This window comes from Podarcis liolepis, assembly GCF_965112155.1.
Source record: "Podarcis liolepis genome assembly, chromosome: 2".
NCBI classification, from domain to species: Eukaryota; Metazoa; Chordata; class Lepidosauria; order Squamata; family Lacertidae; genus Podarcis; species Podarcis liolepis.
In genome coordinates this window covers 107,270,081-107,333,405 of record NC_139555.1, presented here as the reverse complement: position 1 = coordinate 107,333,405, position 63,325 = coordinate 107,270,081, and the positions used below count along the sequence as shown (strand labels likewise).

General features: G+C 43.8%; 4 protein-coding genes across 6 annotated transcripts; 1 reads left to right on the top strand and 3 right to left on the bottom strand.

The window, feature by feature from the left end:
- Positions 1-12,841: 12,841 nt before the first annotated feature.
- On the bottom strand, positions 12,842-24,227 carry LOC310701748 (olfactory receptor 2M5-like). The gene is made up of 4 exons (XM_083493072.1): positions 23,801-24,227; positions 20,341-22,703; positions 14,570-14,675; positions 12,842-13,151 (listed from the first exon to the last, which is right to left on the bottom strand). Exons 1-2 carry the CDS (start codon positions 23,969-23,971, stop codon positions 21,726-21,728), a joined length of 1,149 nt encoding a protein of 382 aa, XP_083349198.1. The 5' UTR covers positions 23,972-24,227; the 3' UTR covers positions 12,842-13,151; positions 14,570-14,675; positions 20,341-21,725.
- On the bottom strand, positions 13,351-20,331 carry LOC310701820 (olfactory receptor 2Z1-like). 3 transcript variants are annotated; one of them, XM_083493242.1, is made up of 4 exons: positions 19,902-20,331; positions 18,788-18,862; positions 17,721-17,866; positions 13,351-14,943 (listed from the first exon to the last, which is right to left on the bottom strand). In XM_083493242.1, exons 3-4 carry the CDS (start codon positions 17,724-17,726, stop codon positions 13,996-13,998), a joined length of 954 nt encoding a protein of 317 aa, XP_083349368.1. In that variant the 5' UTR covers positions 17,727-17,866; positions 18,788-18,862; positions 19,902-20,331; the 3' UTR covers positions 13,351-13,995. The 3 variants fall into 3 exon arrangements, with proteins under 3 accessions (XP_083349368.1, XP_083349369.1, XP_083349367.1); XM_083493243.1 differs by having other exon boundaries at positions 19,916-20,331; XM_083493241.1 differs by lacking the exons at positions 17,721-17,866; positions 18,788-18,862; positions 19,902-20,331 and adding an exon at positions 15,861-16,046.
- Positions 24,228-32,664: 8,437 nt separating the features above from the next.
- Positions 32,665-34,257, top strand: LOC310701876 (olfactory receptor 2AK2-like). The gene is made up of 2 exons (XM_083493358.1): positions 32,665-33,517; positions 33,853-34,257. The coding sequence occupies exons 1-2, from the start codon at positions 32,999-33,001 to the stop codon at positions 34,198-34,200; spliced, it is 867 nt and encodes a 288-aa protein (XP_083349484.1). The 5' UTR covers positions 32,665-32,998; the 3' UTR covers positions 34,201-34,257.
- A 5,896-nt stretch (positions 34,258-40,153) lies between these two features.
- On the bottom strand, positions 40,154-62,894 carry LOC310701493 (L-amino-acid oxidase-like). The gene is given in 8 exon segments (XM_083492460.1): positions 40,154-41,168; positions 42,680-42,816; positions 51,021-51,089; positions 51,934-52,135; positions 53,914-54,026; positions 55,331-55,548; positions 62,660-62,787; positions 62,789-62,894. Coding segments are annotated over 8 exon segments (1,695 nt in total). The 5' UTR covers positions 62,809-62,894; the 3' UTR covers positions 40,154-40,360.
- Positions 62,895-63,325: the final 431 nt, after the last annotated feature.

The window sequence follows — 63,325 nt, the reverse complement described above, 5'->3', positions numbered from 1 at the left end:
TCAAAAATGTATAACTTGCTGTTAAAATGGAACACACAGGATGAAACGGTTAAATCAGCTATGATAAAATGGGCGCAAGATATTGGCTATAACATCATGTTTGCGGACTGGGAACGGTTGTGGACCACCGGAGTGAAATTTACGGCATGTAATGCCTTGAAAGAAAATATTATGAAAATGATATATAGGTGGTACATGACCCCAGTCAAGCTTGCAAAAATATACCATTTGTCAGACAATAAGTGTTGGAAATGTAAAGAAACTGAAGGAACATTTTTTCACCTTTGGTGGACATGTCCAAAGGTCAAGGCCTTCTGGGAAATGATCTATAATGAACTAAAAAAGGTATTTAAATATACCTTCCTTAAGAAACCAGAGGCTTTCCTTTTGGGCATTGTCGGCCAAATGGTGCCAAAAAAGGATAGAACTTTATTTATGTATGCGACAACTGCAGCAAGAATACTCATCGCAAAACATTGGAAGACACAAGATTTACCCATTCTGGAAGAATGGCAGATGCAACTGATAGACTACATGGAACTGGCAGAAATGACTGGCAGAATCCAAGACCTGGGAGAAGAGACAGTGGAAGAGGACTGGAAAAAATTTAAAGATTATTTGCGAAAGTATTGTAAATTGTATGAATGTTAAAATGATGCAGGATAGAAAATAATCTGGCATTAGTAACATAGTGGAAAGAAGTATGAAAATAATTGAACCATAAGAACAAGGATGAAATTTGATTAATATTATGTCAAACTTAAATATCTAAATATTTGATAACAAAGTTTAAAACTGGAGACATAATATCTGAAAAGTACAAAAATAAGATTAGAGAGAAGGTGAAGCACTGCTGAATATAACTTTATAAATGGGAACGCAGGAAAGGGAGATGTGAGGAAGTCCAAAAAGAAGGTTATGGAAATCTGGCTTTTCGAAACTTAACTATGGTGTATTTCTTTTGTCTTGTGTGTATCTCTTTCTTTACTTTGGTGATGGTGTTTTATGTGTTTGGTGTTATATTGTTTAAAACTTTTAATAAATATTTTATATATATATATTTTTTTTATAATAGTTTTTTTATTTGCTTTTTTCCAGGGTAAAAATACAACATCATTAACACTACAAAAGCAGTTTTTACAGAAAAGAAAAAGGATTATAAAAAGAAAAAAAGAAAGAAGAAAAAAAAGAAAGAAAAAAGATTCACTTTTCCAAATCAATTTTCATAATCAACCAGACTTCCCCACATCCCCCATCCCCTGCTTTCTTTACAATGAAATAAACAGCAAATTAATACCTTATTTCAGTTGTTTTTGTGTTTTCATTTAGTTATATTATCCATAATTTATACATTTATAAATCTTGAACTTAAATTCTCTCATTTACCAATTTCAATACTGAGGCATATTTTTCCAAAGTACTTAGCAAATTGTCAACATTCATATAACTTATAGTGTTTTTGTAAATAGTCCTTAAATTTTTTCCAGTCCTCTTCCACTGCCTCTTCTCCCAGATCTCGAATTCTGCCCGTCATTTCAGCCAGTTCCATGTAGTCGATCAGCTGCGAATGCCATTCTTCCAGTGTGGGTAACTCCTGTGCCTTCCAGTATTTAGCTATAAGGATTCTTGCTGCTGTGGTTGCATATAAAAAGAAAGTTCTATCTTTCTTTGGCACTCTCTGGCCCACAATGCCCAGGAGGAAGGCCTCTGGTTTCTTGTGAAAGGTGTATTTCAACACCTTTTTCAATTCGTTATAAATCATTTCCCAAAAAGCCTTCACCCTCGGGCATGTCCACCAGAGGTGAAAGAAAGTTCCTTCTACCTCCTTACATTTCCAACATTTATTGTCAGACAGATGATATATCTTTGCAAGTTTGACTGGGGTCATGTACCACCTGTATACCATTTTCATAATGTTTTCCTTTAAGGCACTACATGCCGTAAATTTCATACTGGTGGTCCACAACCTTTCCCAGTCTTCAGACATAATGTTGTACCCTATGTCCTGTGCCCATTTTATCATTGCTGATTTGACTATCTCATCTTGGGTATTCCACTTAAGCAGCAGATTATACATTCTTGAAAGCACTTTCGTCTTAGGTTCAAGTAATTCTGTTTCTAATTTTGATTTTTCCACCTGGAAACCAATTCTTTTATCTTTTTTAAAAGTCTCTAAGATTTGGGCATAGTGAAACCAGTCTCGCACCTTTCCTTTCAATTTTTCAAAACTCTGCAACCTCCAGTTATCACCATCTCTTTCAATTATCTCGCAATATTTCAACCAGCCACTCTCCATGTTACGTAGTTTTATAGCCTTAGCCTCAACCGGTGATAACCACCTCGGGGTCTTACTTTCAAATAAGTCCTTGTATTTAGTCCAGACAATAAGTAGAGCTTTCCTGACAATATGGTTTTTAAACAATTTATGAGACTTTGCCTTGTCATACCAAAGATATGCGTGCCACCCAAAAGCATTACTAAACCCTTCCAGATCTAGGACATCAGTGTTTTCTAACAGGAACCAATCTTTCATCCAGCAGAGAGACGCAGCTTCATAATACAGTCTTAAATCCGGCAGGGCAAACCCCCCTCTTTCTTTTGCATCTGTTAAAATCTTAAATTTTATTCGGGGCTTTTTGCCCTGCCAGACAAACTTCATAATGTCTCTCTGCCACTTTCCAAAACATTCCACCCTGTCCACAATCTGAAGGGTTTGAAACAAAAACAGCATTCTTGGCAAAACATTCATTTTAACTGCAGCAATTCTTCCTGACAAGGTAAGTTTCAATCTTGACCAAACTTCCAAATCCTTTTTAATTTCTGACCAGCATTTTTCATAATTATCCTTAAACAAATTCAGATTTCTCCCAGTCAAGTTAACCCCCAGGTATTTCACTTTTGTAACCACATTTAGTTCTGTTTCCTTCTGAAACCCATCTATTTCTGACGATGTCAGGTTTTTTGCTAAAACCTTAGTTTTTTGTTTGTTCAACTTAAATCCCGCCACCCGACCAAACTCAGAAATTAATTCTAGAGCTCTTTTTGTACTGGTTTCTGGCTCCTGTAATGTCAAAACCAAATCGTCTGCAAAAGCCTTAAGTTTGTATTGCTTTTCTCCGACCTGTATTCCTTCCACCAGTTGATCCCTCCTAATCAAGTTCAGCAACACCTCCAGGACAGAGATAAATAACAAGGGTGATAAGGGACACCCCTGTCGTGTCCCTTTTTCAATTTTGAACTCCTCTGTCACCACGCTGTTTACTATCAATTTGGCCTTCTGTTCTGAATAGATTGCTTCAATACCGTTTTGGAACGCCCCTCCCACTCCCATCCCTTCCAGGTTTTTCTTCATAAATTTCCAAGATATATTATCAAAGGCCTTCTCCGCATCTATAAAGATCAAAACTGCTTTCGTATTCATATTTGTCTGTAGTAACTCCAAAACATCTATAATGTTCCTGGTGTTGTCAGACAAATGCCTACCAGGGAGAAAGCCTGCTTGGTCCTTATGAATTACTTCATTCAAAACTTTTTTCAGTCTATTTGCTAAAATGTCAGCAAAAATTTTATAATCCACGTTTAAGAGTGAGATGGGACGATAATTTTTAAGTTGGGTCTTTTCAGATTCCAATTTTGGTATCAGGGTGATGAATGCTTCTTTCCACGATTCTGGTGCCCCCTTCCCTTCCATAATCTGGTTGCAGACCTCCATTAATGGCTGTATCAAATAATCCATCAGTGTCTTATAGTATTTGGAGGTAAGCCCGTCTGGGCCTGGGGATTTGCCTATTTGCATGTTCTGAATGGCTCTTTCAATTTCCTGTTGTGTTATTCTACAGTTCAGGGCTGTTCGTGTGTCTTGTGTTAACTTTTGCAGGCCATAGCTCTTTAAAAAGTTATTTATTTCCATCTCTGCTTGTGGTCCTTGAGTATATAGCTTTTTGAAATATCTCTGGAAACACTTTCTGATTTCTTCTGGTTTCTGAATACATTCTCCTTCAACCTCCAGATTGGTAACAAAGTTCAATTTTTGCCTCTTCTTCAGCTGCCATGCCAGCAGCTTCCCACATTTATTTGCCGATTCAAATGATCTTTGCTTCATCTGTTTAATTTTCCATTCAATTTCTTGATTTATCAATTTTGTATATTGTACTTGGTAAAATTTTATTTCTCTTAAGACTTCTTTTGATTTTGGGTTTAGTCTCAGTCTTTTTTCTCCATCTCTTATTTTATCCAAAATCTTGTCCTTTTTACCATTCCAGAGTTTCTTCTTAATAGTGTTCTGTTGTATCAGAAACCCTCTCATGACGGCTTTGCTCGCGTCCCAGACTGTTTTCTTTTCCACTGAGGTGTTCAAATTTATTTCAAAATAGTCCTTCAACGTTTTTTGGGCCTTCTTCACAATCTCCTGATCTCTGAGCAGATGGTCATTCATTCTCCATCTGAAGGATTCAGCTGGTGTAAGTCTCAAGTCCATTTTTAAAGCATTATGGTCGGAGCAGGTTTTAGGGCAGATCTCAGCCTTTTTTGTCTTGGGTGCCAGTCCTCTTGATATCCAAATTTGGTCTATTCTTGTCCATGATAGGTGGGCCTCAGAAAAGAAAGTTCCCTCCATGCCTAGAGGGTTCTTTGTTCTCCAGATGTCTATCAAATCCATGTTGTCTGTGAGTTCAAAAAAAGTCTTTGGCAGTCTGCCATCCTTGTTCAGATTTTGGTTTTGTGACTTAAATAATAAATATTTTATAAAAAAGACCTCCTTTTCTCTACTCCCCCCCCCATGAGTCCCCAAAAAATGTTTAGGGGTTCCCAACCCTCCAGCTGAGATTTTGAGATGGGACAGCTGGAGGGAAGAGGAAGTTCTACTGAATGCATTAAAGTGCATATACTGCCCAATATGTTAGAGGTCCCTCTGGGTGCATCCAGATTCTCACTACTTTGCTTGTGGGATTCAATGGCATAGCAGCAAATTCGGGTTTCTCAGTTAATGTGGATTGGGCTCTTTTGTGCAACAAACCTACTCCTGCCCCCCCCCCCGCTGCCGTGGGGAAAAGCATGGGAAAGTATACTATAATGCAATCTCATTTAATTGGCCCTCAAAGTCAGATAAATGCTCAGTAAACATGTGTCTTGAAAGTGCTCCAATCCTATTTTCATACATGTAAAGCACAAAAGTGTATTTTGATGTCAAGCATTATATAAATATTACTGCTAATAACAAATGGGTAGGTAATTCAGTCGGATAGCATGTTTTCATGATTGTAAGTAAATCCTTAAGAATGAAAATATTTCTCAGTTTCTACTCTTTTATTATTTATCCGGTCTGCTCCATATTTACACGCTACCTGATTTCTGGTTCAATCAGGTGAATTTCTAAAATTAACTTCCAAACTGGAATATTTACTACTTGTCTCAACAATCATTTCCTTCAGTTTGGATCTATCTTTTCATCCTGTCTACATTATGAATGTGCATGACATTGGAAACAAAACAAAAGGCACCTCATTGCAGCAAAACACTGCAAGACACTTAACACAAATCACAATCTTGATGCGATCATGTGTATGATTGCAAAATAGTGACAACTATCAGAGCCTTTCAGTATTTGAAGAAGTCAGTAATCTTCACCATTCACAGAGCCTTAAAGAGCTCAAAGGGCTGACCATGTCAGAAGTAAGTCCTATTGAATTCAATAGGGCTTACTCTCAGGTAAGTGGGGTTAGGATTGTAGCCTAACTCTGTCACTTCGGAATAGTGAGCCAGAATTAAAGATTGCACATGTACAGGAAGAAAGCAATGATAATAAATGTTGCTTAATTTAATGGCTATTAGGATGTAAGGCAAAGATACCAGAATCTTATTCTGCTAGTCTATATGTCTTCATGACTGAACTCTTTGAAAACATTAGAAGAAGAAGAAGAGTTTGAGGATGAATGCTCCCACCCTTCTACTGAAGAATAAAAAAAGATGAAGATTCAAATGTTCAGTGGTGAGGTCCTACTTATGGGCTCCTCACAGACATGGGGTGCTGGGCACTGTGAAAACAGGATGCTCAACTAAAAAGGCTGAGCCAACAGGGTTCTCCTTATGATTTTGGGATGTGGATAGCGCTGTGGTCTAAACCACGGAACCTCTTGGGCTTGCCGATTGGAAGGTCGGTGGTTCGAATCCCCGCAACGGAGTAAGCTCCCATTGCTCTGTCCCAGCTCCTGCCAACCTAGCAGTTTGAAAGCACGCCAGTGCAAGGAGATAAATAGGTACCTCTGTGGTGGGAAGGTAAACGGCATTTCCATGCGGTCTGGTTTCCATCACAGTGTCCTCTTGTGCCAGAAGCGGTTGAGTCATGCTGGCCACATGACCTGCAAAGTTGTCTGTGGACAAACGCCGGCTCCCTCAGCCTGAAAGCAAGATGAGCGCCACAACTCCATATAGTCGTCTTTGACTGGACTTAACTGTCCAGGGGTCCTTTACCTTTTACCTTTTTGGTTTTATGGCATTGGGCAGACTAGGAAGACTTGCAACCTACCTTTTAAGGGTTGCATGCCAGTGGTGGGCTGGGCCAAAACAACGGTTTGAATCATATCATTTTGAAGATGGAAGGGACCTCAAGGGTCCTCTAGTCTAACCCCCTGCAATGCAGGAATCTCAGCTAAAGCATCCATGATAGATGGCCAGCCAACCTCTGCTTAAAAACCTACAAGGAAGGAGAGTCCACCACCTGTCGTGGGAGCCTGTTCCACTGTCGAACTGCTCTTATTGGAAGAAAGTTCTTTCTGATGTTTAGTTGGAGTCTCCTTTTTGTAACTTGAAGCCACTGATTCGGATCCTACTCTCTGGAGCAAGAGGAAACAAGCTGGTTCCTTCTTCCATGTGGCAATGCTTAACCTATTTGAAGATGGCTAAACCACAGAGCCTAGGGCTTGCCGATCAGAAGGTCGGCGGTTTGAATCCCTGTGACGGGTGAGCTCCCGCTGCTCGGTCCCTGCTCCTGCCAACCTAGCAGTTCGAAAGCACGTCAAAGTTCAAGTAGATAAATAGGTACCGCTCTGGCGGGAAGGTAAATGGCGTTTCTGTGCGCTGCTCTGGTTCGCCAGAAGCAGCTTAGTCATGCTGGCCACATGACCTGGAAGCTGTACGCCGGCTCCCTCGGCCAATAAAGCAAGATGAGTGCCGCAACCCCAGAGTCGTCCACGACTGGACCTAATGGTCAGGGGTCCCTTTACCTTTACCATATCTCCTCTCCATCTCCTCTGTTCAAGACTAAACATACCCAGCTCCCTCAACTGTTCCTCGTAAGGCTTTATTATATTATGGGTCTACTAAGACCCATAGATCCCTTTCGCATATACTCCTGGCAAGCTAGGTGTCCCCCATCTTATATTGGTACAGCTGACTCTTCGTGCGTAATTGCAGAACCTTGCATTTGTCCCTTATGAAATTCAGTTCACTAGATTGGGCCCGGTTCTCCAATCTATTAAGGTCATCTTGTATCCTGATTCTGTCTTCTATAGCATTAGCTACCCCTTCCAGTTTGGGGTCATCTACAAATTTGATGAGCATCCCCTCAATTCCTTCATCCATGTCATTTATAAATATTTTGAACAACAACAGGCACAGGGAAAGCAGTGGGGCAAAGGCAAAACTGCCCAGCCCCATGCCTAGAAAGCACAGGGCAAGCAGAAAACTGCTCAGACCCATGCTTTCTAGCAGTGGCGTAGCGTGGGTTGCCAGCTCTCAGGGCCACACAGAGGGGTGGGGGTTGGAAACCCAGGGTGTCACAGCCACAGAGATAAGAATAGAAGATTTGTTCTGTTGTCAGGGGAGGTTACTTCCTGGTTTGCATGGAGAAGCTGTTTTCAAAGGAGCCCAGCAATGGAAACATGTTTCTGTATGAAGGCAACACGGGGTGTTGAAATTTTGTGCCCCTAACAATTTTGCGACTGGGGCAACAGACTCTGTGCCCCCACCACAATGTTACGCCACTGCTTTCTAGGGATGGGACAAGCAGATATTTGGACAAACCCTCAAATCCTCTGTGAATTTATGAAGTCGTCCAAGTTGATGGTCATCACTACATGTTGTGGTAGTGATTTCCACAGCATAACCCTGTGCTGTGTGAAGAAGGACTTTCCCCCCTCTGTCATGAATCATTCCACATTCAGCTTGGGTGGGTGACCCACAGAGAGGGTTTTGCTATCCTTTCTCCCTTTGCTAATGCTAATGAATCCCCTTGCTAATTGTGAATGTAGAATGACCATCCTACCTATCCAAATAAATAAGAATTACACTTACAAGGACAAGTTTTTGTGTCTCCATGTAAGCATCAATATTTACTGTTCCTACATCATAGGTAAAAAGAGAAATCTTGTCATTTCTTAGTTCTAGTTGCAGCAGACATTATGGAGAGTATGAAACTTGAGTCAAAAGTGGCTTCTGAGAAGGAGAGCATGGTGCTAGAATTACACAGGCACATGCTTGCAGAAAATCTCTGAAAACTCTGGGCATTGGTAGGTGCACATGTGTAAGGAATAAAAATGTCACCTTTTCATAAAATCATAAGAGGTCATAGGCCTCAAACAGTTACAGCATCTGAGTAGATGGCTGCAACAGCTAAGAAACCACAGACTCACTTAGAGGCTTATCTTTACTGGCTTGTGGTTAGAATGCCCAAAAACAGGGTGGACTGCTGTTAGGCTATGGTCTATCGGGACACCTCAGCAAGCTTGGGCAGGGCATATCTCATGCACGTGTAAGGGGTGGTTGGGATGTGGCTTTATCGCTTGAGTAGATGTGTGAAAACATAGGAACACCCCGCCTTATTTGAGTAAAAGTAATTAGGAGTAATTCCTCCATTCTGAAGGAAATCAGCCCTGAGTGCTCACTGGAAGGACAGATTGTGAAGCTGAGGCTCCAATACTTTGGCCACCTCATGAGAAGAGAAGACTCCCTGGAAAAGAACCTGATGTTGGGAAAGATGGAGGGCACAAGGAGAAGGGGACGACAGAGGACGAGATGGTTGGACTGTATTCTTGAAGCTACAAACATGAGCCTGACCAAACTGTGGGAGGCGGTCAAAGACAGGAGTGCCTGGTGTGCTCTGGTCCATGGGGTCACGAAGAGTCAGACACGACTAAATGACTAAACAACAACAAAAATTAGGAGTGATGGTCCCTGGATTTAGAGGGATAGGAGATGTCAACAAGGGTGAGCCTCCAGCCAATGGAGGACAGGGGAGGAACTTGTGATAAAAATGTGTGTTTTACTAAATGGTGGGTGTGCCTGTTTTTGGACACCCATCCTTGCCAGTATGTATCTAGAAACATTTTGCTGCTTCACCAATTTTGTTCAGGTTTTATTTTAAGGGTCCCAGGACCCCAGTCTTCGCACCAGTGTTTCATTTCCAACAACATGGTAAGCAGCAAATTAGATATCATTAAATGACTGGCTTCCCAAACAAGCTGAAAAAAGGCTCAGAATGGTTGCCAAAAAAGGCACTTCCCCACCCAAAGGTGAACCGAAAGGTCACCCAACGTGTTCAAGTGTCAAGTGTGACACTTATCTAGACTTCATTTTTTTTTTTAAATAATTTTTTTTATTGCTTTTTTTCCAAGGTCAGAATACATCGTCAATAAGACAACAAAAGCGATTTTACAGAAAAGAAATTATAAAAGAAAATTCACTTTTTCAAATCTATTTTCATAATCAATTGGACTTCCCCACGTCCTCCATCCCCTGCTTTCTTTACAATAAAAATAAACAGCAAATTAATACCTTATTTTATGTGTTTTTGTACTTCCATTTAGTTATATAATCTGTAATTTATACTTTTCAAAGTCATTACTTAATTTCCAACATTTACAAATCTCAATACCGAAGCATGTTTTTCCCGAAAACTTAGCAAATTCTCAACATTCATATAACTTATAATGTTTTTGTAGATAGTCCTTAAATTTTTTCCAATCCTCTTCCACTGCCTCTTCTCCCAGATCTCGGATTCTGCCGGTCATTTCGGCTAATTCCATGTAGTCCATCAGCTGCGAATGCCATTCTTCCAGCGTGGGTAACTCCTGTGCCTTCCAGTATTTAGCTATAAGGATTCTTGCTGCTGTAGTTGCATATAAAAAGAAAGTTCTATCTTTTTTTGACACTCTCTGGCCTACAATGCCCAGGAGGAAGGCCTCTGGTTTCTTATGAAAGGTGTACTTAAACACCTTTTTCAACTCATTGTAAATCATTTCCCAGAAAGCCTTCACCCTCGGGCATGTCCACCAGAGGTGAAAGAATGTTCCTTCAGCCTCCTTACATTTCCAACATTTATTGTCAGACAGATGATATATCTTTGCAAGTTTGACTGGGGTCATGTACCACCTGTATACCATTTTCATAATGTTTTCTTTTAAGGCACTACATGCCGTGAATTTCATACCGGTGGTCCATAACCTTTCCCAGTCTTCAGACATAATGTTGTACCCAATGTCTTGTGCCCATTTTATCATAGCTGATTTAACTGTCTCATGACACTTATCTAGACTTCAAACACAAGCACAGCGAAGACATGGGGAACAGGGAAGGCACTGCAAATAAGGGGGGGGGATGGAATAAAGAGGTGGAAACTGTTGTGTGAGCCATAGGCATGTTTCTCAGATGCTGTTTATTTATCTGCACAGTTTACATAAAAGCAGCTAAAATACAACAGTAAAATTTCCTAAAAAGAAACTAAGAATATGATAAAGATGCCCCACCAGTGTGCATCTCAGCTAAAACGAAGCAATTACAGTAGTACCTCTGGTTGCAAACGGGATCCGTTCCAGAGGCCCATTCGCAACATGAAAAGAGCGCAACCTGAAGCCCCATATCTGCGCAGGTGCGTGGCGCAATTTGGCGCTTCTGCGCATGCGCAAAGCATGATTTAGTGCTTCTGCGCATGCGTGAGCGGCGAAACCCGGAGGTAACCCTTTCCAGTACTTCCGGGTCGCCGCGGGACGTAACATGAAGCAAACATAACATGAGGTATGACTGTACACAGAAAGTGAATTCTAAAAATGTACACGCAGCTGCAAAAAAAAAAGCAAGCTCCACCCCCACCCTGCTTTTTAGAAACTGTTCTGCAAGTTGTTAGAAGGGCTGATGTGTAAAACTGCTGGGCAGTGAAAAACTTATTCAGAGCCGTTTTGCTTCTCTATCAGCCATTTAATTGAAGTCTTGGGACTGTTTTCCCTACAGAATGAGAGACTTTCCCTTGGATGATGAAAGCAGTGCCTGGTGTTTTTAACCAACAAAAGCTGTCTAGAATTGAGCAATATCTCCAAAACAGACATTAAGCACCAAAGTGCCGTCAAATAACAAAGACCATCTCCGTTTTCGGGAGATATTGAAATGTGGGATCCTCCCATTGCCACCTTAAGGATTCACAATGAGACAGGTACAAATTTTACACCTGTAATCAAGCAGTAAAAATAAAACAGATGATTTGAGGTGGTTGTTTTATGTTCTGTGCTAATGAAATGAGTTGCGCAAACATTTTCCCATTTGTTTATCGAGGAATGTATAGCCTACGTTTCTTTTATATAAACTAGTATTGTCCTTCCAGATACTGACAGATTGTACTTCCCATCATCCCTGGCCTTTCGCTAGGAAACTGGAGGGGCACAGGTCCTTCACCCCTGAGGTAAGTCAAGGTAGGATGCCATTTAATAGTCCTCTTCACACTTAAAATTTGTGTGTATGTATGTGTGTAATAGAGAATGGGGGAGGGAAGCAGGATCCTATATTTTTATTATTATTCTGTCCCCAGTCTGGGCTGGGGAAAAGGTCAACACACACACACACACACACACACACACACACACACGTATGGCTTCTCATGCTGTTGTGGTACAACTTTAGTCTGGTCAAATATATGGTATTTTACTGAGCATTATATTATTCTTGAAAGCTGTACCCTTACTTTCTTTTTTTGTGTGGACAAGAACTCAAAGTTGTCAGGAGTTGCATAAATAACAATAAAATATTTTTTTAAAGTATTGATTTTATTTAAGACCGTTGTAAATGTACTCTGTGTGTTTTTAGAGAGGTATGAGGATAGTTGTGATGAAAAAAACTGAATAATGATGGAAATAAGTACAATGGAAACTCACCCAATCTAATTCCTTATCACAGACCATAAAACCATAACAAAAAACACAATAAGAGCCTGTTGGATCAAGCCAATGGTCCGTCTAGTCTAGCATATGCCATTTGAAATGTGATTCGGGGGGGGGATGCTCTGCAAAATTCAAAGACATGTGAATTTTGACAGATAGGTGTGCTTTGGTTCACATATTGTTTCAGAAAGTCTGAATTAGGTAGTTTAAAATGCAAACAAAATCAAATTCCTCCTCTATCCCTACTCTCGGGTAAATGTGCATGGGATTATAGCTCAAATGCTGTGTTTATACCTTTCTTTTGCGAACATTCACATTTATTAGGCAATTAAAGATGTTTTCCTTTTGCCATTCACCTTGTGCAGGAGAAGAAGGTATGTGATGCCAAGGGAATACAAGACTAGTGTTTGCAGAAGTTCTTAAGTCTTGATCTCTTTCTCTCTAAAAATAGCAGCTAGTTACTAACATGTCTACCCAGAAGTAAATTTGATTGAATTTAAAAGTAAGTGGTAGTATAGCAAGCCTAGCTTTATATCGTCTACAAAAGTAGAATGTATGAATGAGTTTCCTTCTTTAAAAAAATGCCAATTAATTTTTATTGATTTTCAAAAAAATTAATAAATTAACAACAAATTAATTCAAATTTAAAACAAATTTAAAAGTTGGTTTCCCATCCCCCTTCCAGATGTTTCTTTTCTCTCCTTCCTTTGCTGCTCACAATAACATACCTTTTCCTAATTTCTATTCATTTCCCATCTTCCTGAATTTTCACCAGCTGGGCATGTTTCAATTCCAGCTTAGACTTTTGCTTAACTACAGCATGTCCCCAGTTATTCAAATTATCCTTCCTTTATCTATCCATATAAATTGTGAACGAGCTTTTCCTTTGAGTTTTGTAAAACTGAGCCGACTGTGAAATGTGGAACAAGCAAGCAGCCTCCTGTTCATGTCTGCAAACTGCTTGCTCACCTTCCTCTTGCTCTGCTACTCCAGAAGGGATGACCACTCGAACTATAACAGAGATAAGGAGGAGGAGGAGGAGGAGAAGCTATCACTGCCTGCTTGCTCATTGGCAATACACACACACACACACACACACACACACACACACACCTTAAAGAAAACATTGAAGGTACTTGCAGATATTGAAAGCAATTTTAGGATGCAATAAGAAGAATAAGAATTTATTATTTGTACCCTGCCCATCTGGCTGGGTTTCCCCAGCCGCTCCCCAGCTTCCAACAAAGATTAAAAATACATTAAAATGTCACACATTAAAAACTTCCCTGAACAGGGCTGCCTACAGATGTCTTCTAAATGTCAGGTAGTTGTTTGTCTCTTTGACATCTGATGGGAGGGCGTAGTATAGGGCGGGTGCCACTGCTGAGAAGGCCCTCTGCCTGGTTCCCTGTAGCCTCACTTCTTGCAGTGAGGGAACTGCCAGAAGGCCCTCAGTGCAGGACCTCTGTGTCCGGGCAGAACGATGGGGGTGGAGACGCTCCTTCAGGTATACTGGACCGAGGCCCTTTAGGGCTTTAAAGGTCAGCACCAACCCTTTGAATTGTGCTCGGAAACGTACTGGGAGCCAATGTACACAAAGACTGCATGATCCTTTTTGTAAAGAAACCAAATTCTTTTCTGTTTAAATAATTTGGAACCTTATCTTCTTCTTTACCTTTACTGCCAGTGCATGGAAACTTGTTTACTAAACCAGCCTCACATCCCAGAAGACAGAGGGTCTAAGAGGCAGCTCTGAATACAGCTCTTTTTATTAAACTGTTCCTCATTCTCAGTGGCTGCTGTTTGACCCAGGAACATTACAAACTTATGCGAAATGGTGTTTCGGCTCTAGAAATTACTTATGAGGGGCACGCTTCAGAAAGAGTTTCCTTAGGGCTGCTAGAACATCCCTGTTGCGCAGGCTGTATATAAAAGGATTCAGCATTGGGGGGATGATGGTAGTGCACATTGAGTAGATCATGGCCCTTTGTGCAGAGTAGGAGGATACTGGGACGGTGTATGTCAGCGCAGCTGCCCCATAGAAGAGTCCCACCACACACAAGTGGGACACGCAAGTCCCTAAGGCCTTGTGTCTTCCTTTGACTGAGCGCATGCCCAGCACTTGCACAAGGATGGCGATGTAAGAGGCAACGATGACTGAGATAGGGAGGAGAAGTATGACCACATCATCAAAATACACCAGTTTTTCAAAGGCAGAGGTGTCGGCACAGGACAACTTCAGTAAAGCTGGGAAATCACAAACATAATGCTCAATCACATTTGACCCACAGTAAGGCAGAGACTGGACAAAGATTGCAATGGGCATGATGGAAAGCATTGACAAAGACCAGATCCCAGCCGTCAACATGAGGCAGGTTGTTCTCCGCATGAGGATGGGGTACTGCAAGGGCCTGCAGATGGCCACATACCTGTCGTAAGACATGGCGGCCAGGACCAGGCATTCTGCACCTCCCCCGGTCAACGTGAGGAAAATCTGTGCCACACAACCGCCGAGCGAGATGGTGTTTCTGTGGGCTAAAAAGTTCGCAGACATTTTAGGGACAATAACGAGGATTTGGCCCAGATCTATGCAGGCCAGTTGGCTGAGGAAAAAATACATTGGGGCGTGAAGGGAGGAGTCTCTTTGGATTAGGATCAGGAGGAGACCATTTCCCAGCAAAGCAACAAAAACCATGAGAAGAATTGCACCAAAGAAGACATTGGGTGTCTTCAGATGCACGAGGCCCACAAGAAGAAACTCTGTCCATGATGTGGCATTCTCATTTCCCATGATCCCTTTGACCTGAAGACAGAAGGGCAACGTTTGTGAAGAAGGAAATAGCTGCATCCAACAAACAAAACAGAAAACCTTCAAGCTTTGGCCAGTGCTTTAGGTACATGGCTATTAAAAGAAAAGCTCGAGGAAGTCCATACAATGTTAATTTGACTATTAATGTTCTGTAACAACGAAAAAAGAGCATTGGTGCTGTTGGAATTCCACAGGTACCAAGACAGGAGATGTGATTCAGGCAGTGTCTATTGACCCAGAGTCCTCCTATGGGTGCAGCTCTGAGGCATATGGCCAAGAAGCTCTGGTCTGGACTCAAAGCCAGTGGCGGGATTGGTAGAGTGGAAAGTAGGGAGATGGAGGGTAGCAGAACCAGAGTCAATGATAGGCAGAGCCAACTCGTTCTCATTCTGTCCCCATCTCCCTCCTCTCTGGTGAATTTCACAAGGACAACACAGAGCCTAAAGAGCAGGATGTTGCCACTGGCCTGGAAGAAGTAGCAAGGTTGGATCTGACTGAAGACTGACTGAGGTTGGCAGAGCAGCCCTCATGAACCAGCCGCCACACAACATATGCATGAAGCTATTGTGCGTACAAGTTCTGTGTGGAACCTTTTAGGCTCCACTCCCATCTGGGGACCATCCCCAAGGAATTTAGTGGGGCTTACTTCTGAGTAATGTGTGGCTATTGTGACATTACCTGTCACACGACAAACTGTGACAGGAGGGACTGCTTCTAAGCCAAGGTTAGACACTTTTCGGTTTAGTTAGGCACTAAGTGCTTATACAACAGCAGTGTTTTTGTGACCACGCCTTTGACCACACCCATGTGACCTCCTCGGTTCCACCTTCTTAACTTCCAGTAACAATAGTTCCCTGGGACACATTCAAAATGTAGTTTTTAAATAAATAAAATATTAAAAATTTTCCCACATGGTGGGAGGAAATGATGTCTTCATTTAGGAAAAGCATCCTAAATATGCTTTAAGTATCTGTGAGTGTCTTCAGTGCTTCCTTTAAAGTCTGTGTTTTGTGTGTCTTGAATGCTGCTTGTACTGCTCTCTTTCTCTAGCTACTTCTTCAGTCCTCGTGGTCCCTTCCAACTCTACAATTCCATGATTCAAGGGGAAAGAATACATGGAATCTCACCATCCCATTAAGAGTGCCCTTCATTCCAGTTCTTTCATGGGCCAGCCATCCCTCCTCCTCCCAAACCCATGCAAAAGCACTTTCCTTGGCACAATCCAGAAAACTAATCCATGCTCACCTAAGGATGTGAAGAAATACATCTCTGCAGATCAGCTAACACAACCACTCTGCATGTGGACCGGCTGTTGTAACTTACTGAGCAGGTGCAATTTTGGCAGGTCAAAGGTCTCCAATTCTGCTGTGGCACATTTTTAGTGTGGCAAGATGTCAGGAAGCATGTCTGCAAGGACCTTTCCAAAGTTGGAAAGCAGAATAGCCTGGGCTGCACTTGTTTTGACTAGTGTTGACTTTTTCTGCCTTAAGCTGAACTGCCCAGTGCACCTGGTTACTGAACTATCCTCCCTTATTTGCCATGAGCACAAGTCTTCTCCACATATGATGTGGGATTTCACAGGTTGTGCACATGGTGGGTGGTTCAGATGAACTGCTCACTGTGTGCAACATGCTACATGGGGTGGGATGAGAAGTGGGAAATGACTATGCTCAAAGCCACCCAACATGTGGCAAGTAGCAGTAATAGTACCGTTTTCTGGCTGGGAGGTGGATTCCAACTTCAGCCACCCCAGCCCCTCTTTACTGCACCTGCTGTTGTGCCTGGGACTAGAAAACTGCTACCTGTTGAGGTGCCAGAAGGCGAACCCAGCCAGCCTCACCCTGGAAACCAGTTGTTTCTGAACACCCTTGTGTTTGTGGTGGGAGCACATATTCAGGTCATGAATGTGTAATGTGTTGTTTGTGGTGCGCCTTTGCTGTTGCTGTTTTGCATTCTTATAACTGCGAGGTTTAAAGACTGTCTCAAGGCAAATCTTAAAAAAATTAGTATAAACACCGACAACTGGGAAACACTGGCCTGCAAGCGCTCCAATTGGAGAGCAGCCTTTACCAAAGGTGTCATGGGCTTTGAAGACACTCAAACTCAGGACAAAAGGGAGAAACATGCTAAGAGGAAGGCACTCTTGGCAAACCCTCACCATGATCAACTCCTGCCCGGAAACCAATGTCCCCACTGTGGAAGGACGTGTGGATCCAGAATTGGCCTCCACAGTCACTTACGGACTCATTGTTAAAACTGTGTTTATGGAAGACAATCTTACTCGGCTACAAGTGATCACCAGAGAAGAAGGTTCTTATTGATTGATCGTATTGCACTTTGGTTTATCATTTCCCCCCATTTAGTATTCGTCGGTTCACTGCCTTGGGGGCCTTGGCCAAAGAGTGGTATAGATATAAACTGATGGTGTTGTTCATGATGACGACGCGGCATGTTGGCTGCACTAGGGTATCTGCATCTCTGAAATATGAAGTCCCCATCTAGTCCATTTCTTACGAATTGAATAATGGCTGTGGGTTTTTCCAGTCTGTGGCTAGATCTCATGCTTCAAGGCTGAATCTTGTTGAGCATCACTTATTTTGGATCTGCCTGCTATTAGGCATGGTGTTGATTCTACTTTATTTCTCATTCACTGCCACCCCAGGACCTAGGCAGCCATTTTTTTCTAGTGTTGGGAAATGCTTATAAAATCTGTACTATCAAGAGCCATCACTCAATAAAAGCCTCACCAAAGCAAAAACAAAACCACTTACCTTCATGTGCACATTTCTGGATATATAGAAGAGACAGGAGCTCACCCCATCACGCAGATTTGAACTGCCGACCTTCTGATCAGCAAGCAAAAGAGGCTCAGCGATTTAGACCACAGCACCATCACTTTATCCCAGCTTCTGCCAACCTAGCAGTTCAAAAGCACACCAGTGTAAGTAGATAAATAGGTACCACTGTGGCAGGAAGGTAAACAGCATTTCCGTGTTCTCTGGCACTCGTCATGGTGTTCTGTTGCGCCAGAAGCAGTTTAGTCATGCTGGCCACATGATCTGGAAAGCTGTCTGCGGACAAACACCGGCTCACTCAGCCTGAAAGTGAGATGAGTGCCTCACCCCATAGTCGCCTTTGACTGGACTTAACTGTCCAGGGGTCCTTTACCTTTTTACCTTTTACCTTACCATATAGAAAAGACTTTGGAGGACATTTTGGATGGAGGAGGCAACAACAGCTCTAAATAAAATCCATGAAAAAGCTATACTAATTAATAGAAATACCTTGTAACATCAGGTATCCTGATTTACTGAAATGAGGATGCTCTTCAAAATAGCAGCATCTCAGTCCTGGAAGCCCTAAGTTGTGTCATCTTAGTGTGTTTTGTTTTGTTTTCACCCATGATGATTTCAGCCTCTGTCTCAGGGGCTAGGGCTGGAGAGTTCTTCAGAACGCACCAGTTTTAGTTCTCCTGGCAGCATGGTGAAAATCACCTGAGGAAGAACTAAAGAGCAATATTTGCATTCCTCAGGCACTTCAAAGTTTAAAATATCTAGTAAAGTATTCTTGGTGACTTTTGACCTTTGGGAAATTGGTCCCAATTCCTTAATTAAGAAGTTGTTGATGGAAACATTGCTCTAAGGAATTCTGTAAGCTATGTGATTGCAGCTCTACCCATTGGTGTTTATGTAGAATCCTCTACGTTTACCTTTTCGTTTCCAGATCATGAACCTGAAGTGGTATTTGTGCATTTGCTGTGTTACCCAGGGGTACCCTCTATTTTCAGCCATCCTCAAACTGACCTGTCCTTTTGAACCTATTGATTTGGTTGCCTCACCTCAAGAAGGATATTGTAGAGTTGGGAAAGTTTCAGAAAGGGCAACCGAAGTGATCAAGGGGCTGGAGCAACTCCCTGGTGAGGAAAAGTTGCAGAATTTGAGACTTTCTAGTTTAGAGAAAAGTCAAGTAGGAGATGACATGATGGAAATTTATAAAATTATTAGGCATGACGTTAAAGATATACACATATTTTTTACATATGTCCTGATTCCACACAAAAGATTCCATTCCTCTAAAGTGTGTATGTTGGGCTATCCAGGTTTGTTGGACTTCATCACCCATCATCCCTGACCCAGCTGGCTGAAGCTGATGGGAGTTGGAGTCTAACAACATCTGGAAGGCTACAGGTTCCCCACATCTCATTTGGAAAATAGTTAATGTTCTTACCAATCCACTCATATTCCAGAAACCATGCAAATTGGCAAAATAATTTTTTTGGGGGGAGGGGGGATTATAGGGACAGAACTACCCAAACTGTATAGAAATTTATTCATGTATACAACTATAGTGGCAAGAATGTTATTTGCCCAAAAATGGAAAGAAGAAGTACCAGTGAAAGAAGAATGGATACAAAAACTTATGGAATACGCAGAAATGGCGAAATTTACCAGAAAAATAAGAAATCAAAATAACAAACTTTTTATAAAAGAATGGAAATGGTTTATTGAATATTTTCAAACAAACTGTAAACAGATAAGAACATTGGCAGGACTATTGTAATAACCTGCAGTTTTATACGTTTAAAGTAGATGAGTAAATGATTAAGTTAATTTGGAATATGCAGAAAATAAAAAAAATAAATTTAAGGAACCGCAGAAAGAGAGGGAAGGAAGTCAAGTTTTCGAAGTGTTTAAATGATTGTAAAATTATTGAAATGTATAAAACTGAAAATCATAAATAATTTTTTTATTTAAAAAAAAACCAAATATGCAAATTGTATTTTGAGGCTCTTGTCTTAACTTGTCTGCAGGAAAGCTGGTGTATATTCCCACTTATTGTGCTCGATTAAATTTAGTCTTCCTTTATCTTAGATAAATCTAAGAACAAGATCTTTACATGGCCCTTAGTGTCCAGTTCATAGAACATAACACAATACCCATATTTAAGATTACCCCTGCTCCACAACTCTTCAAGGTTGGCTATTGCTTCTGGAAACTGCCTTTCTGCTCTTCTGCTTGGGTCCTCCTCGTGGGATTTCCATAGATATAAGATTGGCCACTGTGAGAACATGACATTAGGCTATATGAGCCATTGGCCTGATGCAACAGGCTCTTCTTATGGTCTTTGTTGTGGTTTTATGCTCTCTATTTACTGCTGAATCAGAGCAAGCATCCATTGGGCTTTATCCGCATTGACTTTTGCTCTGATGTAGCACTAAAGGGTGAGTTTCTGGAGGGAAGTGCCAGGGAAAACAAGAAACCACTGCGACCCATGACTAGAAAGGATGGTGTTTCCATGGGTGCCGTTTGCCCGTTCTTTTGGAAATGTCTGTACAGGGGAAGAGAAAGAGTTAATAGGTAGACTAATAGAAAAGCCAGAGGCGGAGCCTACCTGTTTTTAAAAGGGCTTAGCCAGAGGTTTAGACAGTTGGGAAGAAGCAGTGAGAAGGAGCGGTTGGGAAAGCAGTTGGCAGACAGTTGGAAATAGAGAGACAGTTAGTGCAGTTGGTTCTTGTGTGAGGGGAGGTAGAAGAGTTAGAGACAGGATAAAATAAGACTAGGAGGGTAAAAGGGTTAACAGTGTTTCGAATGCAATTAAAGTTTATTTTGTGCTTGCAATAAACTACAATCTTCGTGGTTAACTTGAGAACTGACCGAGACTAAGTGATTTACCGTGGAGGACCTGGTTGGTGGCAGCGGATTAGTGGTGTACGGGTCAATAGTCCGTGAGCCGACCGGGGGCTCCGTACGAACGCCACACCATTAAATATGGTCTCAGCTTCCTAAACACTTTTCAGGCAGTGTGTGAAAAGTTCCACTGTGGATAGAACAATGACACAATATAGAACTTATCTGGAGTACTACCATTAAAACTTGAAAGGGTGATGATAATACTACGACTTTCTTTCTAGATAGCTGGGTTGTGGGGTTGCACTAGGAACAATCATCATGGAAATATATACCCATAAATGCTAATAAGGTTTTAGTCCCTGTATTTAGAGCAGGTCATCTACGATTATGATTGCTGTGTTTTTAATTGTGTTTACTGATAGAAAACATAGGTGCATAGCTAATTATTCTTATTGTTTTGCAATTTCCAATGTAGCCTTATGAGGCTTTGCCCTCGGGTGGGAAAAAGTATTGCACCCGGGAGAGGGAAATGGGAGTCAACAGACACTCAAGGAATAGTTTAGGAGAAAAAGCTTTATTTCTACCATCCATGAACTGGTAGAAGGAGCAAGTGTGATAACTCACAAACAAGCACGGGTTCACAGTCATTTGCACAGAGCTTATATTCCCCTTCCAGTTCCCTCCCCTTTCTCCTCCTCTTCAGGAGTCCTGCCCCATGTTGGGTTTCCTGAGCATGAACAGAAAGCTCTTGTCTTGGGACTCTTTTTGGACTCTTGGCACCCTTCCCAGGAAAGGGGATGAGAAGCCTTGCGTTCAGCATGTTCAAGATGTTACAACCGAATGAGATAAGATTCAGTTTCCAGGCCTGCTTATGCTTGGCACTGACAAGAGTCTATTCATTAGCCTTTTTGAAGCTCTCTTGTACTGATAAAAGTAACATTTTGCCTATGCACAGCATCTTGTGAGAAAAGCAGAGGAAAGATTTAGCTGTCGATTTTTAGAAGAGAGAAACGGAATTTTGGACAGTTTTGAGGCCTCGTGTGATTATTGATGCCTGGGGTGATTTCACAGACAGGATTTGGTTATCCTGTCCCTTCACCAAAACTCCAAATATCAACATGATCCAGAAGGGCTCTTCCAATATTTTTACGGAAGTACCTTCAGTTTCCTGAATAGTTTCCCTAATGCTGCTAGTACATCCCGATTTCTCAGGCTGTATATAAAAGGATTCACAGTCGAGGTGAGAATTGTGCACAATGCAGCAAAAATCTGGTTCCTCTCTGCTGAGTAGGAGGAGGCTGGCCTTAGGTGCCGCAAGATGGCCGACCCATAGAAGATGGCTACCACACACAAGTGTGACGAACAGGTGCCCAGTGCTTTGTGGCTTCTTTCCGCTGCACGCTTAGCCCTCAGAATCTGCAGAAGGATGGATACGTAGGAGGCCACAATGATGGAGAAGGGGAACAGAAGCAATAAATGGCTACCAATTAATAACGACACTGTTTCAAAGATAGATGTATCTGAACAGGACAACTTTATCAGGACGTGGAACTCACAGAAAAAATGGTTTATCACGTTTGATCCACAGTATGAAAGAGTTAGTAAATAAATCGCTTTCATCAATGCATAATGGAAAGATGAAATCCACACACTTGCTGACATGACTAAGCATAATTTTCTTCTCATGAGAACTGCATATTGCAGAGGGCGGCAAATGGCCACATACCTGTCATATGACATGACAGCCAACAGGAGGCACTCTGCTCCTCCTATGTTCAGAACAAGGAAAATCTGGGCCACACATCCAACAAGAGAAATTGTTTTGGACTCTGTTGCAAAAGCCATTACTGTTCTGGGAACAATGACGAGGACTTGGCACATATCCATGAAGGACAACTGACTGAGGAAAAAATACATTGGAGTCTGAAGACTTGAGTCCACCTGGATCACAGCCAGGAGGAGACTATTTCCTAGCAAAGCAACCATGGACATTGATAGGAAGACAGCAAACGAAATAGTTGATAGCTTTGTTTGGCTTAGAATGCCCAGGAGAACAAACTCTGTCTGTGATGTTCCATTTCCATTTCCATGTCCCATTTCTCGTTTCATCTGACCTCCTGAGATCTGAAAATGCAAGGAGACAATTGGAAGAGAAACAACGCCACAAAATGCTAGACGTTTCTACACATTCTTTTCTTTTATCGAATGGCTAATTGACCGAGCATCAACAAATGGACAGCTTCTCCACACACACACACACCCAATAAAATCCCAACTGAATTATTATTTTTTAAACATAATTGAATGAAATTTATGTAGGAAATATCTTTGCTAATTGCGGTCACCTTTATAGAAAAAGTATATACTCAAAGAAGGCCCACTTAAGGGCCATTGATTTCAGAGGATTTTAGCCAATGAGGTTGTACCTGAAAGAGCGTCTTCACCCCCATCGTTCTGCCCGGACGCTGAGGTCCAGTGCCGAGGGCCTTCTGGTGGTTCCCTCATTGCGAGAAGCAAAGCTACAGGGAACCAGGCAGAGGGCCTTCTCGGTAGTGGCGCCCGCCCTGTGGAACGCCCTCCCATCAGATGTCAAAGAAATAAACAAGTACCTGACATTCAGAAGACATCTGAAGGCTGTCAGGGAAGTTTTTAATGTATGACATATTAGTGTATTTTTGGTCTTTGTGGAAGCTGCCCAGAGTGGCTGGGGAAACCCAGCCAGATGGGCGGAGTACAAATAATAAATTATTATTATTATTATTATTATTATTATTATTATTATTATTATTATTCTGATTGTGCAAGGAGTTCCACCTGTGCAACAGGATTTCTTCTCCCTCTCCCCTCATTGTGTTCTGTTCTGGGTTCCCTACCCGGCCTTCTGGAATAGATTTGGAAGGGCATGCAGAGAGGAAGTCTTGTGCTGGCAAAAGTCTGGAATAAGAATGCCATTCCAAGGAGATATTACCCAAGTCAGATCTCGTTGAACCAATATACAAACCGAGTTACCTTTCAAAATGCAAACTTCTCCAAATTTGGGGCTATTGTTGCTCAGCCAACCAAGACGCACACAAAAATGTGTATATTATGGGTAGCTGACCCACTCGCCACAATTATTGGCAGGTGGTGTTGCTCCTTTGCCTTGCAACTGGCACCCCCTGCTCGCTTGTCAGAAGCAGCCAATGAGCAAGCAGGCAGTGACAGCTTCTCCCCCTCCTCACCTCTGTTGTAGTTTGGGTAGTCATTCCTTCTGGGGTGGCAGAGCAAGAGGAAAGCGAGCAAGCAGTTTGCAGATATGACCAGGAGGCGTCAATAGCCCCTTCTGCTGGGATGAGGGGCCTTGGCCCAGCCCAGTCAACCTTCAACACCAGCTTTGCCTTGACCAAAACCATCAGGAGGCTGCTTGCTTGTTCCACATTTCACAGTCAGCTCAGTTTTATCTCCTGGTACGAAACTCAAAGGAAAAGCTCCTTCACGATTTATATGGGTAGATAAAGGAAGAATACTTGAAAAACTGGGGACCTGCTATAGTTAAACAAAAGTCTAAGCTGGAATTAAAACAGGCACAGATAGTGAAAATTCAGAAAGATGGGGAATGAATAGAAATTAAGGGGAAGTATGTTATTGTGGGAGGCAGGTGGCGCTGGGGGTTAAACCACAGAGCCTAGGGCTTGCCGAACAGAAGGACGCGGTTTGAATCCCCACGACGGGGTGAGCTCCCGTTGCTCAGCCCTGCTCCTGCCAACCTAGCAGTTCGAAAGCACATCAAAAGTGCAAGTAGATAAATAGGTACTACTCCGGCAGGAAGGTAAACGGCGTTTCCGTGCGCTGCTCTGGTTCGCCAGAAGCAGCTTAGTCATGCTGGCCACATGACCTGGAAGCTGTACGCCGGCTCCCTCGACCAATAAAGCGAGATGAGCACCGCAACCCCAGAGTCGGCTATGACTGGAAATAATGATCAGGGGTCCCTTTACCTTTACCTTTACCTATGTTATTGTGAGCAGCAAAGGAAGGAGAGAAAAGAAACACCAGGAAGGGGTTGGGAAGCCAACATTTGAATTTCTTTTAAATTTGAATTAATTTGCTTTTAATTTGTTGTTTTTATAAAAATCAACGAAAAATAATTGACAAATTTTAAAAAAGGAAAAGCTCATTCATACATTCTTCTTTTGAAGAAGATATAAAGCTAGGCTTGCTAGCCTAACACTTAACTTTAAATTCCATCAAACTTACTCCTGGGTAGACATGTTAGTAACTAGCTGTTATTTTTAGAGAGAAAAAGATCTTGAACTTCTGGAAACAGTAGTCTTGTATTCCCTTGGCATCACATAATTTCTTCTCCTGCACAAGGTGAATAGCAGAAGGAAAGCATCTTTAATTGCCTAATAAATGTGAATGTTCGCAAAACAAAGGTATAAACACAGCATTTGAGCTATAATCCCGTGTACATTTACCTGGGAGTAGGGATAGAGGAGGAATTAGATTTTGTTTGCATTTTAAACTACCTAATGCAGACTTTCTGAAACAATATGTGAACCAAAGCACACCTATCTGTCAAAATTCACGTCTTTGAATTTTGCAGAGCATCCTTCCCCCCCCCCCAACACCTGAATCATATCTCAAATGGCATATTTTAAAGGGAAATTGCCTTAAAATGCATATTGGTTTAAATAGTATAGAAAAAGCATTATATTAGGGGAAATTGTTTGCATAAATGTGTGTATTAGTCAAAACCAGTGCTTTTTTCTGGGGGTACGCATACCCCTAAACATTTTGTGAATTTAAGTTTGGCCTCATTGAGGGGCAGTATTTCAATAGGAGTAGTCAAAATAAAAAAAATTCCTTCCAGTAGCACCTTAAAGACCAACTAAGTTAGTTCTTGGTATGAGCTTTCGTGTGCATGCACACTTCTTCAGTGTGTATCTGAAGAAGTGTGCATGCACACGAAAGCTCATACCAAGAACTAACTTAGTTGGTCTTTAAGGTGCTACTGGAAGGATTTTTTTTATTTTGACTATGACAGACCAACACGGCTACCTATCTGTAACTGGATCAATAGGAGTAGGAAAATGAAAGTACCCCTAAACCTTTTTTGGGGGGGTGCAAAAATCTGGAGAAATTTGTGCTAAAATGCTTGTGAATTTTCAGGAGGAGGTATTGTAACAAATTGCTACATAAATGTGGAGAACTGAATTTTAAACTGGGAAAACGAGAAACTTTGAGATCCAAAAGCAACAGATTTGCCCTTTCCTACCTGGGAGTAAGCTCCATTGAACCTAGTGGGGCCCACCTCTGAGTAAACCTGTCTAGGACTTCACTGTCATCACTGCCCAACTCATTCTTGCTTCCAGGTTCTCAAAACGCTGATGCATGAATGAAAGGTTTTACATCAAGTAAATAAGATTCTGGTATGCATTGGAATGTCCCAATATTGTCAGTGAATTGAAATAATACACTGAATGTTGCATTTGTAACATCACAAAAGGTTTATTATCCCAATAATGTTGACAAAATAAATGCAAGATGAAAATAATTCCAAGGAAGGTTTAGGGAGGAAACACATTTAGAGGAAACAGAAGTAAAACACTTGTCTAAGTCAGGGGTCAGCAAACTTTTTCAGCAGGGGGCCAGTCCACTGTCCCTCAGACCTTGTGGGGGCCAGACTATATTTTGAAGAGAAAAAAATGGGTCAGATTTAGAAGGCGATTGGGACGGATCCGGCCCCCAGGCCTTAGTTTGCCTACCCGTGGTCTAAGTGATCTTTTTTGCTGCTGTGTTCTGGAGTGTTGGATCAAATATTTACCCGTATCACTGTGAATCCTGAGTATTGCACTGAGATGACCCGGTATCACCACAGCTCCTCAGAAAGTGGTCTCTGATCTTTGCATCGATGTAACTTCAAAACGATCTACAGCTCTGCTCTGGTAAGATGGTTGAACTCTTCTATTCATTGCTTTGCTGTGAGGGGCAGTTTAAGCTGGTTTAAAAAGTGAAACTCTGCCTGCATCACCCAAGAGAAGACTGTCCCAAGACTTTAACTAATGTGGATTACAGCACAAGCAAAATGTACTTGAATAATTTTTCATTAGCAGGTGCTTGGCAACTTAGTGCTTCTCTGCTTTTGCATATGGATATCACTTGCTGCGGGTGGCGCTGTGGTCTAAACCACTGAGCCTCTTGGGCTTGCCGGTCAGAAGGTCGGCGGTTCGAATCCCCGCGACGGGGCGAGCTCCATTTGCTCTGTCCCAGCTCCTGCCAACCTAGCAGTTTGAAAGCATGCCAGTGCAAGTAGAAAAATAGCTACCACTGCAGGGAAAGGTAAACTGTGTTTCTGTGCGCTCTGGTTTCCGTCACGGTGTTCCAATGCACCAAAAGTGGTTTAGTCCTGCTGGCCACGTGACCTGGAAAGCTGTCTGTGGACAAACGCCGGCTTCCTTGGCCTGAAAGCGAGATGAAAACTCGAAACACGTAGTCGCCTTTGACTGGACTTAATCGTCCAGGGGTCCTTTAAGGTAAAGGTAAAGGGACCCCTGACCATTAGGTCCAGTCATGACCGACTCTGGGGTTGCGGCGCTCATCTCGCTTTAGTGGCCAAGGGAGCCGTCGTACAGCTTCCAGGTCATGTGGCCAGCATGACTAAGCCGCTTCTGGCAAACCAGAGCAGCGCACGGAAACGCCGTTTACCTTCCCGCCGGAGTGGTACCTATTTATCTACTTGCACTTTGACGTGCTTTCGAACTGCTAGGTTGGCAGGAGCAGGACTGAGCAACGGGAGCTCACCCCGTTGCGGGGATTTGAACTGCCGACCTTCTGATCGGCAAGTCCTACACTCTGTGGTTTAACCCACAGCGCCACCTGCGTCCCTAAGGGGTCCTTTACCTTTTACCTAAAGGACACAGAACGCAGGCCTAAGAGACAAAATTGTGTAAAGGTATAGAATACTTCCAAGAATATTAAGATGTTGGAGGCTGAGCTTTCCCTGGAACTGATGGTAAGAAAAAATCTAAAGTCTATTTGCTACTAAATTCCAATGGAGACCCCACTATTTCCGGGATCTCCATCACAAAATTCAGTTTTCGTCAATAACAACTTTGTATTGATTCTATCACTTCTGTATCCAGGGCATTGCTATTACTAAGAGAAACATTTCTGAGGTCTTAATTACAAATAACTCTCTCTAGGCAGAAATGGATAAATAATACTCAGGATACTTTATGTCCAATTAGTAAGAATTACACATCTGTGAAAGAACATGGACCAAACTCAAGTCAGTAAACAAATCTAATTGCATCACTTATTGAGTTTGTTCCGACTTTAATTCTCTGCGGTGCGAACTTAACTAATTCTCCAAGGCTGTAAGTTGAAAAAGTAAATAAAAAGTTAACCCTTAATTGCTGAACCTTTCAATAATGATATATCCATGATATGTTTTAGACATAACGTAGAAATTTGTAATTAAGTGTAGAAGTTTTGGATTTACTCAGTCCTCCCTACAAGAGCAAATGAGTTTTACGTATGAATACAGGAAACTGCCATAAAGTAAACCCCAAACAAGGAGCTCTCCCCTCACACTTGTCCATTTCTATATTATTATTATAATAATTTAATATTTGCACCCTGCTCATCTGACTGGGTTGCCCCAGCCACTCTGGGTGGCATTTCCGAACTTCTGTCATTAACATATGCACTTATTTTTCTTTCTCACCCACCTAGAATCACAGAATTGTAGAGTTGGAAAGTACCCCTTGGGTCATCGAGTCCAACCCCTGCAATGCAGAAGTCACAGTTAAGAATTCCTGACAGATGGCCATCCAACCTCTGCTTAAGAACCTCCAGTGAACGAGACTCCACTACCTTCTAGTGTAGTCCATTCCACTGTTAAACACCTCTTACTGCCAGAAAGTTCTCCTTTCTTGTAATTCTCCTTTCTTGTAATTCAAATCCATTGGTTTGGGATCTGCCCTCTGGAGCAGCAGAAAACAAGCTTGCTTCATCTTCCATGTGACAGATATTGGAAGATGGCTATCATATCACCTTTCAGTCTCTCTGCTCCAGGCTAAACATACCCAACTCCCTCAACCATTCATCGTAAGGTTTAGTTTCCAGACCCTTTGATCATCTTGGTCGGACTGCTCTGAACACTTTCCACAAGGCAAAATACAGTGGGACTTTTACTTCCCTCGATCTGGACACTATACTTTTCCCCCAGACATCTTTATTGAAAAGTACATAATTATATGTGCACTAAACGTGGTGAGTCGTAAATAAAAGAGAGAGAAAGAAAAAAAGAAACAGCACCCATGTAGAAGGGAAAGTAAAGAGGGGGATGGGGAGAACCCCAAAACTGTATACAGTGGTACCTCGGGTTAAGTACTTACCGTATTTTTTGCACCACAACACTCACTTTTTTCCTCCTAGAAAGTAAGGGGAAATGTCTGTGCGTGTTATGGAGGGAATGCCTACGGGTGGCATTCCTACGGATTTTCCTTCTCTAAAAACTACGTGCGTGTTATGGTCGGGTGCGTGTTATAGAGCGAAAAATACGGTAATTCGTACTTAATCTGAAACTGTTCTTAACCTGAAGCACCACTTTAGCTAATGGGGCCTCCTGCTGCTGCCGCGCCACCAGAGCACAATTTCTGTTCTCATCTTGAAGCAAAGTTCTTAACCTGAAGCAATATTTCTGGGTTAGCAGAGTCTGTAACCTGAAACGTATGTATGTAACCTGAGCTACCACTGTACTTTACAAAGTTGTTATTGTACTTCACCAGATCTTAACCTATTAAAGTATTTGTAAGAATGGATTCCAAATGTCATTGAATTTGTCCATGGCAAACAGTTTCCCACTGTGTGGTCGAAATTGAGATCAACCCCAGAGTCGTCCGTGACTGAACTTAACAGTCAAGGGTCCCTTTACCTTTATGCAAATATGAAATTGGTATTGTTTAAATGGTTAAACCAACAAGTTATTTCCTATTAACATCAACTCCAATTTGGACCAGAACGGGTGGCACTGTGGGTTAAACCACAGAGCCCAGGACTTGCCAATCAGAAAACACAGACTCACTTAGAGGCTTATCTTTACTGGCTTGTGGTAAGAATGCCCGAAAACAGGGCAGATTGCTGTTAGGCTATGGTTTATCGAGACACCTCAGCAAGCTTGGGCAGGGCATATCTCATGCATGCCTAAAGGGTAGTTAGAGGGTGGCTTTATCGCTTGAGTAGATGTGTGAAAACACCCCGCCTTATTTGAGTAAAAGTAATTAGGTCTAAACCACAGAGCCTAGGACTTGCCGATCAGAAGGTCGGTGGTTCGAATCCCCGTGACGGGGTGAGCTCCCGTTGCTCGGTCCCTGCTCCTACTCACCTAGCAGTTTGAAAGGATTTCAAAATGCAAGAGGATAAATAGGTACCACTCTGGCGGGAAGGTAAACGGCATTTCCGTACGCTGCTCTGGTTCGCAAGAAGCGGCTTAGTCATGCCGGCCACATGACCCGGAAGCTGTACACCGGCTCCCTCGGCCAATAAAGCGATATGAGCACTGCAACCCCAGAGTCGGCCATGAATGGACCTAAAGGTCAGGGGTCCCTTTACCTTTACCTTTATAGTATATACAGAGATACTGCCAAAAACATCTGTATATTGCATTAACATTGGAACAGTACTGTGAGGTTTTGTGATAAACAGAAGAATATCATCTGCAAACATTACCAATTTGTAGCCAAGTGAGTTATGAATTACCCCAAAGATTTCCTTATGCTGTCTAATAGTGTGGGGTCTCAGAAACGTTTCTTTATTCTGTTTGTATATGGCATAACTAACGCCATCTTGCTTCTGTACAAATTGCTTGCTGAATTAATCCTGTGTGCTTTAAAAAGAATGCTGGCAAAGGAATTTAGTGTGAGGTCTTAGACCTCCTTTGAAGTTTCTCTATGTTTTTGTATCAACCATAGTACACACCAGGCTTTTCAAACAGATATTAAAAAGCTGAAAGTGGGCATTATACTTACGATGATGGAACCTAGAATTACAATAGCATTTTTTGCTCCTGTACCACACTGTTTACTTGTGTTAAGCGGAGACCCATAGATCCTTTTCAGATGTCCCCCATCCTATTTTTGTGCATCTGATTATTCCTGCCTAAGTGCAGAACCATACATTTGTCGCTGGTGAAATTCATTTTGTTAGTTTTGGTCCAGTTCTCTAGCCTGTTAAGGTCATCTTGAATTCTGTCTTCTGCCACATTAGCTACACCTCATCACCAGGTGATATGGAGAGTAATGGACAGAAATATCAAAAGGGGAAATCACAGAAAAATAAAATAAAACTTTGTCCAAGCATTCGTGGGAGGCAAATTTCCGCTTTTCTAACTGAACCTTAATTAAGGTCTAGGGATAGATTTCCTAAAGTGAAGAGGACTGTCAAATTCTCCTTGGAGGCTTTAGACAGAAGGATACCTGGGTGACGAAAGCTCCGCTCCTGATTTGGATGTAACAAAATGAAAACGCAACTTTTACTTTCTTCCACGGCAGAGAGTGAGCCAGGGGGTTCCATGTAAAGATTTCACAATAAAAAAATTCCTTCCAGTAGCACCTTAAAGACCAACTAAGTCTTAGTTGGTCTTTAAGGTGCTACTGGAAGGAATTTTTTTATTTTGACTATGGCAGACCAACACGGCTACCTATCTGTAAAAGATTTCACAGTTAAGGCTGTAGATGTGTGCTAGAAAACAGTGCGTTTAAAGAGAGCCAAAATTTTGGGAGTCTTAATTGCTTCTGCAAGGGCGCTTTATGCAAGATTGTTGGGCTTGCAATTTAAAATATTTTAAAATATTTTAATCTCTGAAAAGAAATCAAGAAAACTCTTATTTCTCCCAGCCCGGGCTGTGCAAATTGGCAATTGTCTTTCTTTTCCATTGTTTTGACAAGAAAAAGATTCCAGTCTTTCAAAATGTAAACTAAAACAAAACAAAACCCTCACTGATAATTCAGAATGATTGGCCACTGATTTTAAACATTTTGCATTTTTACCCCAATAAAACTGCATCACAGTGGATAATTTGGGAAGCTGCAGAACAAGTTCTGAGCAAGATGTAATTCAATCAGTAGACTCATCAAAGCTTTTCATCCGAGACCAGTTTAAGCAAATTTAGGTATGTGACTTTTATCTATTGTAGAAGTTGTTTATAATTTAGTATTCTGTACTATTGACTGATGATAACCTCATTTATATTTTTATTGTAAATTGCAAGTGAATCACAGCAGACAAATGCAATCAAGCAGACAAGCAAATGCATACATTTTCTGAATTTATAGCTGTCATGGTTAATCTTGTTCACAGTCATGTCCTTCATGCTTGATACTTTAAATGTAGGTGAGATGAGTATATTCCTTCCAATTGGTTGATACGGAGGATCTCAAATCTCAATGAAGCACCAATTACATTTACATATTGCAGTGGTGTCTTTTATTTCATGTAACTAATATTTTCCCATTTCTATGGTCCTGGTCCTATAAATACTGTATACAGATTGTCGGTAAGAAAGCACATGAGTCAATAGCACGATAACTTTATAAAGACCCAGCAGTTTGCTCTGCTGTTGGCAGCTAACAGCTGATTAGTCTAGCTAATTTGCAAAATAACCCCAATGTTGTTTGTTTCCATTTCAGCAGATATTTCCCCTCCGCTGCTTAAGCAAGCTAGAAACAGCATGAGCCTCAAACCAGAGAAGTGCCTTTAGCGTGGAAGAAAGTGGAGTGTCTGTGCAATAATGACAGTGTTATGAGAACTAGCTGGCTTTGGGGAGCAGGAGTTTCTCCCAGCCCAGATCAGCTCAGCAAAGGATGGATCTCCTTCTGGGTGCTGGGAATACAGCAGTCACATAAACTCCAGGTTCCTCGTTCCTCCCTGCTTCTTCTCCCATCAGGTCAATAAACTCCATGAAGGGCTCCCCTGAGATCCCATCCCAAACAGAATCAAGTACTGATCAGAGTAAGAGTGCAGAGACATCACCAAAGAGATATGCTAAACATGCGTCATCTGTGCCAAGTCTGCAGTCAAGCTTTTAGTGCATATTCCTGCTCCCAACTCCATATTATTCTGCACCCTTCCCCATTATGGCAGATCAGATACAGGGAAGCCAATATCCACCAGTGGATCCCTGTTGCTGACATGATGTGCAAGCTGTTGGACCACGTTGCATGGGGCATCATTAGTTTTAAAATGCTGGGTTTTGTTTGGTTTTGTTTCCCTACTGCTAAAATGGTGATGATCTGTAATATGGCACTGGACTGCATGACTTCCACAACTTCTCTCCTTGTGTCTTAGATAAAATCCAGGCAATAGGAAGAGCAATGGGAGAGAACTCAACATCATAGACGGAGTTTGTTCTTGTTGGACGTCTGCATCAAAAATCACCCATGGTTTTCCTTGGTCTGGTTCTCTTCATGTTTGTCATCGCCCTGATTGGAAACAGCCTCCTTCTTTTCCTGATCAGGACGGACTCTGGTCTCCAGACCCCAATGTACTTCTTCCTCAGCCAGTTGTCTGTCATGGACCTCTGTCAGGTTCTCTCCATCGTTCCCAAAATGACCGTGAACTTCGTAACCCAGAGCTACACCATTTCACTCTACGGATGTGTCGTCCAGATTTTTGTCACACTGGCGGGGGGGGGGTCAGAATGCCCCATCCTGGCTGCCATGTCATATGACAGGTACGTGGCTATCTGCAGGCCGCTGCAATATCCGGTCCTCATGAGGAGGAAAGTTTGCTACATCTTGTCAGCTTTCATCTGGTTCTGGCCTTTTGTCCAGGCCATGACAAGTTCCCTGTATGTACTGCCTCTTCCCTACTGCAAGTCAAATGTAATTTACCATAACCTCTGTGAATATCCAGCCCTTATAAAGTTGTCCTGCTCAGACAATTCCAAATATGAAATAGTAACTGAAATATACTCAGAGTCGCAAAGTGATTTCATGCTCTTTATTCAGCTCATAGTGGTGAGGAGGAATGAATGAAAGTCCCCTCAAAGTATCTGCTTTATATACATTATTTACACAATGGGCTGCACATGATTGGCTAATTCCGGAATTCTACTTTAAGCCAATCAGTTTGTGGATTCACTTCTATCTGGAGCATGATTGGGTGGTTCCTGCCAACCAATCATACTGCTGCATTGTTCTAGCACCAATCAGACTGCTGCCTTTTGGATCCTATTGTTCTAGGACCAATCAGACTGCTGCAGTTTGAATCCTATTCAACTCAGTACATAACAGTAACCTTCCTTGGTACCTTCCTGATACTCCTGCTCCCTCTCTCTGTCATCCTCACTTCCTACATTGCCATCCTCCTGCAAATCTTGAGGGCACGCTCCTCCAGACGTGGCCACAAAGCCTTGGGGACATGCCTATCCCATCTGTGTGTGGTGGGACTCTTCTATGGAGCGGCCATTTTGACATATATGACACCAGTATCCTCCTATTCAGCACAAAAGGCGATGATCAACTCGATATTTATTACCATTGTGCCTGCCATGATGAACCCTTTCATATACAGCCTAAGGAATCGGGATGTCTTGTCAGCACTGAGGAAAATATTCACAAAATCTGCATTACATAAATAACTTCCTGGGAGGCAATTGAAGAGGGTGGAAATGGCGAGATAGTATATTATATTTGGAATCCAGTGGTAATCCAGGATAAACGCAAACAGAAAGCAACTGGCAGCAGCAGAAACAGTTTGCCTAAGCATAATTTAATTTTAGTGTGCCATTTTTCCCCCTTGCAATAAAAGGTGGACCAAGCAAACTAACAAAACCCAGAACATGTGTCGTAAGAGAAGTTAAAGGACTTCAGCGGGAAGCTATGAGACAAGCACTGGTTGGAAACAAAGCAGCAAGCCCACCCCAAAACCTTTTGCAGTATTGAAAGATGGAACATGTATAAGTACCCCAATACCATCATGAGCACAAATAATCATAAATGTCCAGTAAAAGGACCTTTGAAGGGATCCAGACACACCACCACTTTTCCAAGGTTCATAATATTGTTATAAATGCCTGGCACCCATCCATCTCTCTGCCAAGCCATGGAGAACAGAAGAAACGGTGGAGGCCATCATGCTTTAAGAAATAGGGTTTATTCGGCTATTTACACCCTCAATCTGCATGGAGGGAGTCCAGATCTTACAGCATGGCCCAAAGCGTTGCAGGCAGTCCTTCCTTCCCCTTTGCCAAGCTGGATCTCAGCCTTTCTTCCTCTTTCTTCTTCCCAGAAGCCCCTTGCCTTTTCCCAGAGCAGTTACCCTGGCAACCTTCCAAATCTCCAGTCCCTGGTCACACCCAAGCAAGAAGTTCCATTGTCTTGTTAACAACCCACAATGGCTCTCTTAACGACCCTAGTTTGGCCAGGCTACCCAGGAATCCCTTTGCAGCTTATATTTTCCCTTCATATCACAAATAACCTCAAATCCTAGCATTTATTAATTTTAGTGTTTAGTGGGACACCTCCAGTTCTGTAACAATATTGAATTTTTTTTACAGGGCTGCTGTAAAGATGGCAGCGATAAAATATGAGAAGTGCTTTAATCATTCTAAAGTGCTATTTAAAAGCTGATGATGATGTCTTTGCTAATTTCCTTCTGGAACCCTGTGCACCAGCTCTCATGCAGCTCCAGAGGGTTCCTCAACCCTCCAGAGGAGATTTTGAACTGGACAGCAGAGGGAAAGGGAAATCAGCAAGAGTCCTCCTCTGTTTCCCACTGTTTGGAGTCTCCTGTGAGTCCTTCTTCCTGCCTAGTCCATCACCCAATTCACCAAACCACACTGCCCACCACTAGCAGATGTGAAACTTGATGGACAGCATATCCTTGCGACCATGGGTGTTTTCTCACATACACATTACCCACACTTTGAATAAGGGGCAGAGCGACCTCTCTTTTAAAGGAAAAGGTTCACTTTTGGCGCTGGGATTTTGCTTTTGGTTCTTTGGTCAAAGGGAGTAGTGGGGAGAGGGGACTTTATTAGCAAATTTAGACACAACCAGGGAAGAAGTCTGGTTTGAAGTTGGCCTTGCCAGGTTCTTGTTACCTACTAAAATCAAATGGGCAGGATTGGAAAAGAGATCATTACATATCAGGATAGGTATATCCTTTAAGAATCGCATTGAATAGTATCTAACAGAAGATACATTTTGAATTATTTTGTTGTTTTTTGTCTTGTCTTTTTCTTTCTTTTGTCTTTGCTTTTCCTTTTCCTTTTTGTTTTCTTTTTCTTTCTATTTATAGATGTTGAGATGTATGATTTCTAACTTTTATATTATTTGATTTATAGAGCGGATATCAATGTATGTATTTGCTAACTATGTATTTATTTGCATTTTTGGAAAAAATAAAAAATAAAGGGCTACAATGCATTACCAGTGCAGCAAGGAATTATTTGAAATAAAAATGCATGAAGTTCCTAAGTATGTTTGTTTAAGATATAAGTGGCCTTCCATATATTTTTGTCACAATGACCCTAAATCTCTTACTTTCCAATCTGTTTGTTGAAACTAAAAGTTTGTTTCAACAATTCCATCATTCTCTGCATTTTTGAGAATGCTTGTTTATTATTTCCAGTTATAAGCTGCCTCTCATTCTGTAGGATCCTAAGGCGCTAAATGTAGTGTACACCATAATGCAATAAACAATTAATTAAATCATCATTTAATTCACATGGACTAAAAAAAGTATTGAAAGCAACTCAGTGCAGCAGCAGCAGGAAAAAGAAAAGAATAGATGGACACAGTGCATTTTTTTTCTTAAAAAATGTTTAGGGGTACTGTCATTTTCCTGCTCATATTGAAATACTGCCCCTCAACGAGGCCAAACTTAGATTCACAAAATGTATGCATACCCCTGTGTACCCCTCCCCCCCACCCCCAGAAAAAAGCACTGGATGGACACATCAGCTGATGTTTAGGTCTGAAGAGACAATAGGAATGAAACAATTTCCTGGGGTATATTCCTGGTTTCCTGATATGCACTGGGGTAGCATGTTCTTTCAAGAGCAATGATAACATACAGAAAGCTAATGTATCATAATCCAGAACATACTTTCTCTATCATGGACCCCATTTTCAATACGGGAAAGATCATACTAACCTTCTTAGGCAGCTGTATTTGTTATTGAGACCATCTATATTAATTGCTCTGAGCCATATAAAGTGCTATATAAAACCTAGCTGTTGTCTAATGAAATATAGTTCAAGAACAATATTTTGGGAGACAGTTATTGAAATGTATTTTACAATCTCCAGGGTTGGCAAATTCTAATTTTTGTGGAAATGGGAGGGGCAGGGTTTGGATTTTCATTTATTTTTCATATATGTATGAAATAAAATAGCGAGTCTTAATCTGTTTTCAGCCTATTGTTTTCAAATGTGTGACATTTTTGCTAAGTTTTCCTAAGGATAATATTATTTTTATTTTTTTTGAAAAAGACTTTGAGGTGTTTTTGGGTTGTTGTTTTTTAAACAACCAAGGGATGCATAACTTTTATGAAGTAATAAAATAAAATACTTGTTTCTAGACTGCCCTCCCTCCATAGCTGTCAACTTTCCCCCTTTTTTTAAGGGAAATTCCCTTATTCCTCACAAGAAAAGGGAAAAGTTGACAGCTATGCCTACCTCCCGTGGGAGCCTGGGGTTCTTTACATTTGTTGTTGTTGTTTAGTCATTTAGTCGTGTCCGACTCTTCGTGACCCCATGGACCAGAGCACGCCAGGCACTCCTGTCTTCCACTGCCTCCCGCAGTTTGGTCAGACTCATGTTCATAGCTTCAAGAACACCATCTCATCCTCTGTCATCCCCTTCTCCTTGTGCCCTCCATCTTTCCCAGCATCAGGGTCTTTTCTAGGGAGTCTTATTTTCTCATGAGGTGGCCAAAGTATTGGAGCCTCAGCTTCAGGATCTGTCCTTCCAGTGAGCACTCAGGGCTGATTTCCCTAAGAATGGATACGTTTGATCTTCTTGCAGTCTATGGGATCTCAAGAGTCTCCTCCAGCACCATAATTCAAAAGCATCAATTCTTCGGCGATCAGCCTTCTTTATGGTCCAGCTCTCACTTCCATGCATCACTACTGGGAAAACCATAGCTTTAACTATACGGACCTTTGTTGGCAAGGTGATGTCTCTACTTTTTAAGATGCTGTCTAGGTTTGTCATTGCTTTTCTCCCAAGAAGCAGGCGTCTTTTAATTTCGTGTCACCATCTGCAGTGATCATGGAGCCCAAGAAAGTAAAATCTCTCACTGCCTCAGTCACAGAAATGACAACTACAGTGGGACCTCGAGTTACAAATGCCTCAGGTTACAAACGTTTCAGGTTACAGACTCCTCTGAGTAGGGCTGCGATCTCCTTACACACCAAGATTTTCGAACGCCACCCTGCGCGTGGGATGCTCTCCATGAGGCTTCTTCCGCGATTGGCTGAATGCGGGACCAATCGGAGGCTTCCTTTACATTCCAGAGGAGCTACCTGGATTCGCTCCTTTGCTGGGGCAAATCCTACGACGCCTGCGCATTTCGTTCTCGTGGGGCTGCTGGGGAGAAGCCAAGTGACCACTTGCAAGAGGCATCTGCAGGCACCGCTGGGCAAGACCTGAAGACTCTGGAGATCCTCTGATCGTAGGATCGCGCTGAGTTTTAGCAGTATCATCGTGGGCACGTGTCTGCTTAGAAGACCTGCTAAGCCCCTCAGGGTGAAGTAGGACTTGACTCCCACCTAAGTGTGCAAGAATTGCAGCCTTAGCTCTGTCGGGGAATCAAAATTAGGAAAATTGGCTGGTGAGCACCATTTTCCCCAAGGAGGGTGGAAAAAAACTTTCTCTCCCCACCCGACCCTATGTAAAAGAAATAAAGTTCACAAAGGAGGCATCCCGCAGTGCAGACGTAAAATTAGATGCTTGCAGAAGTTGCACGAGAAGCACCGGCGCTTCCTTATCTTTATTCGGAAGAGTTTTTTTAAAAGTGCTCAGGTTTTCTGCAGAAGGCAATTTCTCTAGGTAGAAGGGAAACGTCAATGGAGAACCATCGGAAGAGCTGTGCGCGCGCGCGATGCTTGCGGTTTTTGACATGCAGATGAATTTATTTGAGAAGGAGGCACGCTATGCACAGAACTGAAGACTTCCTTGTATTACGAACTACAGAAGGAAATAGTAGTGATAATGGCTAGCTTTCTGACAAACCTACCACAGCTTCCCTGGTGGTCTAGTGGTTAGGATTCGGCGCTCTCACCGCCGCGGCCCGGGTTCGATTCCCGGTCAGGGAACACTTCTTTTGAAAGGATTTGCCTTCAAACTCAACTGGATAAACCTTTCGCAAGGTGTGCAATATGCTTGAAAACAGATTACTTTTGCTTTCAAAAGCTTTGTGTTGGAATGCTCCATTGTAAGTCATTTAATGAAATAATCCATATGAAATGTGGGGCAGGGGGAATATATGCAGAAACTTCCTGTGTGATTTGACATGATTTTGGTTCAGTGCTGGAAATCTGTCTCACTGTTTCCCAGATTTTTTTTTAAGAAATCAAAAATATCTTCCTTCAAAAATAAGGAAATAACATAAAAATGAAATGGGGGGTGGTATCCCAGAAATAACATTAATTGCTTATGGTCTGCAAAAAAGGCTTTTAATTTTTTTATTTATTGAAAGATTAATTACTTCCCATTGTACTGTAACTACACAAGACGAAATGAGTGAAGATGGTGCTGGCAAAATAAACGAACAAATCTTTTCAAAATTCCATATTCCTCCCATTTCAGTTCCTTCTATGTGGAGAAATGTAAATTTCCCCACTCTGCATCCCTGTACTGTATTATAAATTCCAGCCTTGCTGTCCATCAGGTTTCCCCTTCACAGTATAATCAGGAAAGGAAGGAAAAGATATAGGGTACAGAATGGAAAAACAACAACATGGTACTACTGGCATTGGGTCATGATTTTTAATTTTCTTTGGCATTTTTGTCTGCCATCTAGAAATGCTGTTAGATTTTGTTGCACACCACCCCAAGAACCCAGAGATTCCAGGAGTTTGAGGCTTTGTGTTTCCTTTTGGAATGAGGCACAGCAGAGACGGTGGTGTCTTCATAATCTATGGTTTATTTGCAGATCTATACTACGGAGGGGCTCACAACATTGACACCCAAAGAGGATCTTGTTTCTTTCATAGCCGTAGCCTTGGATTCAAAGAGAAATCAAGCCTTGCTTTCAAACCTTGCTCCGACTCTCTCCAGAGTTCTTCTAGGTCACATCACTTGAAGAACTCTGGCTTTGGTTGTTGTTGTTCTACACATTTTCTGTCTTGCTCAAAGCCCCCCTTGTTCTCCTAATGACCCATTACCCTGGCTTATATTTTAACACTTCCTGGATCCCGCGGTTAGAAGGATCTCGCATCCAGCCTACTTCCTTCTCCCCAAACTCATAGCAATATTTTGACTTGTCCCAATTCAAAACTCCCGTATGTCAAGGTACAGTGGTACCTCGGGTTAAGTACTTAGTTCGTTCTGGAGGTCCATTCTTAACCTGAAGCTGTTCTTAACCTGAAGCACCACTTTAGCTGATGGGGCCTCCTGCTGCCGCCGGAGCCCGATTTCTGTTCTTATCCGGAAGCAAAGTTCTTAACCTGAAGCACTATTTCTGGGTTAGCAGAGTGTGTAACCTGAAGCGCATGTAACCTGAAGCGTATGTAACCCGAGGTACCACTGTATTCCTTCAAATGATCTTTTCTCCTTTTGCAGAGTGCCTGTTTAAAGTTCCTCTTTGTTCTTTGGCTGGTTCCTGGGCAACCACTTCCCAGATGCGAAGTTGATTTCTCTTGCTGCCCTCAGCCCTGACATGATTGCGGAGTCCAGCCAGCCGTGGAGTTTGGTAGTGTGTTCCCCAGCAAAATGGATCCTGCCTTCTGGCTCCTCGAGAGGTTCGCTGTAATCAACAAACTGGTAGGGGGTGAAGGCAGCAAAGCCAGCCATGGAATATTTATCCAAGCTCCATCTCTTTATTACGGATGACTGGCACACAGCCTGGATGTACCCCTTGGGCAGCTGGTGGATGGCAGACAGGTCATCCAGGGTGATGCTAATGATGTCATCATGGCTGAGGGCCTGAAAGAAACGGGAGTCGTCACTGTGGACATAGCTAGCCAAGACAACCCCAACGCCACCGGAAAAGTTTTGAGTGACGTAGTAGACGAATCGGGCCGGGCGATCAGTTGTGGACTTCCCACCGCGGATCCCGTCAGCTTCCCAGAACTTCTCGGTGCAAGCGAGGAAGACTTTGGCGACGCTCCTGTAGTGGATGGACCGCAAGGCGTGGCTTTTGTTACGCGACAGGGGCGGCTCAAAATGGATGCGCCTCGTGGCCTTGGCGGTGGAGGTGACCACGGCGTAATCGGCCGTCACGCTGAACAGTGCTTTGTTGGCGGTTTGATAAACCGCGGTGACGCTCTCGTCTGCCTGCTCCATCCTGACCACCCTAGTACCAAAATGCACCCCTTCTGAAATGCTTCTGTAAATGGCTATTGGCAGCTGATCAAAGCCTCCTGTGATTTGATCAAACCTGCAAAAAAAAACCACACAAACAAATGCAGATGAATGGATAGAAGATGGAAGAGCCTACTGTCGTGTGTTGCTCAGTTGCTGCTCAGTTCAGCACACACAAAAGGAAGCATTTCTGAACCCAGAACATAGTTAACACTCTGGAATTCGCGCCGACAAGGTGTGGAGATGGCCACCAACTCAGATGACTTGGAAAGAGGATTAGACAAGTTCACGGGAGATAATCAACGGCTTTTAGTTATTGTGGATATATTATCCAAGGGGATAGCTCACTTGGTTAGAATGTGGTGCTGAAAACGCCAAGGTTACAGGTTTGATCCCCGCATGGGACAGCGGCGTGTTTCTGCACTGCAAGGGGTTGGACTAGATGTTCCTCAGGGTCCCTTCCAAATCTGCAATCTATGATTCTATGCATGCTGGGTATCACAAGTGGGGAGAGGGGCTATTGAGCTTAGGTCTGGCTTGCAGGCTTCCCATAGGCCTCTGGTCTAGATGGAACTTTCACAAGAGCCAGCTGGAGTCTTACATCTTTATGTTGACTTTGTTGTAGGGAGAGGGAGCATATGTTATTTGTTTATTTATCTATCATCAATTTGATTTACAGTGGTACCTCGGGATACATACGCTTCAGGTTACAGACTCCGTTAACCCAGAAATAGTACCTCGGGTTAAGAACTTTGCTTCAGGATGAGAACGGAAATCATCCTCTGGCAGCACAACGGCAGCAGGAGGCCCCATTAGCTAAAGTGGTGCTTCAGGTTAAGAACAGTTTCGGGTTAAGAACGGACCTCTGGAACGAATTAAGTACTTAACCCGAGGTACCACTGTATATACCAACCATTATTCAAAGATCCCGGAGCGGTGTACAACATTAAGAACAACATTTACAACATTAAGAACAAAATAATAAAATGCAGAGCATAATACTGGACTGCATAATAAAATAATCATAATAACAGTTCACCCAGCCAGCCCTTTAACAAATCATCGATTATTTAATGGCTAAAGGCCTGAATAAAGAGGAATGTTTTTGCTTGGTGCCTAAAGATATGTAATAATGGCCGCAGGCATAGCCAGGATTTTTGTTGGGGGTGGGGCAGGGCTTTTGTTGGCGTGGGGAGGCAGAACCCCAGCTTGCTATCCATTTTTATAGATTTTTATTTGTTGGTGGGGTGCTGCCCCCCCCCCTTAGCTACACCCATGATAATGGCACCAGGCAAGCCTCTCTGGGGAGAGCATTCTACAGACAGGGAGCCACCACAGAAAAGGCCTGTTCTTGTGTTGCCATCCTCCGAACCTCTTGGGGGGACGGGGGACATAGAGAAAGGTGTCGGATTACAAGCTCAGTTCGTATGGGGAGAGGCATTCCTAAGGTATTGAGGTCCCGAGACGTTCCTACAGTCCTAGTTTTGGAAATGAACCAAAATGCAATCTCATCTGAAGAAGAGCAGATTATTTACTTCAGCAAGAATAAATCCTCCCTATTTCCTTGCAATGCGTATTTCCGCTTACCTCTTTCCAGAAGAGAAGATCATTTCACCTCTCATACTTTCAATGAACGACTGGTAATAGCCAGCATCTTCATTGAGCAAGTCCCCAATCATTTCGACAGCTCCACGACTCAGCTTCGCTACTTTGATTAAATATTGCTGTTATGGGAGGGATGGGGAATAACCACTTTTAAGGACAGCACTCAACAAAGATGCTTAAGCAAACACACCACCAAGCAACAACTGAATTTGGAATCTAGTACACGAGACATCCTGAAGTTCTCAGGCTTTGGGATTTGACTCTTCTGGAAAGCAAGGAATTGGATCCTGCAAAAAGTTACAGTGCAGTCCTCTATATGTCTATCTCACTGAGTTCGGTGAGGCTTGCTCTCAGTCCCAGGTGAGTAAACATATCTGTATAGTCTTAGGTCAGGCATAGGCAAACTCACCCCTCCAGATGTTTTGGGACTACAACTCCCATCATCCCTAGCTAACAGGCCCAGTTGTCAGCAATGATGGGAATTGTAGTCTCAAAAACATCTGGAGGGGCGAGTTTGCCTTAGGGCTCATCCACCCTTCTGCTTCTCCTTTACATCTGTAGGTGAGGCAGTGGATATGCTGGACTGTTGTCTTGCCTCTGTCATGGAACTGGATGAGAGCCAACAGACTGAAGCTCAGTCCAGATAGGACTAAGGCACTAGTAGTGGGTGATTCCCTGGACTGGATGGATGGGAGGGAGGTGGCCTGCTCTTGATGGGATTATACTTCCTTGGAAGGAGCGGGTATGTAGCTTGGGAGTTCTTCTGGATCCTTTGCTGTCGCTTGAGGCCAGTGCCGGATTTACGTATAAGCAGTGGCGTAGCATGGGGGGTGCAGGGGGGGCCGGCCGCACCGGGCGCAACATCTGGGGGTTAGGGTTAGGGGGCGCAAATCCACGGGTTAGGGGGCGCAAATTACTTGCCTTGCCCCGGGTGCTGACAACCCACGCTACGCCACTGCGTATAAGCTAAACAAGCTATAGCTTATGGCCCCACTCTCTTGGGGGCCCCAAAAAAATTAAAGGGGGGGGAAACCTGGATGTACATTTCCAAACTATGAGATAAAAAACAAATAAAATAAAACGTTTGTTTTTGCCAAATGCCAATGTGCTTGCATTATTAAGTTTGTTATGAATAAAAAATCACTTTAAGTTAGAGCTTAATCACTTTAAGTTAGAGCTTAATAATTATTTCACTATTAGTATACCGTACTTCTTATTACTTTGATAAAATACATATTTTGTTATGTGCAAATGGCTTTAGATACCGTATTTTTCGCTCTATAACACGCAGATTTTTTCTCCTAAAAAGGAAGGGGAAATGTCTGTGCGTGTTATGCAGCGAATGTGTGGTCCCTGTAGCCGAAAAATAAGGCAAAAATCAAACCGCGCTTCAGGGAGAAGGGAGCTCTGTGAGAAAGCTGTTGCTTTCCTGCATTCTGCCTCAGGGTCTCTCTGCCCACCCTGCTCTGTTTCGTTGCTGTGTTTGCTCAAACGGAACAAAGAGCAGGGAAAGCCCCTCCCCTCCAGGCAAGTAGAGAGGAAAGCAGAGCGTCCGAACAAAGAGCAGGGAAAGCCCCTCCCCTCCAGGCAAGTAGAGGGGAAAGCAGAGCGTCCCTCGCTCTATCCTGTCCCTGCTCCGGAGGGAACAATGTTTGTGAAGGGAAGAGAGATTACAGGTTCGGCTTAAAATTCTGATTTGACTTCCTGCTTTTTGTTTTTGGAGACACACAGCATTCAAATATGCTTTCTTCCATTTAAAAGGATGAAATCCTTAAACAGTGGCTGGCTTGTGTGGGTGGGTGGGGGAAAACTTTTGCCTTCCTTTCCTCACGTTATAGCCCTCTCCTGCATTCTTAGCCTTCTGTGTTTTTCCTTCCCTCCCCACTTAAAATGTGGTTACAAAGCATGGATCCACAGGGATCCTCAGGATCTTTGCATTGGGTCAGCCAAAATTCACCATCAGAGCACATAGCATGTCCATGGCTACAGCCTGTCCCCCCCAAAAAAAATCACGCACCCACTGTTGCCTGGGGCTGCAATGGTGCAAAAACGTGGTTACAAAGCATGGATCCACAGGGATTCTCAGGATTTTTGCATTGGGTCACCCCAAATTCACCATCAGAGCACATAGCATGTCCATGGCTACAGCCTGCCCCCCCCCCAAAATCACGCACCCACTGTTGCCTGGGGCTGCAATGGTGCAAAAACGTGGTTACAAATCATGGATCCACAGGGATTCTCAGGATTTTTGCATTGGGTCACCCCAAATTCACCATCAGATCACATGTCTGTGGCCACAGCATGAATCACAAAAATGATACGTCCACTGTTTCATTCAGAATATTTTTTCCCTTGTTTTCCTCCTCTAAAAACGATGTGCGTGTTATGGTCAGGTGCGTGTTATAGAGCGAAAAATACGGTACCTATTGTTAGGATATTTCCGTTCCACCTTAAAGGGAGCAGGCTTTGTAAGCAACAGAGTCTGCGCATGTCCTGATCACAGGATGTTTTTGTTCTGATATTCCTTTCGTTTTTCAGTCGGCTCAGACACGCTGACAGAATGGACGTGTTTTCTTTTGTTCTGTTAAACGCTAAATAAAGTCTGTAAATTATGCTCTTCTGCTCTTCTGTGATGCAAGCTTTCGGCTGTGTTTCTGCTGATAAAGAGGGTGCACCAGCCTAGGAATGTGGCTAAGAATTTCCAAAGGCTTTGTGCCCCTAACTGTTGGATCTGCGTGAGTACGGGAGGCCGATGGACGTCCAGAACTCCGGCTTGGGGGCTCATGATGGACACTATCTCCCTGGCAGTTTCCCAACAACAAGGTTATGGGCCCAGATTCACGGCACCTACAGGAGAGTAAAGCTGCAACAGACTGCGTTTGAGATATGTTGTGGGAAAAGCGAAAGAAAGAAGGGACGCTTTTCTTTGATCTCCGGCAAGGCAGATTAATTGGCCTGGGAGCCGAGCCAGAAAGGCTTTGTGATTAATGGCTGCCAAGATAAGGAGTCTTTCAACTTAAAATAGACTCGCGGCTCAAGTAAAAGGCTGAGATGGATCTCTTACAGACCTCAGAAACTGCTCCGTGTCCTAAGTTGGATGGGCAGAATTATGAACCCTGGGCAAAATGGTGTGAATCTTTGCTGCGTCAGTTTGGGGTCTGGCATGTTGTTTATGAAGCCCCCCCCAGTTCCTCTGACAGAGAGGTGGAAATCAGCGGATTCGAAGGCGATGGACATAATAGTCCTATCCGTATCTCTTGAGGAAATTAAGACGCTGGCTGGCAACACCACTGCACGTGCAATGTGGACTGCTTTGTTGAAAGCTCACAAACCAATAATCCCAGCCCAGAGTTTGACTGCATCGGAGGTCCTAGCTGTTTCCCAGAATGCGGGTGATTGCAGGGATGCTGAGGGCACCAGTTGCAAGCTGCAGGGGGAGCTGACCGTCACGTCATCCCAGGCAGCATTCCAGCCTCCAGGGGGAGCCAAGGAGTCGGCAGCTGAGAGCTCTGGTTCTCGTGAGAACCAAGGCCATCGCCTTTGCAGAGGCCGGAAAGGCAAAGGTAAACAGACGTCTGCAGATGGCCAGGAGCAGAGGGAGGGTGAAGAGCCCGCGCCAGGGAAAAACAAAGCGTTGTTTACTGGCACAGCTTCACCAAAGGCTAAAGGCACGTCTGCTGACCAGAAGCAGGGGGGCAAGCTGCAAAAGCCCACGCCAGTGGAAAGCAAGGTTTTGCTTGCTGGCACAGCTTCACCAAAGGCTAAAGGCACGTCTGCTGGCCAGGAGCAGCAGGGGGGCAAGCTGCAAAAGCCCAAACCGCTGGAAAACAAGGGTTTGCTTGCTGTAAAGACTGCTCCAACTGCCAAAGGCAGGTTTATTGTGGACTCAGGTGCCAGCCGCCACGTTTCCAAGGACAGGCATCTCTTTATCTCCTTCAAGCCACAAGAAGGTGAGATCCACCTGGCTGATGGAAGGACGTTGCAAATTGCAGGAGAAGGGACTGTGGAACTTGCAAGTCTGCACACAACCATCAGCGGTGTACTTTTTGTTCCAGGAGCGGCGAGCAACTTGTTGAGCGTCCCACAGCTTACTGGGCGTGGTTTTCAGATTTCCTTCAAGAGGAGCGTCTGTGTCATCAGTAAAGGCAAAGAGGACTATTTGCATGCAAAGTTTATGGATGGTTTGTTCCATATAACTTATGAGGACACTGCTGTTGTGTCTAATGCTGATTCTTGTTGTGTTGCACAAACTAACAAAGTTCTTCATGCAGGTTGCATTCACGATGCACATCGAAGGTTTTGTCACCTCTCTTGGAAGGCACTGGCCAAGATGCCAGAGGTGGTTGAAGGTTTGAACATCAAACCTTGTAAATTTCACATGAAATGTGTGTCTTGTGCAGAGAACAAGGTGAAGGTTGCTCCAAAAGGCAAGGAGTCTAGCAGGCAGGCTTCCAAACCCTACCAGCTAGTGCATGCGGACCTGGTTGGTCCACTAGCGCCCTCTTTAGGAGGAGCAAGGTACTTCATGATTCTGATTGATTCTTTTTCCAGGTACATTCATGTGTATTTGCTCGAACAGAAATCGCAAGCGTTTCCGAAGTTTAAGGAATTCTGTGCTTGGTTGGAGAATGTGCACAGTAAACGTATTTCTTGTTTATTTACTGATCGGGGCGGGGAGTTTACTTCTCAGCAGTTTGAAGCTTTCCTGACTGAGAAGGGAATCCAGCATGACATGTCAACGCCCAGATCGCCATGGATGAATGGGCTTGCGGAGAGAGCAAATCAGACATTGCTGCAAGGAATCAAGACCTTGTTGCATGATGCCAATCTCCCTGATAAGTTTTGGGGGGAGGCTCTAGGGAATTTGGTTTACACCGTTAATCGCAGATTGTCATCACCCATAGGTTGTACCCCCTATGAGAAGATGTTTGGCAAGAAACCCAACACCAAACACATGAGAATTTTTGGTTCTGACATGTGGGTACGCACACAACAAACCAACAAGCTTGGGAAGCGTGGGGCACATGGTTTGTTCATGGGGTACGAAAAAGGTGCATACAGGGTATGGATGACTGACTCTAAATCCATTAAGTTCACAAGGAGTGTTGAGTACAATCCTAAGTGGGGGGAAAATGTGGGAATTTTCCAGAGTTACCCAGAGGAGGATGAAGGTGATGTCAAGCAAGCAGCTAAAGCTGAGGGAGCTGCTGCTGATGAGGATGAGGATGAGGATGATGATGATGATGATGATGATGATCAGAGTTCGGATTCCAGTTCAGTGGGCGGCGCTGCTGCTGGTGTCAGTGACAGTGATGACACAGCAGACTACCAGAGCGCAAAGGCCTCAGTCAGACCATCTGATGCGTCTGACAATGAACTGGAAGAACCACTGTTCACCATTGGTCACTTTTCTCCTAAGAAAGAGGAGATGAGTCCAGAAGACTTGCGTCTAGTACGTAGGTCTGAAAGGGCGACCAAAGGCAGACCTCCAAAGAGGTATGCTGATGAGTTTGCTAAGACAGCAACTGCTGTTCTTGGTAGCTCAGAGAAGGTATGGGAACCTTCAAGCTTCAAAGAGGTTCAGGAGTTAACCTCTAAAGATGCTGAGCCTTGGCTTAATGCCATGAAGGCTGAAGTTGATTCCTTGAACAGGAACCAAACTTGGGAACTGGTACCGGTAGTCCCAGGAATGAGACTGGTTGGCAGCAAATGGGTCTTCAAGGCCAAGACAGACCAGAATGGCAAGGTAGTCAGACACAAAGCCAGATTGGTTGCCAGAGGTTTTTCACAGGTACCAGGACAGGATTACCACGAGACCTACTCTCCCACAGTCAAATATGAGAGCATTCGGCTGATGCTCAAGATCGCTGCGGAGGAGAAACTGCATGTTTCCCACCACGACATTAATACAGCTTTTTTGTACGGGATTTTGAATGAACAGCTGTTCATGCTTCCACCTGATGGGATGGAGATACAGAAGGGTATGGTCTGTAAACTGCGGAAATCCTTATATGGTCTCAAGCAGAGTGCCAGGTGTTGGAACACAAAACTCACTGAGACATTGCTTTCTCTAGGTTTTCACCAGGGCAAAGCTGATCCATGTGTGTTTGTCAAGGAGGAGGGGCAAAACAAACTGTATTGTTTATGTTTTGTTGATGATCTTCTGATGTTTTGGAAGAATCAGGCTTTTTATCAAAGCACCCTAGCTCAGCTGAAGGAGCACTTTGACATGAAGGATCTTGGTGAGGTATCCAACTATCTTTCTCTGCAGGTGGAGAGAGACCAAGCAGGTAATTTTCTGGTACACCAAACACAGAAAATTGCTGATGTGTTAACCAGGTTGAATTTGGTTGATGCAAACCCAGCAGACACACCGATGGTGACAGGTTACCAGGTAGACAGTACTGCTGAAGCGTTTTCTGACACAACGCTATACAGATGCATTCTAGGCAAGCTGAATTTCATTGCCAGATGTTCAAGACCTGACATAGCTGTAAGCTGTAATCTGCTTAGCAGACATGCCAACAATCCTACGGTTCAGGATTGGAAAGCTCTGAAGCGCATAGCCCGCTATTTGAAAGGGACTATGCACTACAGGCTGAGGTTCACCAGTCAGAAGACTGGAGGTCTTGAAATCTTTGCAGATGCAAGTTTTGGAAGTGACACCACGGATGGTACAAGCACTTCTGGAGTATGCTACATGTACAACCACTGCCTGTTTGACTGGTTGTGCAAGAAGCAGACGACAGTGAGCCTAAGTTCCTGTGAAGCAGAACTCAATGCTCTGTCATTTTCACTCATGGATTGTGAATGGTTGATGCAACTGTTTAAGGACATCGGGGTTTCTGTGAAATGTCCTATACAAGTGTATCAAGACAATAGATCTTGTTTGGCTTTGCTGAACTCGGAGAGTTGCAAGCAGAGAACCAAGTACTTGCAGATTAAGCTACATCGTGCAAGAGAGTGTATTCAGAAAGGACTGATTCAGGTGTCCTACATGGCAGGAAATGAAATCCCTGCTGATCTGTTGTCTAAGGTTGTTAACAAAGAACAACTAAAGGTTTATGTACAAAGGTTGCAATTGGGTGAACCACAGGTACAACAGGTTACACGGAAAGGGGGAGGATGTTAGGATATTTCCGTTCCACCTTAAAGGGAGCAGGCTTTGTAAGCAACAGAGTCTGCGCATGTCCTGATCACAGGATGTTTTTGTTCTGATATTCCTTTCGTTTTTCAGTCGGCTCAGACACGCTGACAGAATGGACGTGTTTTCTTTTGTTCTGTTAAACGCTAAATAAAGTCTGTAAATTATGCTCTTCTGCTCTTCTGTGATGCAAGCTTTCGGCTGTGTTTCTGCTGATAAAGAGGGTGCACCAGCCTAGGAATGTGGCTAAGAATTTCCAAAGGCTTTGTGCCCCTAACTGTTGGATCTGCGTGAGTACGGGAGGCCGATGGACGTCCAGAACTCCGGCTTGGGGGCTCATGATGGACACTATCTCCCTGGCAGTTTCCCAACACCTATTAGGTCCATAAATTACCACATAGTATATATTCAACACAAATTTATTGTTGACAAAGGTCAGCTGGACCTATAAAGGGCCCCATTACCTTCAGGAGCTCAGGGCCTCATCAAACGTAAGTCTGGCCCTGCTTGAGGCTCAGGTGGCCTCAGCAGCATGGAGTGCCTTCCATCATTTCTGGCTGGTGGCCCCGCTGCTCCCCTAATCAGGACAGGGATAGACTAACTTCTGCTGTCTATACTCTGGTAACCTCAAGGTTAGATTACTGCAACAAGTTGTGCATGGGGCTGCCTCTGAAGACAGTTTGGGAAATTTTGCTGGTGCAGAATTTGACTGCCAGGTTGCTCACCAGGGCGAGACGGTTAGAGCATAGTGTACTTTATCCTTTATCTGACTGCACTGGCTGCCCATGAGTTTCTGGGTCCAGTTCAAAGTTCTGGCTCTGAGCTATAAAACCTTAAATGGCTCAGGTCAAGGGCTGCCTCTCCCTATATGAACCAACCTGGACCCTGCAATGATCACCTGAGGCCCTTCAGGATATCTAGGTGGGATACCTAGGAAGCTGGGTAACTACTATAGGCTTGTGTAATATTCTAATAATATAACAGAAGTGCACCAATTAAGTTTTTACTGAAACTTTGCACCTCGCAAGTTTGGGGCATTGCTTTAGCTAGTTTTGTTAACTTATTTGGTTTTATTGCGCTAGCCTAAGGCCATGGTAACATCCAAAGAACGAAAAGAAAAGAAAAGAAAAGAAAAGAAAAGAAAAGAAAAGAAAAGAGAGGGGAATCATTCTTTTTTACCTTGGTTGAGAAGGTGTCATATTTACCCAGCACATAGCTACAATTTGTCCTCTTCACCTCTTCTTCAACCTGGTATGACCATAAAGAAAAAGTCAGAATGCATTTCATAGTTTACCTACATTGGCTCCCAGTACATTTCCGAGCACAATTCTAAGTGTTGGTGCTGATCTTTAAAGCCCCCAAATGGCCTCGGCCCAGTATACCTGAAGGAGCATCTCCACCCCCATCGTTCAGCCCCGACACTGAGGTCCAGCTCCAAGGGCCTTCTAGCGGTTCCCTCACTTCGAGAAGCCAAGTTACAGGGAACCAGGCAGAGGGCCTTCTCAGTAGTGGCACCTGCCCTGTGGAACGCCCTCCCACCAGATGTCAAGGAAATCAACAACTATCTGACTTTTAGAAGACATCTGGAGGCTGTTCAGGGAAGTTTTTAATAGCTGATGTTTTATCATGTTTTTAATATTCTGTTGGGAGCCGCCCAGAGTGGCTGGGGAGGCCCGACCAGATGGGCAGGGTATAAGTAATAGATGATGATGATGATGATGATTACTACAATGTGATATGCTGCCTGAGGAGGTGCTTTCTTTTGTCCGTCCCGAATCCTCTAAGCTTCAGCTTAACTGGATGTCCCCAACTTCTAGTGTTATGAAAAAGGGAGAAAAAAACCCACCCACTTTCTGTATACCATGCATAATATTTAGCATCACATAATCTTAAATATTCTCATGCCTCCACTTAGTAAAAATAAATAAATCCCCCAATATAGTAACCTTCCCTCATAGAGGATCTACAATTTATTTTAGGAGGGTGTGTCAGCTAGACATGCTTTTGGTTCTTTCCACCTCTACGGTCTTAATATTTGGAACAGGACACAGAAGGTTTTCCCAATTAAAAGAAGCACCAAAAGTATCCCAACCCGATGGAGGGATTCCTCATACAGCTGACCAGCGGTTTTGCCTTCTTCCGAGGGATCCACAGTGTAATTCAAGAGGCTGGGGTTCCTCTTAACCTCCCCGACTCGCTTCCTGATGTTGTCAATCAAATACCAGGCATTCTCATCCTCTGGAAAGAATTCCGTCAGACTCAGGCCAAACTTTCTGACATATTCGCGGGAGATCCTGGGGCATAAGAAGGGGACAGTGCATAGTCAAAAGAGTGGAATTTGCTCTTCCAAGAGGCAGCGTTGCCCACCAACTTGGAGGCCTTTAAAAGAGGGTTAGATCAACACATGGAGGACAAGGCTAGCAATTGCTACTGGCTATGATGGATCGCCGAAGAATTGATGCTTTTGAATTATGGTGCTGGAGGAGACTCTTGAGTGTCCCACGGACTACAAGAAGATCAAACCTCTCCATTCTGAAGGAAATCAGCCCTGAATGCTCACTGGAAGGACAGATCCTGAAGCTGAGGCTCCAATACTTTGGCCACCTCATGAGAAGAGAAGACTCCCTGGAAAAGAACCTGATGTTGGGAAAGATGGAGGGCACAAGGAGACGGGGACGACAGAGGACGAGATGGTTGGACAGTGTTCTCGAAGCTACCAGCATGAGTTTGACCAAACTACAGGAGGCAGTGGAAGACAGAAGTGCCTGGCGTGCTCTGGTCCAGGGGGTCACGAAGAGTCAGACACGACTAAATAACAACAACAACATGATGGATGTGCTTCCACAGTCAGACGCAGCGATGATTATTATGTTGTTATTATTTACAAGGTTAATATACAGTCGTACCTTGGAAGTCAAACAGAATCCATTCCGGAAGTACGTTTGACTTCAAAACGTTCAGAAACTAAAGTGCGGCTTCTGATTGGCTGCAAGAAGCTCCTGCAGCCAATCGGAAGCCGAGCCAGACGTTAGGCTTCCGAAAACAGGAGCACACAAGCACATTTCAAAGGCTGCAGAATATTAATCATCCACCTGCCACCATATATATATATATATCTCAGTGATTTTTTTTCTAAAAAAAGTGTTTAGGGGTACTCTCATTTTCCTACTTGTATTGAAATTAGATTCACAAAATGTTTAGGACTAAAGCACTGGATACAGTGGTACCTCGCGTTAAGTACTTAATTCATTCCAGAGGTCTGTTCTTAACCTGAAACTGTTTTTAACCTGAAGCACCACTTTAGCTAATGGGGTCTCCTGCTGCCGCCACACCACCGGAGCATGATTTTTGTTCTCATCCTGAAGCAAAGTTCTTAACCTGAAGCACTATTTCTGGGTTAGCGGAGTCTGTAACCTGAAGCGTATGTAAACCTGAAGCGTATGTAACCCGAGGTACCACTGTACAAGGAATATATAAACAGACTGGGGGTGGGAGAGATAGCAAAAAAGGTTTGGTAAGCCCTGTGCAGAGCACTTCCTAAGCACCTAGTTGTAGTAGTAGTAGTAGTAGTAATTCTTACTATTATTATTATTATTATTCTAGTACCACACCCATCTGACTGGGTTGCCCCAGCCACTCTGGGCAGCTTCCTATTGCCCAGCGCTTACAAATAGTCACTATCTCTCAACTTTATCTTCTTCACAGGTGCATCGTGGGGCAAAAGGGAGGTGAGCTATGTTTGCCACCCTGGGGAAGGGAGGAATAATGAGTGTTGCCAGAAGAGGTCCTGCCGCCTCCCCTCCCATCAGCTCTGTCCCGTTCACAGAAAACAAACTGCCGTAGGCCTCGCAGCCAAGATTTTCTCCAACTAGTGGGCCACATCCAAGAAGTCATACATTGTCTTCAACTCCGCATACACTTCCTTCCTGTTGGCAACAGGCCAACAGCTCTTTTGTCTCCCACACAGCCAAGCGCACCGGGACACGTGTCCGTGGAAAGAGCCGTAATGGATGCACAATTTATGTGTGCTCAGCAGATGAAGTGAAAGGCATGTGGTAACCTCCCATCTCACCTGTGTACCTGAGGCAAACGCATGGGCCCCAGATCTGCATACCAGCCTTCTTGCTCATTTCGATACGTCTCCACTCGTCCCCCCACGCGGTCGCTGGCTTCAAGAACTGTCACCTGAAGGCAAACAGGACAGCTACTGATGTATCACTCCAGCTACTGCTTCATGCTACACTAGGTAAAGGTAAAAGGACCCCTGACCATTGGGTCCAGTCTCGGGGATTACGACGCTCATCTCGATTTATTGGCCGAGGGAGCCGGCATACAGCTTCCGGGTCATGTGGCCGGCATGACTAAGTTGCTTCTGGCGAACCAGAGCAGCACACGGAAACGCCATTTACCTTCCCGCCAGAGCGGTACCTATTTATCTACTTGCACTTTGACGTGCTTTTGAACTGCTAGGTTGGCAGGAGCAGGGACCGAGCAACGGGAGCTCACCCCGTCGCAGGGATTCGAACCGCCGACCTTCTGATCGGCAAGTCCTAGGCTCTGTGGTTTAACCCAAAGCGCCACCCATGCTACAATAGCCTGCCTCAATTTCCATGGTCCACATCACAATTCTTGAGGGCAGTTGAGAGACTTACCCAGCATGGGCCAGGAGTCGGCTTCACCTGCTGAGCAGCAGCCTGAAGCAGCAGAAGGCAGAGTGACTCCACCTGCTGCTGATCAGCCTTCTTGCTCCTGAGGAGAACCAGATGGCTCCCGATTTCTTAAGCAGGGTTTCCAGCCTCAGTCAGTTGCTGGAAACAACACTTGTCATTCCTGGCCAGACCTTGCTGTTTCTTGCTTCTCGTGACCTTGGACCTTCTGCTTTCTTGACCCCCAGATAATTTGACTACGTGAACTGAGATACTCCTGACTGGCCTGAACCTTGCATACGGCCTCTGCCTCCAGACAAGAACCCCCCTGAGACTCGACTGGTTGGCCGGCTTCTCCTTCTATTGAGCTCTGCTGTGGTTGGCAGCAAACAACTACAACAGCTCCTTACACCTCCCCCACATTTTCCGGCCTAGTATCCCCAACTACCAGATGAGGTCTGTGCCATGCTAAATGGCGGCCCTTGTGAGATCTGCTGCGGCCAAAAAGTTTCATGGTATTTTTGGGTGGGACTCCATCACATACCACCAAACTCAGATTGCGAAGTCAGGTTGCATGATTAAAATTGATTTGGTGCCCTCGAATACCAAACCTTAACCCCCCACCTCCCCGATCGGACTCTGTGTGAGAGGAAAAGGTGAGGTGTGGAATAACACTTCCTTTGATGCAACAGCCAACCTCCCCGCAAAGTAAAAAATGAATACTCAGCAAAGAGCCACAGTGGTTTAACCTCCCTGCAGACTTTGTGCGAACAAATCAATACGCAGGTCCCTAGGGGGCAACCTCGGAAGCAGAGAACCAGTGAGGACTAAAGGACTCCTTACCTGGTGTCCAGCTTCTGTGAGAGTGTAGGCTGCGCTGAGGCCTGCTATGCCTGCTCCTACGATCAGCACATGTCTTGGGTGCGATGCATTGCCCAGCCCGTTCTTGGCTATCTCTAGATAATTCTCATACTCAGCATCCTGGAAGCACTTTTCCAGCGGACTAGGATTATCTGTGTAGCAGCGTTGCAGGGCAGAAAAGAATAGCAATGCCGAAAGAACTGGAATGCAAAAGACACAAATGGATAGAATAAATATATTCGTCTGCATGTTCCTGTTTGTGCACATTCTGCCATCCACGCTCAATCCATGTCCCTTTGGTTGGAGGCACAAATGCTCTTGGAAAGCAGTTTGTAGAAATGGCAGGAGGGAAGAGTGCTCTTATGCTTGCACCTGGGTGGCTGCTGGGGGGGGGGAGAAGAAGAAGAAGAAGAAGAAGAAGAAGAAGAAGAAGAAGAAGAAGAAGAAGAAGAAGAAGAAGAAGAAGAAGAAGAAGAAGAAGAAGAGTAGTAGTAGTAGTAGTAGTAGTAGTAGTAGTTTGGATTTGATATCCTGCTTTATCACTACCCAAAGGAGTCTCCAAACAGCTAACAATCTCCTTTCCCTTCCTCCCCCACAACAAACACTCTGTGAGGTGAGTGGGGCTGAGAGACTTCAGAGAAGTGTGACTGGCCCAAGGTCACCCAGCAGCTGCATGTGGAGGAGCAGGGAAGCGAACCTGGTTCACCAGATTACGAGACTACCGCTCTTAACCACTACACCACACGGGCTGGGCTAGATGGGGCATTGGCCTTATCCAGCAAGCTCTTCTGATGTTCTTAGCTGTTTACAAGCCTCTCCCAAGACTGGCCAAGTGTGAAGTGTTTATAGCAGAAGAAACACATTCAACGGTCAAGTGGTTGAACCTTGGGTGCATTAGCTGCAAACTGCCTACCAGTTATATATTACAAGAGGAGAAATAAATTGGTGCTGTCAGATAAGATTTAGCAATGGCATGGGAGGGGTGTTTAATGACACCATCATTAAAGGTTTCAAAACAAAATTGGAGTGTCCTCAAAATTCTGACGGGGCATTTCTTGAATCCTAAGTATAGTCGTGATTGCTTTTTCCCAACTAGTTGTTTCTCCCCAGTGAAGATTCTGCTTGTAAATGATATTTACTAATTTAGCTCACACCTGATGTTTGTTAAAACAAAAGCCAAACAGTGGTGGCGGCGATGATGATGATAATATCTGGGTGGCTTCCAACAGATAAAACAACATAACACAACATCAAACATTTAAAAATTCTCCATACAGGGCTGCCTTCAGATGTCTTCTCAAAGTTGTTTAGTTCTTTATCACCTTGACATCTGATGAGAGAGTGTTCCACAGGGCAGGTGCCACTACCTGGAAGGCCCTCTGTCTGGTTCCCTGTAATTTCTCATAGTGAGAAAACTGCCAGAAGGCCCTTGGAGCTGGACCTCAGTATCTGGGCTGAGTGATGCGGGTGAAGACATTCCCTCAGGTATACTGGGCCGAGGCCATTTAGGGCTTTAAAGGTCAGCACAGACTTGTGCTTCGACAATACTGGGAGCCAATGTAGATCCTTTAGGGCAGGTGTTATATGGTCTAGGTGGCTGCTCCCAGTCACCTGTGTAGCTGCTACATTTGGGATTAGTCGCAGTTTTTGAGTCGCCTTCAAACGTAGCCCCATGTAGAGCGCATTGCAGTAGTCCACGTGGAAGATAACCAGGGCATGTACCATTCTGATGAGACAGTGCACAGGCAGGTAGGTTCTCAGCCGGTGTACCAGATGGAGCTGGTAGACAACCGCCCTGGATACAGAATTGACCTGTGCCTCCATGGACAGCTGTGAGTCCAAAATGACTCCCATGCTGCACACCTGGTCCTTCAGGGGCACAGTTACCCCATTCAGGACCAGGGAGTCCTCCACACTGTCCCCCCTGCCATCCAGAAACAGTACTTCTGTTTTGTCGGGATTCAACCTCCATCCATTAACAACCATCCATCCTCCAACTGTCCGCTTTCAACAGACTTTGTGGTTGGGAGATTCCTGTCATTGTCTAAAGACGTTGTTCTGGAGGGAGGGGGGGCAGAAGATGAGTTTGACCACAAACCCTGTTAGAACCTGCTTTTTAAGGAACTAAAGCTCTAACTGAAGAGTGATTACAAAACTTTCCCCTTTGCTACCCATGACTGAGTTTGATGCTATTAAGCAATAAGGTGTTGCACAGTGGAAGCACCAGATTGCTTCTGCTAGTGGTCCTGCACCGTTGCATCCTCACTGCCATCCTCACCCCCATCTCATGCCACCCCTGCCAGTGTGTTTATATGTGTTGGAAGCTGCCCAGAGTGGCTGGGGCAACCCAGCCAGATGGGTGGGGTATTATTATTATTATTAATTACTACTACATGCAAATCAACCAGCCTAGACAGCATCTTAAAAAGCAGAGACATCACCTTGCCAACAAAGGTCCGTATAGTTAAAACTATGGTTTTCCCAGTAGTGATGTATGGAAGTGAGAGCTGGACCATAAAGAAGGCTGATCGCCGAAGAATTGATGCTTTTGAATTATGGTGCTGGAGGAGACTCTTGAGAGTCCCATGGACTGCAAGAAGATCAAACCTCTCCATTCTTAAGGAAATCAGCCCTGGGTGCTCACTGGAAGGACAGATCCTGAAGCTGAGGCTCCAATACTTTGGCCACCTCATGAGAAGAGAAGACTCCCTGGAAAAGACCCTGATGTTGGGAAAGATGGAGGGCACAAGGAGAAGGGGACGACAGAGGACGGAATGGTTGGACAGTGTTCTCGAAGCTACCAGCATGAGTTTGACCAAACTGCAGGAGGCAGTGGAAGACAGGAGTGCCTGGGGTGCTCTGGTCCATGGGGTCACAAAGAGTCGGACACGACTAAACGACTAAACAACAACAACAACACATGCGACTCAGCCAATCATTTCCGTATTTCTATGATCATGTGCATATGTAGCCAACAGTTAACGTGATCACGCATTCGTCACATGTAATGATGTTTTGGGGCCTTCAAGGAGTTGTGCAAATGTTTTGGGTGTTAACCTATTCTGTGCCTCCTACTATAGCTGAATAAACTGTCTGAACTTTCCACCCTGGTGTGAAACTCCTTAGTTACCTTCACCCCAGCCCAGCAGGAGTGCTGCTGAATTAGGTGAAAGCCCCATCTAGTCGAGCATCCTATTCTCACAGCGGCCAACCAGAGGCCTGTGGGAAACCAAGAAGCATGACCTCAATGCAACTGTGCTCTCCGCGCTTGTGATTCCCAGGACCAGGTATTCAGAAGCATACTGCCTCCAACATTTCTATCATGGCTAATAAGCCACCATTCTGTCCTGTGGAAGTGAATTCCCATCATTGCTTATTTCAACTCGCTTGTGGAAACAACTCAGAGGCCATGAAAGAAGGAAGGTTAACAACATGAAGATTTAAAGGAACTATTGGAAAGACTATTCAAGGCAGCAGAGATATGGGATGATCAGAGCCCCAGCCCCACCCCCCAAACTTGGAGCATGGGAAGTCCCAACAAAAAAAATTATAATTTAGGCAGAATATTTGGACTATTTGATATGTATTTGTATAATCTGGAACATTCAGTGTGGTTTGATTGGATTGTTAAAATGGGAAACTTAATAAAAATGATTTTTTAAAAAAAGTGAATTCCACAGTTTAACTACGTTCTATGCAAAGAAGTGTTTTTATTTCTCTTTCCTGAAACTTCCAATATTCAGCTTCATTGGATTGTCCCAAGTTCTGCTATTATGAGAGAGGGAGAAAAAACTTCCTCAAGCTCTTTTAACTCTAAGCATATACAAACGGGGTGCAGGTGGCAAAAGAGATGCCTTGAGGGATTTCAGAATGTCACTTTGTCATGGGCAGAATCTGGAGGAAGTAGCAGTGGTGTACCGTGGGTTGCCAGAGCCCAGAGCTGCATGGAGGGGTGGGCAGTGTCATGTATTCAGTGGTCTGTGTTTGCCTGAGCAAACTGGATTAAGGTCTGGACTAAGGATTCTGAGCTCCTGTGCTCTGATTTGATACCTGATATCCAATCACGTAAAGGGACGCGGGTGGCGCTGTGGGTTAAACCACAGAGCCTAGGACTTGCCGATCAGAAGGTCAGCGGTTCGAATCCCCGCAACGGGGTGAGCTCCTGTTGCTCGTTCCCTGCTCCTACCAACCTAGCAGTTCAAAAACACGTCAAAGTGCAAGTAGATAAATAGGTACCGCTCTGGCAGGAAGGTAAACGGCGTTTCTGTGCGCTGCTCTGGTTTGCCAGAAGCGGCTTAGTCATGCTGGGCACATGACCCGGAAGCTGTATGCCGGCTCCCTCGGCCAATAAAGCGAGATGAGTGCCGCAACCCCAGAGTTGGTCACGACTGGACCTAATGGTCAGGGGTCCCTTTACCTGTGCCTATCCAATCACGTAGCATTATCAGAGTTTAGGCTACGGGCATTGGCTCTTAAGCTCCGGGTTACGATTTACAGCTTTGGGGTTGAGACAGCCGATCATGTTGAGGGTGGCCCTTCAGAAATGCACATATGCAGTTGTCTGTTGCTCTTGATGATTCAGTAAAGCCTTTAAGTTGAATCACTGCCTTGGGTCTTGCTTGAACCCACATATACTTCAGGTGGGAGGTAAACAGGTGGAGTATGCATGCACATTCAATTGCCTAACGGCGTCCATGTCACCCAAGAGATTGCAGCTGCAGAGATAAGAGTTGTTCTGTTGTCTGGTGGCGAGGTCACTTCCTGGTTTGCATGGAGAAGCCATTTTCAACGGAGCCCAGCAATGGAAGTGCACAGCCATATGGAGGCAGCAGCGGGTGTTGAATTTTTGCGCCCTTAACAATTTTGTGCCCAGGGCTACTGCCCACACTACACCACTGGGAAGTAGTGCCAAGTGGGCAAGGTTAGGTGGGGCTACGAAGCCAAAACCCAACAAATAATTAAACAAAATAAAATCTACACTACTGATATGCAACTAGCCACACACAGTAGATCCGTTTTCACCAATCTGGTGCTCTCCAAATGTGGCTGGCTTGCAACTCCCATCATCCCTGACCATTGACTGTACTGGCCTGGGTTGAGGGGAGTTGTAGTGTAAAACATTGGGAGGGTGCCAATGTACAGCTTGGTAGAACACTAGCACACACCCGGTGTAATCCTGACCCATGGATTCGAGTTTTTGCCCTTGTGAGCTTTGACGTGGTTAGTATACCCTGACACAACGTGAACTGGGAGAGTGTCCAGTACTAACGTTTATTCATACACACACCACTGAGAGGTTTGGGATCTTCTGCTAGAGTTAGGAGTGTGTCTGCTACGAATATGTGTTTTATCCATAACCTTACGCCTATAAGAAGTTCTTACACAAAAGAAATAAGCAAAGCTTGACTTCATGCAGAGGCGCCACCTTGGGCAAAGACTGGGTGGCCAGCAGCGTGGTACATGCGAGATGTTGCACACGCGCCTGTGATGTCATGCACGTGTCATTGGGAGGAGGCACATTGTTGAGAGAAGGCCTTGCCCAGTGTTGCACAGCTTTGATGGCCACAACTCTTCCTCTCTCATGCTCAGAAGGAGCCTGCCTTTTATGCTGTCTTCAATATTTGGGGGGGGCTGGGTCCCTTGCTAAGGAATATTGATGGGACTGATGACACCTCAGCCCCCTAGAGTTGGCACATCCGGTTTATTGTGTGAAAAGAAAGGGACAGAATATATAAATGCTGCTTTGGACAGCAAAATTACAATTTAAGCAGGCAGCAAATCATACACATTGGTCTAAAGAGTGAAGTAATCCATTACTATTCTCAAACGCCTACGGAAAGTGAATGTGCCAATTTTGCCACAAACTTATGACAAAGCAAGCGATGGAAGGGGAAGGGAATACGTGTCCTTAAGGAGAGGCATGTGTTGGTTCCTTGAGAGTGCTGAGTAAGTTCGTCGTTGGAGCTTGGAGAGCTTGGAGAGAGCTAAGTAACATAGGGTTTCTGTACTAATTTTAGCCAATGCATTCTAATGGAGAAGGGACTTTGAGATGAGCAGTTCCTGTAATTCCAACAGCATAGCTGTCAACTTTCAGATTTGAAAATAAGGGATCAGCAGCCTCACCTGTCCCGGGGACAGTCTACGGGATATCTAACAATCCGGGATAGCAGCAGGAAGCAGCGCGAAACAGCGCTGGAATAAGGGAATTTCCCGCAAAAAAAGGAAAAGTTGACAGCTATGTCCAACAGCTCTGTTGTTGTGTTGTTCCTTTCTGGAACTCCCTTCCTATTTCCCATTTTGCTTAGTCTGCTTAAGTAAAAGTTGAAAGAATATTAGCCTAGTGAGCAAAGACTAAACTGGTTCTCCTTGTCTGCTTTGTTTCTTAAAGTTATCTTACCATTTTGTCTGTGCAGCAGGTGTCAATTAGCTTTTAGGGGAACTGGAGGACACATGTGCAGATCTTTATTCAATGTATTAGGACACATTTGAGATAAGATCTCGTGCCACATTAGGTTTTACTCATACAAGGATCTTTTACTCATGCAAGGACTACAGTAGTGCAGTAAACCATAGCAAAAGCTCAGATTAACACACACCTATTCACATTGCAGACAGGGTGCAAGGCTTTTCTGCACTGGTTCCACTGAAATGAGTGGGAGTTTGCAAAAGAGCAAAATCCCACAGGTAACACTTAAGAGTCAAAATAGAGCTTTCCACAACAAGCTCCCCCTCCCTGTCTTCCCACACCTTTTGCTTTCTGAAATTCAACTTGGCGGAATATTATTTTAAAATCTTGCACTGGAAATACTTTTGGGGTTTGTTTGTTTTAGACTGTTTGCTTGTGGGCTGGGCTTTTGCACAGTACCAGGTCTCCTTTATATACTTTTACAAATTAGAATAATAATAAATTTAAAGCATTTTTGTTTAATAGCAAGTTGCAAAAGATTTTTTCATCTCCCCTTCTCTAAATCCAGTAACATCAACAACTAGGTATGCTGGTGAACAAATACTGAATTAGTCAAATCCACCAAATAGTTGATCAGTCATCTGTTAGATAAAAAGACATTTTTATCTAACATATATTTCTTTTGTTGGAAATGTATAATATCAAACAGTATTTTCTCTGTCGCTTGTTATTCTCTGCTCTCCACTACTCTAATAAAAAGAAGAAGAAAACCTCCCACATATTTTCTAAATAGCAACAGTTTCTGAAAGTTGAGCATAGTGAAATCTGACATCAGAAATGTCATTAATAAGATTAAAATCAGACATTTACCTCAGCGATGTAATCTTACCCAGGATTATACTTACAGAAGATGCTCATACCTTTTGCCTTGGGAACTTGGAGGGCAAAACTTGTTGGGGCCATTTCTTTTGCTAAGCGAGGCGCTCCAAATACTTTTTCAAATAAACACTCATACGCGAACAGAACAGGAGAGAGTGAAGAATGATTTAAGCATTTGGCAGGCTCCTCCCCTACTTTCTCTTCCTCCTCCCACTTTAATTATGCATCAAGCAATTATCAAAGAACTGGAATTTTCTCGATATCTGGTTCTGTGGTTTGCATTTATGTCTCTAGGAAGCCCCACAAGCAAAGCATGAAGGTAACAGCCCCTGTCTCCCCAGGGATGACGGATGCCATAGGGGTTGGTAGGGAGAAAACTGGGAGGCCAACAGTAGGGGGAGCCAGAAGCAATGACACACAAAATCAACTCATTCTCCTTTTGTCCTCCTCCTCTGCCCTGGTGGGTCCAACATGGGCAACATGGAGACTAAGGGCTTATCCATACCTACCTTTCAGATTAAATGGGTTTTCTGCAGATTGCTGTTTGCTCCAACTGAGCTTTAAAGAGTGGGTTTTCGTGGAGAAAGCTCCGGAGCAAGACAAAGAACACTTGGACAGGGAGCTTTGAAGTGCAAACCAAATACAACCACAAAACCTAACAATCTTCTTCTTCGGCGTTCGCTCGTAGCCGA

What these genes read in the sequence shown, in the direction of transcription:
- LOC310701876 (XM_083493358.1), top strand. Translation starts at nt 32,999, where the DNA reads ATGGTTTTCCTTGGTCTGGTTCTCTTCATGTTTGTCATCGCCCTGATT. An exon ending in ACAATTCCAAATATGAAATA is followed by an intron (nt 33,518 to 33,852) that starts GTAACTGAAATA and finishes CAGTACATAACA; the next exon opens with GTAACCTTCCTTGGTACCTT.
- LOC310701748 (XM_083493072.1), bottom strand. Translation starts at nt 23,971, where the DNA reads ATGGTTTTGGTCAAGGCAAAGCTGGTGTTGAAGGTTGACTGGGCTGGG. An exon ending in CTACCCAAACTACAACAGAG is followed by an intron (nt 22,704 to 23,800) that starts GTGAGGAGGGGG and finishes TTGCATTTTCAG; the next exon opens with ATCTCAGGAGGTCAGATGAA.
- LOC310701820 (XM_083493241.1), bottom strand. Translation starts at nt 15,899, where the DNA reads ATGCTTTTCCTAAATGAAGACATCATTTCCTCCCACCAT. An exon ending in ACATCATTTCCTCCCACCAT is followed by an intron (nt 14,944 to 15,860) that starts GTGGGAAAATTT and finishes TTCTGTCTTCAG; the next exon opens with GTCAAAGGGATCATGGGAAA.